We start from the raw sequence: 72,089 nt of genomic DNA on the forward strand, positions 1-72,089 counted from the left end.
TGAATCAAATCATCTTTTCTTCAATTGTGTCTTGTGTAGTACATAAGATTTCCTTGCAATTGAACAACTCTCTAACTAGTTCATTTGAGTCATTTGAACTAGTTATGATGAAGAAGAATATGGTTGGTATGGAATGCTCATATGGCTAACCTTTTGGTTAACGTGAACCAACAATGAACACGTTTGGGTACGGTTAACAAACCTAGAAGTGTGCATTTCATTTGTGTATAACAAGCTACATTTTCGATCTAACAGTTGAGAAATATTAGCTTGAATCTAAATCAGGTTTTCATATAACGGTGAATATTGTTTTCTTTGTGACCAAGGCGAAACCCTGATTTGAAAGACTATATAAGGGAACATCTAGCAACTCTGCAAAACTAATCCCCACACTTCACATGTGATACTAGTTTGTGTGCTAGAGTCGTGTCTCCTTTAACCTTTGGTTTTCTTCTTCTAAAACTAGGTTAACGACTTAAAGACTTCATTGGGATTGTGAATCCAGACTGATACTATTTTTATCGTCGTTGTGTGATCTGATCTTGCATCTTCTATCGTACGAGTACAATTAGATTGATTGGATTGAGATTAATATCTCTGATATGCAAGATATAAAAAGTAATCACAAACATCTTCATCTCATTGTTTGTGTTTCCGCAACATCTTGTTTCGCTACCATACGATTAATATTGTTGTGAGGTGATTGATTTATCTATGCTGTTCTTTGGGAATATAAGACCGGATTATCAATTGGTTCCTGTTCACCTTGATTATTATCAAAAGACGGAATAAAAACTTTAGGGTTTTTCTATGGGAGACAGATTGATCCTTTGATAGTCTTGTCTGTGTGAGACAGATTTGTTTATTATCAAAGCCTGTGATTTGGGTCGTAGCAACTCTTAGTTGTGGTGAGATCAACTAAGGGAATCAAATGCGCAGTATCCTGCTGGGGTCAGAGGCGTAGGGAGTAAAACTGTACCTTGTATCAGTGGGAGACTGATTAGGGTTCAACTACAGTCCAGTCCAAAGTTAGCTTGGAGTAGGCTAGTGTCTGTAGCGGATTAATACAGTGTGTGTTCAATCTGGAGTAGGTCCCGGGGTTTTTCTGCATTTGCGGTTTCCTCATTAACAAAATCTCTGGTGTCTGTGTTATTTCAATTTCCGCATTATATTGTTTTATCTTTATAATTGAAATAATACAGGTTGTGCGTTTAGATCATCAATTAGAATAATCCAACCTTTGGTTGGTGATTGTATTGATTGATCCTTGGATATTGGTCTTTGGTACCATCCAAGTTATTCTTTGTGTTTGATTAAAGACTCGCTGATTTCAATTAGCTCGAGTAAATCAAAACAAAAGAGAGATATTAACTCCTTGATATACTTTTACCTAGATTGAGTCTGACTATCTAGTTGATTCTCTAGAAAGTATTTCAGAGTTAGTCCATACAGATTGCTAAGCAAAATATTGGGTGTTGTTGTTAGACCCCCGCTTTTTCAATTGGTATCAGAGCAGGCAAACACCGTAAACCTGATAAGTTTGTGTTTGTTCGCTCCTTATAAATTTTCCTATCGGAAATTTCTTTGGAAAACTTTCTCTTGGAATCTGTAACGCACGCCAGAAATCCTTAAAGATCTTTCAAAGATTATTATGGCTAAAATCTCTGGTTTCTCATGATAATCTTACTTTATCTAAAAGGGGAGATTTAGATGTTAAGAATCAATCAGAAGGAAAAAATAAAAATAAGGAAAGATTGAGAAAACGCTCAATACGCTCAAGGATATGGAACCTCACTAGATTAACTCTTGATCTCTTTGAGGAATACTATCGTAACGGATCAATTAATAAAGATCTGTTCAAAGCATTCGAAGGTGTTTTTAAATTCTTAGAAAAACTTAAATCTGTTAAGTCTAAGAATCATTCCGAAAAGGGTTCTGTATGTGTTAATACTGTGCAACCCAGAAATAGGAGGTATCCTCCTTCTAGCCAGAACAAACGAAGTATAGAAAGGTCTAACTTCCCTGACTATCATCATTACTTTGATTATACTACAGGGACTGTTCACACATATCAACCAGAAATGTCGCGTGAGAATTCCTCTGTGCATTATGCCTCTTGGTAACAAGAATGGCATTTTCCCATTTGTATATATCTTGGAATGGGGCAAGAAATGGTTTGAGTTGTGTATAGTTTTGTTATCCGTTGTTTAGATTTCTATTGCATCCGTTGTTGTTCGCATGCGTGATGTCGCTGAATGCATAACCTTTAATGTGGAAATGGATAAGAAAATCCCATCTTATGTGGGTCACGGTTCATAAACGGGTCCAAGACCATGAGCGGTCTTATAAAGAAGAAGTTCACGCACCCTATTCTTCTTCTTTACCCGTCCGCGTATGTGAACCTAGGGTTTTGTGTATTTCCTCCATTAAAGCCACCTTGGAGAAATTAAAAGAAAGGGTGTTCAAATCTCACTCCAAGTAAGTAAAATCCTCTTGATCCTTTCAATTTCTTAGACCTATGATGAATTCTAAAGGGAAAAAAAGGAGTTCTAAGAACTCAAAATCCTCTAGCTTGAATCCTCCTTGTGACCAAAACTCTCCTAGAATTAGGTTTGTGGATGATTTTTGTTCTAGAATATTTGATAAGATTGCTTCAAAAGGTTTTATTCTAGAAAAGAGGTTGGAGTTCTCTAGTGGGCATGAAGAGGATTTGGTATGCTTTAAAAAATTCAAGCTTGGAAATATCTTTGATGGTCTTGGTCAAGGATTTGATTCTCTTACAAGGATTTTCTATGCCAATATTCATGATGTTGATTACAACAAGATGGAATTCAAATCCATGATTGGTAGAGAGAGGTTCCTTGTTGATAGATAATTAGTTTCAAGGATTACTAAAACACCGTTGGGGAACGTACAACTCCCTAGACCATGGGATGAACGTCCATCCTGTGATGATATCTCGGTTGGGCTTTGTGTATAGAAGTTCGTTTGGAGTCAAGGAAAGTTCCCTACTAATGATCTTAGTATTGATTTGATGGCTTTTGGAAAACTTGGCATCCCCAATCTTTGTCCCTCCACAATTTAAAATTCTTGGTGGAGTCACGAGTTTGCAGAATTGGTCTATTTCCTTGATTCGGGTATTCCAAGTCTCGATATTTGTGGTTTCATTATCTTTCAAATGATTTCGATGACTTTACCCATCAAAACTTTTGGTTACCATTGCTTGATTAGTAAAATTTTCCGTGATCGTGGATGTGATTCAATTGGAAACTCTCTTGGGGTTCCCAAACCGGTTCGCCCGTGTACCTTTAGGCGCTTAAGGGAAAATGCTTGCAAGCGACAAAGAATTGCTTCTCTTGATTTTAGCGACCCTACTACCATAAGCCTTCTTCAAAAAATTCATAAAGGTGTGTGTAAGGTTGATTTAGGAGTAAAGTGTGTTCAAGAACAATTGTCCTTGGTTGCAACAAAGTTTCCCGAGTTCAAGGAAGATTTGAACGCAATTCAAGCATCTTGGAGTATCTCTGATGAGGAAGAAGATGAGTAATTCGTGTTCTTATTGTTGCCTAATATGTCTTCTTTTTGGTTTGGAAGAATAACTAGTGCTCGAATAACAATGATTGTGACTAGGGGTGTTCATGGTCGGTTTTGGTTCGGTTTCTAGCCAAACCAAAACCGAAACCAATACTATTGGTTTCTAAAAATTTTAACCAAACCAATCCATTAACCATTGGTTCGGTTTCCAAATGGTTCCAGTTGGTTTCGGTTTGTCCCAGTGGTTTTTGGTTAACCAATAATTATGTCAAACCAAAAAAAAAATACACAAATTTACAGACAAAAAAATCATAGTTGCCGATAGTATTGGTTTACACAAATTTACTGACAAAAAAATAAAATAAAGAAAAATATCAAGAATAGTTAAAGCTTACTCTAATTCTAGAGATCAAAAGAAGATATATAATATATCTTAATTTAGTTATTGACAAAAAAGTCGAGAAGGAAGACGGGAAGAAAAATGTCGAGTAGCAGCAGCTGTAGTTGGGGGTGGAGAAGGGAGGCGACTGAGAGAAGGAGAAAGAGAAAGAGGGAGAGTATCATAATGAAATATTAGATTTAGGGTTTCTATTTATCCTCTAAATCAATGGGTAGAATCTAATACTTGTAAATCGACGGCAGAAACTAAATTTAAAAATTAATCGGTTTTCCAATGGTTTTTGGTTCGGTTTTAGAGGTCAAACCAAACCAAAACCAACACTATCGGTTTTTTACTTTCTATACCGTAACCAATCCATTAGTAAATGGTTCGGTTTGGTTTCCTCCTAATTGGTCTGGTTTGGTCCGGTTCCAGCGGAAAACCGAAACCATGTTCAACCCTAATTGTGACCACACATAGCTATTATTTTTCATCTTCTTGTTCTTTTTTTTAGGTTTATTTGGTTTAAATTCTAAAAATATTTGGAGGATGATGGTTTGCAGTATTTAATCTCTATGATTTGTTATATTGCAATTTGTTATGGGATATTGGTGTTTACGTCCGTGAACTATGTTGTCCCGTATTTTGTCAAAAGTAAAGTCGTTCATGATCGGTATTCATGTATTGATTTAAGGATGAATGGACTTTTGACATATACAAAATTTAAGCCTATATTGTCAATTCTTTGATGGAAGATAGGTTAAAATCTTTTGTTTTCAAGGATTATGTCTATTATTGTCGTTATGCAAATAGTGATTGAAGATAGAATGAATCCTTGTGTATTCCGCAGTATTGATCATCCATGATCCATATTTTATGTATTACTGTGAGGCTCTGTAATGTATCTTATGTTGAGTATTACACAACCAAGTTGATTTTCTTAGCTTAGTTGTTGTTCCGTGAGATATGTTATGTAGAGCATATTGAACTAAATTAATTATCTTGTTTGGTTATTTAGTTATTGCTCCGTAAGTATTCTTATGTCGAGCAAAAAAAATGACAATTAAATTGATTACTTTTGTAATTAGTTTGGTTGTATATTCCAATTAGATTAATTATGGGTTCTCTTGTAATTAATCTAGTTGAATATTTTTGTGACTCCATAAGGTTTTCTTGTGTTGAGTATATGAACGGTTAAGCTAATCATTTTCTTATGGTTAACTTAGTCGTAGCTCCGTAAGTTATCTTATGTTGAGCACAATCAATTGAATTGATCACTTCTTGTGTTTAATTTATTTGAACACTCCGATTAAATTAATCATGGGTTTACTTGTGATTAATTTGATTGAGTTTTTGGATATAGAAAATCATTCTCATGTTTTTTGGTGTCCAATAAAAATCCTTCTTTTCTTTTGAAATTAAGGTCGCTCGTTGTTGTTCTTTCGGGAATGACATAAAATGGGGGAGAGTTATTTTGAACTTGTGCTTAATGGTCATATCTTGAGGGGTGTGCGGTTGTGGAATTTTAGAGGGGTTATCTTGTGTCTTTAAACTCCTTGATGAATGCATTTAGCTTCGGCTTTATGATTGCATCTAAATTAGTTGGTATGTATTTTTTTCTTTTAGTCATGAAATGTCTCTTTCGGAAATTTCATTATGATCCCGTTCTTGTACCTTTGCCAATTTTATTGACAAAAAAGGGGAGAATTAATATGTAGTTCACACTACAAATACATAATAGTTTTCGGATCATTGTGTAAGGGGGAGTGGTTTCCATGTAAGATGGAGTATTGACTAAGGGGGAGTGATACATATCACCATAGTATTATTGTTGAAGTTGTGACACAATTGGACTTTGACACTGTGTAATAATACTATGACACTGTTGTTGATGGTGGTTTTTAGCTTAGGGTTAAAATCGTAAAACCTTGCATCAGATGTGACGTCACTCTGCAAGGAAACGGTGCTGCGAGTACTAACCTCTCCACCGACGCATTTATTGAACCGCTCAATATACTTTAAATTCTGGCGCCTTGCCAATACTAGACTCGCTGAGTACTTTCCATTCCTATGTTCCTCAGCAGAACCCTTAAATCGGTATGGCATGACAGATTTATGTTCACTCACAGCTGAATAGCATGAAACCTCCAAGTACCAAAATTAAGGTCATTGCACAAAAGGCTCAAACAGAAAGCATACTGCATTCTGTAGGTAAAGATTTTTGTGACAACATACGAAAATCCATCTAATCATTGTGATAACTTGCAAATAACTCATAAACCCAACTAAATTGCAAATTAAGGTTTTGCGCCTCGTGCCATATACTAGATCCCGTTGGTCGAAACCATGCCTAGCCAAGCTAGGCAACCAAATTCGCCGCAGCGCGCTAAAAGTGCGGCCGTGCCCTAACATGCCGGCCCTCTTCCCATTGACCAATCAGGTCACTTCAAAACCTCCACCACCCGTTGGAAACGTAGCCACGCCCATAGCATGTTGGCCCCACTTTCCGACGACCAATCAGGTTGCTCCAAACCTGCCACGGTCTCAAAACAAGTCGCTATACTAAGCTAGCTTCCCAAAACGTGCTAGATTCCCAAAAACGTGCTAGCTTCCCAAACGCGCCACACGCGTTAATTAGGGTTTCGACACACCAAACCCTAATTTGAGCAAGTCGCAACCAAACTCGTTCACGATACTTTGGCCACGCCGCAACTAGCATACTATTATGCCGTGGCCACTGGCATACCACCAACACGTTGCCAATATCGCTATGCAAACAAGATTCGGCCACGATCAATGGCCATCTTTTCTCTTGAGATGCAAATCTCAGCCGTCCGAACTCGCTATCAAACTGCAAGAGTTGTGGCGACTTTTTGCCACAACGCCAAATCCCTTGGTTTGTGCCGCCAAACCCTAAATTGGCTACAACACAAAATTCCATGGTTTATGCCAAAACCCCTAACTGAGCCTCGCATAAAAAATGCGCGAGCATGTTGGCCATGCAGCCATGCCACAGCTGCTAGCACGTCACTATGCCACGGCTACTGGTATGCCACCATGCCACAGCTGCTAGCACGTCGTTATGCCACGTCTACTGGCATGCCACCATGCCACAGCTACTAGCATGTCGTTATGCCACGGCTACTGGCATGCCACCATGACATAGCTTCTAGCATGTCGCTATGCCACGACTACTGGCATGCCACCGTGCCACAGCTGCTAGCACGTTTCTATGCCACGGCTACTGGCATGCCACCATGCCACAACTGCTAGCACGTCGCTATGCTACGGCCACTGGCATGCCACCATGCCACAGCTGCTAGCACGTCGCTATGCCACGGCTAATCGCATGCCACCATGCCACAACTACTAGCACGTCGCTATGCCGTAACCACTGGCATGCCACCATGCCACACGTAGCAACCTACTACACGTATTCCATGAAAACATTCGAGACATCAAAACATGTCACAAACTGGGGGATACTCATCAGGGTATTGGTCTGGCGGTTTATAGCGTGCGGCGTGCAATACGCCCATTACAAGAAAGTGTCATAAGAGTGAGGCGGTTAGTAAATACATGAAGTAATGGTGAAACGTTTTCTTCATTATGGAAACATCAATTCCAGATGTTACCCGTTACCACTTTCTTCCATTACTCAACCGTTTCCACTTCTTACGAGGCCAGGGTACGTTTCGTTACGACTTGTATAAATAAGTTTCACCTATTTCCACCAAAGGACAGGGCTTTTTTGGTCAAGAGAACAATACACATCCATAAATTACCTGGTAGCTTTCCATTCAGCTCGCCAGTTCAACTTTCGGATACAAGTCGCAAAACACCCACACTTCTAGAATCAACTATTCTTGCCTCAATACTTTCTTCGCTTCCCTCCCTAAGACCAACCCTCATCCTTCACTTTGTGACCGAAGCAAACCTGGAACGGCCATTTCTTGGTTTAGGCCATGGTTGTATAGATTGATCTCTCGAATCAAAAGTACTCCCGTGCAGTACATTATTTTGGGTTTAGATTCGTTTCTCACCCGCACTCACATGAAATTACCGAAATCAGCAGAAACGGTTTTCACCCACAAACAATTGGCAACCACAGTGGGAGATTAATCTTTTGGTTACAATATCAATTTCCAATTCCCAATTTCATTTTTCAACTCCGATATCAAGATGGTAGAACTCAGGTCAGGATCAACAACAAACCCTGAGAATACTGGCGCCGAAATTACTCTCGGTGTCAAAGTTTCTCCCAGTGGTGATAATACATCACTTGTCAACACCAGCAGCATGGAGAACGTTTCTTCAGGTATTACACCTCCAATCACAAGAGCCAGAGCCTCTGCTACGGAAAATGCTCCTTCAAGTGTTACACCTCCAGTCACCAGAGCCAGAGCTGCTGCTGCCGCTCCCAATGTTTCGTTGAGTATGACACCTCCAACTGTTACCAGAACCGCAGCTACTTCGCCGTCAGGTTGAGAAAATGGAGGAGCCAGAGGGAGACGACCCTACATTACTATTGCCGATTAGATGGAAAGGAAGGAGGTTATCGCCAGAGCCCAAACAGACATGGCCTCAACTCAGAAGGAGGTACTCTTTTTTCTCAAGACGCTGACAGAGCGACTACCACAAGAATCACGCCAGCCAGAGCCAACAAGAAACACCTCCGATACCCCTGGCGCTAGCACCTCAACAAGGCGCATCCTTGCGGACGAATAAACTCGCCCAAGAGCTCCAGCGGAGAGAAATCATCCATCTGATTTCGTCACACGAGAAGATTTGGAACGACTTCTCCTAAACCGAGACAAAAGCGACTCCATGGACATACATCAGCATCAGCCCCCATAACCTCCTGAAGTACAAAGAATTCCTCTTCCAAGAGGGTACTCTTCCCCTCAATTCTCTCTGTACGACGGTATCGGCAATGCGCGTGAACACGTCTCTCGATTCTTGGAGTCCCTGGGGGAGCACGAATATAATTACGTCCTCCGTTTGAGGGAGTTTTCGAAATCACTTACTGGAAGAGCGTACACATGGTACAACAACATTACACCAGGCAGCATCTCCAACTGGTCTGACATGGTTGCAGCTTTCTACAAGAAATACTTCTTTGTGTCTAAGCAAATCACCTTCTCAGATCTAGGAAGGATGTTTCAACGAAACAATGAACATCCGAATGATTTCGTCAAAAGATTCAGAATTCAAGCACTCGATTGTCATGACCCAAACGTGACCGAACAGAAATTGGTGGACTCCTGTATCAATGGCATGATTCCCATATGCGATTCCAGACATACTATGAGCTTCATAAATATGCAAAACGGTCATCTACAACATCACCAGCGTTGTTGGAAAGAACCAGGCCAACTAGAAGCGAGGACGCACACGAAACTCGAGGAAATAGACGCCTCATCAATAAGCAATACAACACTGGTCCCTCCTATGTGAGCGTGATAGACTAAGGAGGAAAAAGGAAGGATCCAACAACAGAACAGCCGTCCAAGCGCACATCATCAACACGACAGGAAGCTCCTCCACGGAAGACCACCGCTAAAGCTCCCATGCGACATCAAGAGACTGGAGAAAATGTCTTGGATTTCCCGTTCCCAATCGAAGAAGTGATTGAACTCTTGGAAGAATGGATCCAAGACGACGCCATCAGACTACCTCCTATCAGGCGCCCACCAACCGAAGCGGAAATGACGAACCCCAAATATTGCCGCTACCACAGATTTGTCCACCACCCGACCAGTGACTGCGACAAGCTAAAGCATATCTTCAACGAAAATATAGAAGCAGGGGAGCTTAGACTAGACGATGAAAGAGTTCACAGAGACCCACTTCCAGTCAGGAGTTGCATGGTCTCTGGGGACCCCGTACACAAAAATGTGCAATCCCTGATGCAGCGTGTGTGCGAAATTTTCTACCTCTATAAGGCACAACGTCAATATATCTTTACAGCCCTTAATCGTGTTGTATCGGGCAAGCGACTCTTTCCTACTGAAGAAACCATACCAGAACCCCAAACTCTCCCAAGAAGCGGTGCTGGAAAATACAATTGGGGACTGCTGACCACGGTCCATCTGAGAGACGCCATGCTCGATAACGCACTAATCGACGCGGCCTCTGACTCCAACATCATTACCATCAAAACTCTGAGATATGCAGGAATTTCGAAGCAGGAGGCTCCTCATTCCCCAACTGTGGTCAAAAACTTGGAAGGAGAGGCGGTAGACGCGTACGGATACATCAATCTTGAAATCAAGGTGGGAGACACTCTAACACATGGAAAATTATACATAGTCAAAGAACTCGCGTGACATGATTCTGGGGCGCGCGTGGGTACACGGTAACAAAGCGAAGTTAGGGATATCCCCTCTGCCGATGTCGGTACCCGAAGGAATTTTCAACAAGCCGTCCAACTTTGAAGATTACGTGTTGTCGTATCAACAACTTAACAATGTAACTCAATTGCCTGGAGAAAGCCCGTCGACGTTCATCCGCAGATTCCGAACACAAGTAAGTCTGGTCAAACAACTGTTTCTACACCCAGTCACCTCTCCTCTCGGCCAAGCATGGGGACTCGGTCCGATTACCAACCAGACGTCATTAAGAGGTGTGAATGGAATGTTGGGCCTTTCAAGTACTTTGCCAAAAATTTGGAAGCTGTCACAGCCAAACATGACGAATTCAAAAATCAAATGGTTGCACAACGCTCCAACCCGTTTCAATTTCGGGATGTAGTAGTCAAGATGACCTTGTTTCAAGTTGGGAGTATAACAGTAAAGGTGGCCACTCGACCCGGTCCGCCTAAAGAAAAGGAAGTCGAGCCATATCTGGTGGCCGATGTTATCTTGGGCGGTTACTGCAAGCTCGTCAATACCTACAAATTGGAAGGTGTCACGATTCACTCGCGATGGCTCAAACCTTTCAACACCTAAAACGCTGTGCTACCTTCACCTCCAGCGTTCTCCTTCAGCATTTTCCTTTTCACGCAATGTTTGTAACTTCTCTAAAATGATTGCACCGCTTGCATTCATGAGTAGAATTTTCAATTTCAATTAAAGAACATCTTTCCTTGAAAAGTTTTCCTGAACCGTCTTAAAGGAAAAATACCAAGTAAACCTAAAATCTCACAGAGTCATTATCCGTCAATTGAAAACCAGAGAAATCAAACCACCACAAAAATACCTATTCAAAATACTGAATAAGGAAATATGCAAGGAAGATGATTGTCAGGCGGCAGAACATATGTCTTCTTCAAGAATATTTGGCTCTGAATTTTAGAAACAATATGAAGGCTTTATTGATTCATTCAAAGATGTGAAACCATAAAAACTGAATGATGGAATGTTACTCGAGAAATTCTAACTCCACCATGAAAGCAAGAAAGTAAAAGCAAATTTTTGGAATATCAAAGGGGCTACACGCTAAGAAGAAATTAGCAAAAGTGAAAATTGGTCTTTAACGGTAGACGCCTGAATCAATAGCGCCTTCGTCAGAGCTTCTTCAAGCACTTTACCTAGCACTCTTTCTAACAACAACATTCCATGCAGACGCTGCCTCGGCAGCAGCAACTTCAGCGTTCCATCCAGAATCCACCACAACAGCAAGTTCCACTTCTTGTCAAACGTCTGCTTCAACAGAAGCCCTAGTGTGTGTTTTCGTAGCCTCCCCGATTTCCCCAGCATACATCTCCTCCGTATCCTCGTCTACCTTGACGGTACCCTCAACGTTTGCACCTTGACAGCAGTTTTGGCGTCCACTCCAGAAGCTGCTTCAGTTTTAAAGACCGTGTCGACATCTTCCCCATGATCCTTTCCAGCTGCTTCTTGAGGATATCCCGGTTCTTCTGCATCAGAGTCAAAGGTTATGATACCATCATGGACAGGGTAATTAAACTAGTCCTCACCTACAAGTTCCATGGACTCAGTCTTTCGCCTCTTCAACCGAGAGGCAAATTGTTCCTCCCTAGCACTGGGATGTAGAAAAACTTCATTGCTCCGAGATCTCCCGACAAGCCAAGATTCTTCATCGTGCCTCCACCTTTCCTCCATGTCCACTGAAGCCAAGAGAGTCTGAATACACATCCGCACTCTGCACAAATGGGCGACAGACATGCTTTTTATAATCTCGTCAGCTTCACAGAACAGAGAATCAATTCTGTCTAAAACCTCCTCATGAGAAGAAAAATGGGTTTCGTCGGTTTCAGAATTTCTCTCCGAAAAGGTACGGTCATCACTGGAAGATCCCATTATGTGCTACAAAAAAAAAGAGTTTTACCACGTTTGTACCGGCAGTCTACATGATGAAAAAGATAAAATGAAACTAGGGGAATAAACACGATGCAATACATGTAAGGAAGATGGATGCGATTTTTATGATGATCTGTAAGAGCGAAGGATTCAAGATCACCTCTTATATTCAACAGAAAATCTCTTTGCCAGCCATGAATTAAGGCTTCACACGCGTGATACCAGCTGGATTAGATATTTGTTTATACAGAACAATTAGAGTTTGGTATCCGAGTCATTCTGCGACTTAGCCTGGGCCATTCCCCATCCCAAGCGCGCGTCCCAAGACAGCGCCATCATCTCCACGCCTGAGCCAAGCCGCGCCGCGCCAAGTCATGCCAAGCCAAGTCGCGCCAAGCCAAGTCACGCCCAAGTCTCCCATCCGCCACTTCAAGCTAACGGTGCCAACGTCCCATGATCAAAGTGAAACTATCCAAAATCCCCCAGCACAAGGATCACAGGTTTCTAACACCTTCCACTAAAGGTTAGTTGAATTTTCTCGACAATCTCGTCATGTCTTGCTCTCTCGATTTTACTCTCGCCCTGTCAATATCTCATGCTTACCTTGCAACAATGCTACTGTTGCGTGCTAAGCATGGGACTTAATGTTGATGGTGGTTTTTAGCTTAGGGTTAAAATTATAAAGCCTTGCATCAAATGTGACGTCACTCTGCAAGGAAACGGTGCTGCGAGTACTAACCTCTCCACCGACGCATTTATTTAACCGCTCAACATACTTTAAATTCTGGCGCCTTGACAATACTAGACTTGCTGAGTACTTTCCTGAGCTATGTTCCTCAACAGAACCCTTAAATCGGTATGGCATGACGGATTTATGTTCACTCGCAGCTGAGTAGCATGAAACTTCCAAGTACCAAAATTAAGGTCATTGCACGAAAGGCTCAGACAGAAAGCATACTGCATTCTGTAGGTAAAGATTTTTTTGACAACATACGAAAATCCATCTAATCATTTTGATAACTTGCAAAGAACTCATAAACCCAACTAAATTACAAATTAAGGTTTTGCGCGTCGCCCCATATACTAGACCCCATTGGTCGAAACCATGCCTAGCCAAGCTAGGCAACCAAATTCGCCGCAGCGCGCTAAAAGTGCGCCCACGCCCTAACATGTCGGCCCTCTTCCTATTGACCAATCAGGTCACTTCAAAACCTCCACCGTGCGTTGGAAGCATAGCCACACCCCTATCATGCTGGCCCCACTTTTCGACAACCAATCAGGTTGCTCCAAACCTGCCACAGTCTCAAAAGAAGTCGTTATACTAAGCTAGCTTCCCAAAACGTGTTAGCTTCCCAAAAACGTGCTATCTTTTCAAATATGATAGCTTCCCAAACGTGCTATCTTAAACACGCCACACGCATACTACATGCGTTAATTAGGGTTTCAACACACTAAACCCTAATTTGGGCAAGTCGCAACTGTTTGAGGGTGAAAACGATTTCTGCTGATATTGGTAATTTCGGGTGTGTGGGTGAGAAACGAGTTTAAACCCTAAAACATATACTGCAAGGGAGTACTTTAGATTCGAGAGATCAATCTGTACAAATCCGGCCTAAACCAAGAAATGGCCATTTCAGACTTGCTTCGGTCACAAAGTGAAGGAAAAGGGTTGGTTTTGGGGAGGGAAGCGAAGAGTGTTGAGACCATAATAGTTGATTATGGAAGAGTAGTTGTTTCACGACTTGTATCGGAAAGTGGGAAGCTAACACATGGAAAGCTAGCAAATATTTTCTGAGTGTTGTATCCTCCTGACCTGAACTTGTTGTTCGTTGGAAATAGGTAAGACCTATTTATACAAGTCGAAGTGAAACGTACTATGGTCTCGTAAGAAATGGAAAATGGATGAGTAAATAGGAGGAGGTGGTAACCAGTAACGCCTGGAAATTATGTTCCATAAAAGAAAGTGTTTCACCATTACTCCTTGTATTTACTAACTGCCTCATCCTTATGACACTGTCTTATAACGGGCGTAGTGTAGCCCGCACGCTGTAAACCGCCAAACCAATACCCAATGAGCATCCCCCAGTTTGTGACATGTGTTGATGTCTCGAGTATTTTCTTGGAAAACATGTAGCATGTTGTTGTTCGGCAAGTTGATCTTGGGAGACTTGCCGGCTCGGTGGTGACCTTCGACGGTCGAGATTCTGCATCTTGAGAGGAAGGGTAGTTGTTGATTATTGTAACCCTTCGTTTGGTATCCAGTGGCATGAAAACATGGCCGGTACGGCTTTAATATAGCCTAGTTTAGGCGCGGCCAAAAGTTAGGGTTTTGGCTTTGTTTGGGCGCGACCAAACTAGGGCTTGGCGTCGGGCCAAAGGTTTCCATGCGTTAGCTGGTAACCTTGGACGGCTAAGATCTGCATCTTAGATGGAAAATTGGCCGTTTATCTTCGCAAGCCTTTGTTTTGGTAGCCTCATAGTGAAGGCCGACATGGTATGGCGCGGCAAGGTGGTTGGCATGACATTGGCACATGTGGCATGGCTGGCATGCCTTGGCGCGGTTTGGACGTGGCCAAAACAAAGGTTTTGGCGTTGGGCCAAAGGTTACCATGCGTTGGTTGGAGACCTTGGACGGCTAAGATTTGCATCTTAGATAGAAGGATGGCCGTTGATCGTCGCAAGTCTTTGTTTTGGTAACCGCATAGGGAAGGCCGACATGGTATGGCGCGGCAAGGTGGCTGGCATGCCATTGGCACACGCGGCATGGCCGGCATGCCTTGGTGTGGTTTAGGCGCGGCCAAACTAGGGTTTTGGCGTTGGGACAAAGGTTACCATGCGTTGGTTGGTGACCTTGGACGGCTGAGATTTGCATCTAAGATGGAAGGGTGGCCGTTGATTGTCGCACGCCTTTGTTTTGGCAGCCGTGAAGGGAAGGACGGCATGGCATGGCTTAGGCGCGGAAAGGTGGATGGAGTGGCATGCCATTGGCACATGTGGCATGGTCGGTATGCCTTGGAGTAGTTTAGGCGCGGCCAAACTAAGGTTTTGGTGTTGGGCCAAAGGTTACCATGCGTTGTTTGGCGACCTTGGACGGCTAAGATTTGCATCTAAGATGGAAGGGTGGTCGTTGATCATCGCATGCCTTCATTTTGGTAGCCGCATAGGGAAGGACGTCATAGTATGTCGCGATAAGGTGGTTGGCATGCCATTGGCGCGGTTTGGCGTGGCCAAAACTAGGGTTTTGGGCCAAAGGTTACCATGCGTTGGTTGGTGACCTTGGACGGCTGAGATTTGCATCTAAGATGGAAGAGTGGCCGTTGATTGTCGCACGTCTTCGTTTTGGCAGCCGTGAAGGGAAGTACGGCATGGCATGGCTTAGACGCGGCAAGGTGGATGGCGCGACATGCCTTGGCGTGGTTTAGGGCGACCAAACTAGGGTTTTGGCGTTGGGCCAAAGGTTAGCATGCGTTGTTTGGCGACATTGACGGCTAAGATTTGCATCTAAGATGGAAGGGTAGTCGTTGATCATCGCACGCCTTCGTTTTGGTAGCCGCATAAGGAAGGCTGGCATGGTATGGCGCGGCAAGGTGGTCGTCATGCGATTGGCACATGTGGCATGGCATGCCTTGGCGCGGTTTGGCGTGGCCAAAACTAGGGTTTGGGCCAAAGGTTACCATGTGTTGTTTGGCGACCTTAGACGACTAAGATTTGCATCTAAGATGCAAGGGTGGTCGTTGATCATCCCACACCTTCGTTTTGATAGCCGCATAGGGAAGGCCGGCATGGTATGGCACAACAAGGTGGTTGGCATGCCATTGGCACATGTGGTGCGGCTGGCATGCCTTGGCGCGGAGGTGCGGCTGGCATGGCATGCCATTGGCGCAGTGGTGCGGCTGGCATGGTTGGCATGCCTTGGCGCGGAGGTGCGGCATGCATGGCGTGCCATTAGCGCAGTGGTGCGGCTGGCATGGTTGGCATGCCTTGGCGCGGAGGTGCGGCTGGCATGGTTGGCATGCCTTGGCGCGGATGTACGGCTGGCATGGCATGTCGTTGGCGCAGTGGTGTGGCTGGCATGGTTGGCATGCCTTGGCGCGGAGGTGCGGCTGGCATGGCATGCCATTGGCACAGTGGTGAGGCTGGCATGGTTGGCATGCCTTGGCGCAGTGACGTGGCTGGCATGGTATGCCATTGGCACAGTGGTGCAGCTAGCATGGTTGGCATGCCTTGGCGTGGTAGCATGAGAATTAGGGTTTGGCATAGATGATGTCAGTCAGTGTTAAGAGTTCTGCCGTGGAACATGACCCATGTAAAAAAAAGGGTACCCAGGTAATTCTTACGTAGGCATGCTGATTGATTGAATAAATGTGTTAATGGTCATAGTGACGTCATGTCAGATGTACAGTTTTACGATTTTGACCCTAAGATAAAAACCACCATCAACATTAAGTCCCCTGCTTAGCTCGGAACAGGAGCATTGTTGTGAGGTAAGCATAAGATGGTGACAGGCGAGGACAATAATCGAAATGACAGGTCGTGAAAAGATGGTCAGGAAAGTCCGACTAATCTTTTTCGAGAGGTAAGGAGAGTTCATGATCCTCATGTTTGGCGGCCTTGCGTAGATTCTATTTGTGGTGTAGACCGTGAAATGGTGAGATTAAGATCGTCGGCTTAGTCTGTCCATGTATCACCTTGGCTGGGTTAGGGAACATCATGACGCTGGCTTTGCGAGTTGTTGGTGTTGACGCGGAAAGTCATGGCGCGGACGGCTTGGCATGGTGGGGCCAAGGTAATGGCGCGGATGGCTTGGCATGTTGGGGCCAAGGAAATGGCGCGGACGGCTTGGCATGGTGGGGCCAAGGCAAGGCGCGGTTTGGTGAGGCAAAGCATGTGGACGGCTTGGCGTAGTGGGGCCAAGGCATGGTGCGGACGGTTTGGCATGGCGGGGTCAAGGCAATGGCGCCGTTTGGTAAGGCAAAGCATGCGCGGACAGCTTGGCATGGTGATTTGTCTTCGCGGGACCGGTTTCCTCTTTTCCTTACTTGACTCAAATAGGAACTCCTTTTCTTATTCAAACTCCCAAGTACCACGCCTATAAAAGGGGGCCGGCCTCTCCTTTTATTTCACACCTTTATATTTTTTTTTATTCTGGCCCTGTGTGGTAACAGTAAAGTGGACGAGCGAATCCCATGTATGTCTTTCTAGCACTTCCTCTTTAACTTATTTTTCTTGTTTTCTTGTGTTAGTGCAAACCCTAGCTGTAGGCGTACCTTTTCATGAACTTGTAAAAATATTGTTCTTTTGTGTTGGTATGAATCCTAGCCGTAAATATGTTTCGCGTGAACTTGTAGTAACATTTAGGCGTGAATACCGTAGTGATGTTGGCCGCCTCAAATACTTGCAAAGTAGGCATGCATGATCTAGTAACTGTCATTCCCTCCCCGTGAAAACCTAGCTCCTAGGATTTCTTCCCTTTTCCTGGTGTGTCCGTGTGTATTGTTCCCATGGTGGGGCGTGCCTCCTCGTCCGGGCGCAAATTTTCTGCTACGGGGTACGGCCTTGGCATGAGGCAGTGATGCAGGGTCTGTCAGTCTCCATTTCTTTGCTCATGCGCATTATGACTTTGCAACAAATTGGTTTGCGTCCAGGATGGATCTCCTGTGTCGAAAGATGTTGGAAATTCCAAGCCAAACATAGACGATGAGTTCTTTACAACATCCTCCATAATTAGGAAAAATCATCCCAAGTATGTGTTGATTCTTCTGACTGGTCCGAAAAGTGAAGGAAAGGCCCGGTCAGTTCGGCTTGTAGGTGTAATAAGGTTTTGTCTTCAGAGGAAAGAGTATTCTGCTTCTCCCATTGACTTTAAAATCTATGTGAGTCCGTTGCGTCCCTTTGAGAAATGGATGCGATTCATGATGAGCCAATAATGTGTAAAAGCTAGTTTGACCAAGGCGCAGATTATTGATGCTATCGCGGCTTCCACAGTGCTTCAAATTAGGAAAGATATTCCAGGCTTGGTTGCTTTTATTTCCAGATGGTGTCTGGACACTCACACATCCATATGCAGGTGGGGTGAAATGACTATCTCTTTAGAGAGCGTGGCCGTCTTGCTGAACCTTCCCTTAATAGGAAACCTCGATGTTAAGTTGTCTGCATATGAAGAAGAAATGCGCACCGCTCTGGTTGCGAAATCAAAAGGATTCGTTCGGAAAGAAAACGAGACGAGGTGCTTCTATGGATGGTGGGTGTCTCAATGGTTTCCTGATGAGTTGGAGCCAAATCAGAAAAATAGTACACTTCCTGCCGCAGCGTTCTTGGCTCTTTGGTTATCCAAAGATATTTTCGTTGACGGCTTTGGTAAGAAGGAGATAAAACAGGAACTTATCAAGTTTGCCATAAAATTGGCAAAAGGTGTCGTTCTCCCTATTGGTGGCTTGTTTCTTGGTTCTCTGTACACACATTTGGATCATCTGGTGGCGGACATGTGCGCTTCAAATGGCTACATGAAAGTGGATTCGTATATTCATGCCGCCAATCTCCAAGCATGGATGTGGGAGCACTTCGAAAGGTATGCTCCAAAACCGTTGGCCGTACTTCCCGAGTCTTGGGGTTGTTCTAGGATACTGCGCTGGTCTAATAGGCTCCCAAAGATTGGTTCGAAACTGGTTGGATTCCTTGACAACTCGCACACGGTCAATTTTCGTCCATGAGCTCTGGTGCATGCGTCCATAACTCAGATCAATACCTTTTCTCCTGCTCCGAGCATGTCTTTGTCTTCTGATGAAGAGGATATGAGTGTTGGAGAGATGGTGTTCATGCGAAGCTGCACGTCCGGTCATGTGCCGTCTTTCTTTCTAGGATCTTGCAAAGAAGTTTCTTACAATATCGATAGGGCGGCTCGGCATATGGGTTTTGACCAAGGGGTCCCACTCGTTCGTCAGCCGGTTGTTCCAGAAGACTCGTTGCCAATTGTTCTCGATGCTAGTGTTCTTGTGTCGAGTAAAAGTCTACCTTTTCCGCTCGCGGAACGAAATCCATCAACAACCTCCAAATATAACATATTTTGGCAGAATGAGTTTCTCTCTATCCATGGATTCGTGAATGATGGTAGAAAACCGTCGCGGTAAGCCTTCTCCTGCGGTTTTAGCGGAGCACCCACTGCTGAGGGATCCTTCTTCGACCAAGCGAAAATCCGTTATCCCGAATGCAGATAGTCCCCAAGTGAAAGAGCGAAGTTCTAAAAGCCGTGCAGACGGTTCCCAGTCAGATTCGACAGCCCTACCAACTTTCAGTTCGTCTAATATGCGGGTACGTATGCTTTTCCTTGATTTTAGTTGGATCGCGTATATCCTTGTTTATTGTCTGAGTATCCTTCTTTGTATCTTGACCAGGGTCTCAGCAGCGTGAACACCTTTACCAAACTTCCAAGTAGTCAGAAAACAACGTTTCTCGAGACAGAGGGTGGCGGTGGTGAGCCTATCCATGATTGTGGGGAATCGAGAAGGATGAAAGTTCAGAGTCTAGTGATGGCGAGAGTAAATCTTCCGACAACAGTGCTGAATCTTCCTCTAGTCGGTCTGAAAGCGAATCAGTGAGTCTCCTGCATGTTTTTTCTTCTTTCCTCTCTTCCTTTCTCTTTGGAAAATATTTAATCCGTGACATCATAGGGGGAAGCCATTTCTGAAGATGTCCGTGAGACAAAGACTGTCGGAGATACATCTTTGTCTCCAACTGTGACAGCCACACCGGGCGACCTTGAAATGGATGTTGATCGAGATGAAAACGTCGTTGTGACTCAGACAATGGAGAGTACTCCAGTGGCCGCAGGTGCAGTTGTCGTTAGGAGTCTGTTGCCGGTTGATGATGCAGTCGCGGGGGCCACTTTCAACCCTCCATATCTCGTTCCTCATCCGGATCATGTGTTGATCAGGGGATTTAGCGTGCCAGCCAAACATGCGGCGCTATACACCAGGATATGGGAAACTACAGACATATCTCCACGACGAAGAAAATTAATAGTTGATTTGCGTTGGTTAAGCGTGTGGAGGAAGCTTTGTCTTCGATTGACGACATGTGCAATGTGACTGGTAATACTGTTACTGAGGATGTAGTCTCGAGCTGGAGGTTCCATCGTGACACGTGTGTAAACTTCGAGTTCAATATTCCTTGGTTCGTTGAAGGTTTCTCTGAGGTTGAAAAGTTGCTGGCCGAAACAGTCGAAGGTCCTTCTGCGGATATGGTGAAGAAGCAGGAAGCGGAAGTCGAAAAGTTGTCCGGGAAGCTGAAGTTGAAGAGGGCGGCTCTCCAAAGCATGAAAGAGGCTTTTTCCAAGAAGAGCAAGCCATTGTTGAAAAACTTTCCTTGAACGCATTTCTGTCTTCTGAACTTCTTATTTTAGGTTTTTGTTTTTTTGAAAGGCAAATGAAACACCTAGTTTACGGTTTTGATCTCCTGGATTTTTGGTTTGACAAACAAATGTTACCTTGAGGGTTTTGGATTATTATTTGGAACGAACTGTTTTTAGAATAACGATGCTTTTTGGTTACGATTGCGAATGGTACAAAAATCCCAGGAAAGACGATGCTTGTTGGTTACGATTGCGAATGGTGCAAACATCCCAGGAAAGCTGATAGACACATTTTTGTGTCTAAGTTGTCCTCAATTTTCTGTATTTTTGGTACTCGATTTCGTATTTATTATGGTGTTTTGTGTGTTTGTAGGTATTTATTGGAAATAAATATTGTTGGAAAATTCGGCTGGAAAAATCACTCGGAGCAACCCCGGAGAACATTTGCTAAGCGGACTCCAGGTTTGGATAAGGGGCACCCTTATTCTCAGCATCCCGGCTATGTGTAGCCCAAATTAATCTTTAACACCCATCTTCCTTGTTTGAATTTTGGTTTTGGCGGGAAAATGGAGCAGTGAACTGGCGAAGTTTAAAATCAAGAATTTGACTGATTTCTTGAGATTCAATGGCTGAAACTATTAGGGAATGTTCCTTTGGTCGAGACAGGATTGGTATGGGATTTGGAATCGGCTAAATTTGGCTAGATAACTCGCGAGAAGAAAACAGGGCAGTCCGTGCATGAGAGAGTTATTTCACGGGATTCTGTTGGTTTTGGAAAGTTGGAGCGAGTCTACAACGTGTATCAATCAGTTTGGAGTGTGTAAACAACAGCTAGTTGCGTGAGAAGTTAAAACAGGGAAGAAAATCCCTATCTTGCATACAAATATTTTTTTATTGATTGTCGAGTAATGGAAGATTTTTGGGGAGTAATGAGCGAGATTTCTTGGTCCTGTTCGCTATAAAAGAGTTGTTGGGATGTCAGAGAAGTGGGACGGAGAGTTTGGAGAAGAACAATGCGTAAATCAGAGTTGCAAAGAAATCTTTTCTGCTGCTGCATAAGCTGAAGAACACGAACAACATCAACCCCAACAGACAGTCGTTAAGCTACAGTGTTAGCGACATAATACTTGTATCATTCTTTGTAATAGTTGGTTTATAACAAATATAATTGTTACAAACCCGGTTTTTCATCATTTCTCCCTTATTCATCATTTGTAAACCCTTTGAGCAATAAAAATTATTTTTGAGCATGTTTCCAACATGATGATGAGCTAATTCTCACACAACCAAGGCAATGAGGAAGTTATTTACGCATGAATAATTGGTAAATATTTTATTTTCTCTAATTTATAATTTATAATTCACTCAATCACTGCTTTTTGCAGAGTTTTAAATTATTTGCGTAATTTTCTTAATTAGTTGTGATTCAATCCGATAGGTTATACTTTGTTTAGTCAATTGATAATCTATGCTTAGGGAATACAATTAATATTTGAGAATTTTCCTGATTATTTGTGAGTTAAAAAATAAGGGATTTAAAAGATAATTAGAGTTTGTGGTTATTTACCACATTCATTCATGTGTAATAGTGGAATCAGTGTCTTGGTTATTTTTAATATCTTGAAATCAATTTTGCAATAAGTTTTCTTTATTTCTTTTTAAGTTTTATAAGTCTAAAATCTATTGCTTTCACAAGTCTCAACGAACTTTTTACTACAACATCACAAAAAAAATCACATCAATTTTTGGCGCCGCTGCTGGGGACTTGTCTTTAGGATAGAATTTTTAGATTTTTTTTTAGGTTTGTACTTGTTTTTCATTTTTATTTTATTTGTTCTTCTTTACGTTTTTGGGTTTTCTCTTTTCCTTACAGATTTTGGAGTTTGGAGCGAAAGAAAAATTTGCCAAAGCTTTTGGTGAATACATAAAGATTTGAAGTAAAAGCAAAGCGAAAGGAGCGAAAGAAAAGAAAAATAAAAAAAAAAGAGAGAGAGAGAGACATTTCTTTATTTTTGTTAGAATTTTTTTTTTTAGATTATCTTTTTCTTTTGCACTATATTTTTGGACTGTGAACTGTGGACTTTGGGACTTCATTTTTTTTAAAAAACCCTACGGAAGGGTAGTTTAAATATAAACTGTTTGCAGAGAAGGACGACGATTATGATATCGCCTCGGCCCCTCGGGTTCGTACACGACATAGGAGTCGTGGCCCGAGTCGACTACAACGGTTCATCCCCCGTCTGGTACGGGAGGTAAGTTTTTCGATACACTCGTGAATCCCCTGTCAGCGAGTTACTGTATTCCTTCATTTGCATATATGCTAAGGATTTGAAAACGGCTGCTTTAATTTCCTAGTAAAGGGAAAGTGATATATACATTTTTGTGTCTGAATTGTCCTCAGTGTCTCTATTGTTAGTGCTCGATTTTTGTATTAATTATGGTGTTTTATGTGTGTGTAGGTATTTTTGGCCAATAAATATTTTTGGAAAAATAGGCTCGAAAAATTATGCGAAACACCCCCCGGAGGATATTTGCTACGCGGACTCTCAGATTGGATAAGGGGCACCCAGTTACTAAGGGGCATCCTAGGACACCTCGCTTGATATTCACACCCCAGCTGTTGGATAAGGGGAAACCTTTCCACCTTAGTTTGAAACGAGTTTTGGCGGGAATATGCAGAAGTCTGCGTAACTTTCAGGAACAGAGTTTGACGAGTTCTATTGAGATTCAATTACAAATTTTGGTTGCGTTGGACTTCATTGGGATTAACAGGGCTGATATAAGTGTTGTAGCGGTGGAAATTGGGCCGGATAGTCGTTTCTCGAAGAAACAGAGGCTGTATTATTCTTGGATTTTATTTCTGAGTATATATGGAAGATACATATTGATTGGAGGAGATATTATCTGGGATGTTATTCTTCGTTTACTGGGGGAGATTTGACGCATAAAGAGATAAAGTTGAAGAATAAGGGAAGAATTCCGGCGCAGACGATGAAATAGAGCTCGAGAGTTTCTCGAGATCCTGTGGAGATATCTTTGGTCGTTGGCGTGAGTTTCTCAGAGTTCTGACTCTTTCTAAACAATTCCTGCACGTGTCTGGAGTGTGTAAACATGAGTTACCAGCAAGAGAAGCAAAAACAGGGCAAGAAAATGATATTATTCCCCGAGAAAACCTGACGAGTAATAGCAGAATATTTCGAAGTTATTGTGAAGATTTATTCACCTGTTGGGTAAAAAAGGCTTCACGGGATCCATATGGGGGGATGGAGAGTTTAGGGAGCAGTTTAGAGCTTCAAAAGAGCTTAAAATCAAGTTGCAGGAAAACTGTTTTCTGCTGGTGCACTGAAGAACACGAAGAACTTTAGACGCACAGAGACAGTCGTTTATCAACAGTGACAACGACAGAGGGGTGAGGTCGTATGTTACAGCATCAGTGGCAGTTCACATATATCGTTCTCTGTAATAGCTGGTTTGTAACACATATAACTGTTGCAAACCCAGTTTTTAATTATTTTCTCCTATATTATCATCCTTGTAAGCACCTTTTGAGCAATGAATCATCTTTTTGAGTGTGTTTGCATCATGAGAAGCTAAACCCATCACTGGGACGATGGAGGAAGCAGTTTTTCACCCATCTGGTAATTAAATTAATTCTTTTATAACTATGTGCATAGAATTTAGTTGTTTTATGATTTCAATTATTTATTTGTTATTTTGTCTGATGTCGCATGCTTAGTTTTGATTACTTTTGATGCGTCATGCTCACAACTTACAATTAATGTTTTATGAAATCTACTTTGGCAAAGAATAGAGTTAATATTTCTTTTATTTTGAGCTATAATTGCCTAGGATTAATTTCTAAACCACTTGAATATGAAAAACAGTGAAATACTGAGTCCCAGTAAATTCTCATCCTGTGACATATTTTGTATATATTTTCTTATTTTTAGTATTTAAGCCTAGAATCAATCTCAACGAAGTCCGAGTGAACGACAACCTTCTTACCACTATATAAAATTCGATCAAATTTTGGCGCCGCCGACGCGGATTTGTTTTTAGATTAACTTTTAGGTTTATTTTTTTTGTACAGTTAGTTTTTCTTTTTTTTTTCCTTTTTATGCGTTTCTTTTTGTATCTCTTTTCAGGGACTTTTTGAGGATGATGACATCTTCTGAGGAGACGTCACCTACGATGACGCTGGCGGAATATAAGCGTAGAAAGTCAAACTATCATAAACCTCATCTGAGATGACGCTTGCTGAATATAAGCGTAGGCAATGGTATGGAGTTTCTGATCCACATGAGGCCTCTAATGATATATGAGAAGTATTACAAATACACACCACCTAGTTTGGAACAAAGATTGAGAATTCCGGAATGCCAAAAATTATTTAATGATGATGATGATCAGTCTTGTAATAACTCTCCGTTCCAGAAAGAATTTGTAGATGACCCTGTGGATGATTGTGTAGATGATTTGCCTAATTCCATAGATGAATCTATCTCACAAGATAATTCACCGAACTTAGAGGTTGTTTCTAGACCCCTAGACTTCCAAAAGTTACCTAATTTAGGGTTAGAATTGTGTGCTTCTAAAATTTTATTGGAGTACTTTGCATCTAAATACCCAAAGAACTTGCCTATTCCTGATACAGTGCATGAGACGATTGATAATTCCCCAGTCCCAATAATATCCCCATATCATGTTCTTTACACACTTCCTTGTGTTGTAAAAACTTGGTTTGGAGGTAAATCTCTGTTTTTGATAGTTTCAGTGTCTCCGCATCGTGATAACATAAGTGTGAAGCTGTCATTTGTAAATGTTGTATTTTGGGTTGATCCCCAAATTTTCAGGTTGTTAGTTTATGGGGATCCTTTTTGTATATTCCAGTAGGTGTATTTTTTTATTTATTTTTTAATATATTCGTTTACTTTTTGCATATCCCATCTTAATATTTGCGTTGGATGACTCAATTACATTGAGAACAATGTAATGTTTAAGTGTGGGGGAGAGGTTAACTTTTTACTTTATTTTTTCAGGAAATTCCTTGCAAATCATGACCAGCTGTGTAGCGGGTCTTTTCTCTTTTTTTCTTGCATTATATGACCAGCTGTGTAGCGGGTCTAAAAAAAATGATCAGCTGTTGAGCGGGTCTATTGTTGGTTTGTAGTTATATTAAGACCAGCTTGTAGCGGGTCTAAAAAAAAATGAAAAAAAAATGAAAAATATAAAATGAAAAAAAATTGATTGTTAGGGTTATGACCAGTTGTGTGGCGGGTATTTTTCTTTTCTTGCATGTTATGACCAGCTGTGTAGCGGGTCTTCAAAAAAAATAAAGAAAAAAAAATTATTATGATTCTTAGGGTTATGACCAGCTGTGTAGCGGGTCTTGTGTTTGGTGTTTGTCATGACCATCTATGTAGCGGGTCTTTTTCATTATTCTTCAAATTTTCATTGTACGACCAGTTGTGTAGCGGGTCTCTTTCTCTTATTTTATGACCAACTGTGTAGCGGGTCAATTTTTTGTTTTGCTCGAGGACTAGCAAAATGTAAGTGTGGGGGAATTTGATGAGCACGTAAGTGTGACGCATTTTCACCCATAAATACATTAGCTGGGACTTGTTTTATCACTAATAAACTTGTTTGTAGGTGTTTTAGAAGAATAAGCTCTTGTGGAGAATTGGCTCGAAAAAATGTCATTTGCACCCGGAGGACACGTGTTATTCGGACTCTCATTGTTGGTTAAGGGGCACCCTAATTACTAAGGGGCACCCAAATTACTATCGGTACCCCAGCAGCAGGATAAGGGGCATCTTTCATCTTCTCCATTTCAAATCTGGTTTTTGGTGGGAAAATGGCTGCAAAATTAGGGTTCCGGGTTTGGAGGTGTTTGGGTGAGACTAAATGGCTGAAATCAAATGGGTTTGTTCCTACAGACTAAGCAAAGATGGTAATACAATCTGATTCAGTTATATTTGGCCGGGATATCACCGATTGATGAAAACAGAAAGAACAAAATTTGGCGGGAAAGTGCAGGTTTGAACTGCGAGATTTACTGTTATGAATTTGAAGGACTTCCAGCGAGAATCAGTCGGTATAATGGATTATATTGGGCCTATCACTCTTAAACAGGTCTGGTATGTCCATCATATTTAAAAGAATAGGGATATTCCGCGGTTTTGAAGAAATCAGAGAGTTGCGTGTTTTTCTTTTGAAAACCCGATATTCTTGTTCTGGGTTTTGAACGATTTCTAAGGAGATTAAAACACTAAAATCAGTTGGATAAGTCCTGTTACACTCGAACATGATAGGTAAGTCCATCAGAACCGGTAAATTTGGCCTTTATCGTTGGATTGAAGCAAACAGAGAGTTTTCACGGGTTCTGTTTGACTTACAGCGAGTTTGAGACGTGTACTGAACGTGTTTGGAGAAGTTTAGCTGTAATATGGATCATGACTGAGTTAAATAAGGAAGGTTGGACAGCTTCAGATGCTTGGATGAAGACAAAAATATCCGGAGAATATTTTTGTTTACTGCCGAGTAATAGAAGATTTCTAGAGTGATTGAGCGAGATTTCTTGGGTCTGTTGGCTATATAAAGGTTTCTGGTGCATCACAGAGGGATATCGAGTGTTTGGGGGAGGCAAAAAAGTGGAGAAAATTGCTGCAGAGAAATCAGCAGCAGCAGCAGAAAAAATAGTGAAGAACACGAAGGAACAGACAAAGACAGTCGTTAAACTCTGTCGTTTATGCTTAAGATGTAAGACTGTCCAGTGCGACAGTATACCGTTATTCTTTGTCACAATGGGTTTGAAACGCTTATAAACGTTGTAATACCCTGTTTTAATTGATTTTCTTTTTTCTCTTCTTTGTAAACACCATTTGAGCAATGAAATATTATTTTGAGAGTGTTTTCACCATGTGGAGCTAAACCCCTACACTGGGTCGACGGAGGAAACCAAAATTCTTCATGTGGTAAATTCATTTAATTATTTAGATGACTATTTGCATTAAATTAAAATTAGAAAAAGATTTTTCTTAATTAATTGTCATTTCGTTTGATGGTTTATGCTTAGGACTAATTCTTTTGATATGCCATGCTTAAGATTTACAATTAATGTTTTAAGAATCTACCTTAGGCAAAGAAATAGAGTCAAAATTCTTATTGAATGAGCTATAATGGTTTAGAATAAATAGGTGAATCGCATGAATTTGAATATTTGGTGGAATCCTGGTCCCAGTAACTCTCGCCTTTGTTTATTATTTTATTTAAACCTTTAAATTTAATCTTCACAAGTCTTAGAGTTCGAATCCTATTTATTACAACAAATTAAAAATCACATCAAATTTTGGCGCCGCTGCCGGAGATTTTGGATTTCTTTTTTACGCGTTTTGGTATTTTTGTTTGCTTTCAGATTTGGAGCTAAGCTAAAGGAAAAGAGAAAGTTATGAAAATAAAGGAAAAGCCCAAAAATGAAAGAAAAGAGAAATCCAAAAGGATTGAAGAAGAAGACTTTGTAAATAATTTTATTTTTATTTTTTTTAGAAACTGTAATTAAGGTTTTTATTTTTTTAATATTTTATTTTTGGACATTTTTTTTCTTCTTTTCTTTTGGACATTGAACATTGGAATTTATTTTTAAAACCCTACGGGAGGGTAGTTTTAAATAAACTATTTGCAGAGAAGGACGACGATTACGATATCGCCTCGGCCCCTCGGGTTCGTACATGACATAGGATTCGTGGCCCGAGTCGACTTCAACGATTCATCCCCCGTCTGGAACGGGAGGTAAGAATTCTAAACACCCGCGAATCCCCTGTCAGCGGGTTTACTGGATGATTTCGTATGCATATATGTTGAGGACCTGAAATCGGATTTAATTTTCTAGTAAAGGGAAAGGCCTGGCCAAATCAAGATAAGGACTCGGATTTCATCACCGTTTCCTTCTTGCCCGCCTTAGGAACACGTAACCTATGCGAACCTAAGCCTTAAAATTTGGACTAGGACGAGACCGATAGGGTAACGAGCTTATTAGGAAAGTCATTCGGAAAATATTGGTTACTCTTTTGAGCATACTTTGAAGTTCATGATGGTTTCTGTGAGTTGAATACGCCGCCTAGTAATGCCGGTGAGGCCTTGGGTATCAAAGCTCCACTGAGCTTCCCTCGTCTCTATTCAACTTACTTTAACTTGGATTGATTCCAGAGAGGTTTGCTCAGATTGTAACGAATTCCTTTTCGAAAGAATAAAAGCTGGTCTAGAAACCATCTAAGAGAGCTATCATGATTTTTGTTTGCTAGATAAAATAGGCTTGTTGTGGTCGAGTCAGCCTTCTTTGTGTTTGTTTAGAATTCCCTTGCAGTTAGGATGTAGAACTGGTATAGACAATACAATGATTATTCGACTGAGCAACATGAACATTATTCTTTTTATGACCATAGTGTGAATAGTGGTTGGGAACACCAAACTTTTGAAGGTTATGTCTCATACCATGGTGAGCTCAATTACTATTCACATGAATACCGGTCATACAAGCAAAATTCCTATAATTCCTCTTCTCTAGATGAGGCACGTAAGATACTTGAGTCAACGCGTAAGTTACATGAGTCCACACATAGGTCAGTGGACATACATGACTTAGTTATAGACGAAAGAACTGTAACAATTAGTGAACCTTCTTTAGAAGATTACCTCAAGAAGTTAGATGAGTCAACATGTAAGTTAACTGAGCCAACACGTGAGTTTGCTGAGTCAACACGTAGGCTTGAGTTAGAGATGGAAGAAAGAATTGCTCGAATTACACTGAATTGCCAATACATTTCTTCAAAAATCAACCTTGAAAGTGAGGAATTTTTTTATTTACATAATCAAGATGACAAGGATAGAATTGGAAGCAATACTTTAGATGAGGTTCAACCATTTTCATGTTATTATGATTATGATGAGGATAGTGCTGATGAAGAATCTGAAATATTTAGGCATAATGATCATGAATTTGTTACTCCAATTGAGCTTGATAATGATAATGATATTTCTGGTTAAAATCCCGATAATTTTAATTATTATCCACCTATTCAAAAGGACGGGGATTTGACTAGAGATAATACCGTTTTAGACGAAGTTATACTTCATTTTTATTACGAAGCCAATGATGGTTTAGAATAACGAGTTTATTTTGAGTCTAGCGATTTAGAAACAACAATCTTAGACAAAAAAAGTGAACTCGTAAAAATGAGTGAGGATGCACCTGATTGCAACTTAGAAGAATCAATTGACCATTTTCAGGAATCTAATGATTTAGAAATTAGAGAAATTGTGACTAGTCTACCTAGAGATACTGAAAACTCTAAGTTTGGGGGTGATTATCACTTTCATGATGCCTTACCTTTAACTCTTAAGTTCCCTCATGTAGGACTTGACATTTGTGCCTCAACCATCTTACAATATTATCTTCATACACTTTTTCCTGAACCTAGTTGTGTCTATAAGAGAGCTCAGTTGTTAGAAACCCATCCTCTGGTTGATGTGGTTAACCCAGGCTATGATACCAAGACTGACTTTGTTTTGCCACCAAAAACTTTTCTTCCAATTGTGGGAACATATGATTTTCATATGTGTCGGTTATTAAGTTTTGAGACTAAACCTAATTACTTTAGGAAAATAGGGTCGACACATTTTCTTAAGGAAGACCACCTCTTTCATTGTGGTCAGCTGTGTGAGTCAAATCTGATTGACTCAGAGGATCCCCTATTATTCAGGATTTTGTTATGCGCTTCTAAGTTCTTAGTTGAGTATTTCCAGACTCTTCAGCCTGATCTTCAGAATACCTTTGAGGAAATCCAACCGATGAAATCTTTTTATTTAGACCCTTTTATAGATCCTGAACCTGAACCACAACTAGATGTAGTTGTCTTAAACAAGGGTATGTTGGATTTCTTCTTGGATTGTTGTAGTTTCCTCTTCTTGTGGTTATCACTTTTTGATCCAGATGACCCACAGTTATTCCGGCTACTGTTTTATGATCATATGAGGTGATTAATTCCTTATGATTTCTGGCTGAAGACTTTAAACTTAGCACTTTTTGGGAGGTAACCCAATCTCTTGCAACACGGTAATATCTTTCCTTAACTCTTTTGCTTTGAGTGGTAACAGTTTCTCCTTGTTCATGCTTTTAATTTTATCTTTAGAACATTGAGGACAATGTTAGATTTAAGTTCGGGGGTATGGGAGAAAACTTTTAGTTGCAATAAATAAACTCCAAAGCCTAGAAATTTATGTTTATTAAGGATGGCACTAACCAATCTAAATGGATGGGAACATCTTGGTTGTAGGAGTTAAGGAACCAATCTGATTAGATGGAAACATCTAAAGAGTCTATTCATAAAAGCACAGAGCTCAGGTGTTAGAATTAAAAAAAAAACATGGTAGTTTCGCCATATCTTGTTGAATCTTAATCCTTCTGTTTTTATTTTTAAAGTGATTTGGTGGGGCACACGATTCAAGTTGTTACCATTGCTAGGGTGAAATATAATGACTGAGACACCACCCATCAAAAAAAAAATGTGAGACCTGACCATCAGACCAACCGGAAGAAATTCAATAAAGTCGACCACTGGTGCCCTTGTATATGCCAGTTGTGTCGACCTAGAGTTAGGTTTATCGACCACTGGTCCCCTTGTGTATGCCAGTTGTGTTGATATTAGTCAGATCGGTATCTCAGTTCATTAGGATAGGTTCATCTTGGCAGAGGCCTTCAGATAGATATGGGAAACACCGTTCACTTTAAACATCTATTTTTTCTCTTTATCCATCTTCTTGATCTTTTCATGTGATTGGTTGACTCCGGTTATGATGTCTATAAACTATCTGAATTTTAGTATGATGAGTGCAAACTCGTGTACAACAATTGAAATATCGCATCAGGGTACTTCCTCCTATAGTCATTGTTTGTATGTCAACCAAGGAGATTCTTTAGTGCCTTCCAAGGTTCTGCGTAGATAGCTAGGGTCTGGAGTAAAGGTTTTGTGGGTACACCTTTGGTAAACCCTCCCGAGACTATATCTCGGTCACTAGGGCCACCTAGTGAGTTAGGCTTTTATTTTTAATAGTTTTGCTCGAGGTCTAGCAAATAATAGTTTTGGGGTATTTGATAGACACATTTTTGTGTCTAAGTTGTCCTCAATTTTCTGTATTGTGAATACTTAAAGATTTGAAGTAAAAGCAAAGCGAAAGGAACGAAAGAAAAGAAAAATAAAAATTAATTAAAAAAGAGAGAGAGAGACATTTTTTATTTATTTTTTAGAATTTCTTTTTTAGATTATCTTTTTCTTTTGCACTATATTTTTGGACTGTGGACTGTGGACTTTGGGACTTCATTTTTTTTTTTAAAACCCTACGGAAAGGTAGTTTAAATATAAACTGTTTGGAGAAAAGGATGGCGATTATGATATCGCCTCGGCCCCTCGGGTTCGTACATGACATAGGAGTCGTGGCCCAAGTCGACTACAACGGTTCATCCCCCGTCTGGTACGGGAGGTAAGTTTATCGAAACACTCGTGAATCCCCTGTCAGCGAGTTACTGTATTCCTTCGTTTGCATATATGCCGAGGATTTGAAAACGGCTGCTTTAATTTCCTAGTAAAGGGCAAGTGATAGACACATTTTTGTGTCTGAATTGTCCTCAGTGTCTCTATTGTTAGTGCTCGATTTTTGTACTAATTATGGTGTTTTATGTGTGTGTAGGTATTTTTGGCCAATAAACATTTTTGGAAAAATCGGCTCGAAAAATTATGCGAAACACCCCCCGGAGGATATTTGCTATGTGGACTCTCAGATTGGATAAGGGGAACCCAGTTACTAAGGGGCATCCCAGGACACCCCGCTTGATATTCACACCTCATCTGTTGGATAAGGGGCAACCTTTCCACCTTAGTTTGAAACGAGTTTTGGCGGGAATATGCAGACAACTGCGTAACTTTCAGGAACAGAGTTTGACGAGTTCTATTGAGATTCAATTACAAATTTTGGTTGCGTTGGACTTCATTTGGCTTAACAGGGATGATATAAGTGTTGTACCGGTGGAAATTGGGCCGGTAGTCGTTTCTCGACGAAACATAGGTTGTATTATTCTTGGATTTTATTTCTGAGTATATATTGAAGATACATATTGATTGGAGGAGATATTATCTGGGATGTTATTCTTCGTTTATTGGGGGAGATTTGACGCGTAAAGAGATAAAGTTGAAGAATAAGGGAAGAATTCCGGCGCAGACGATGAAATAGAGCTCGAGAGTTTCTCGATATACTGTGGAGATATCTTTGGTCGTTGGCGTGAGTTTCTCAGAGTTCTGACTCTTTCTAAACAATTCTTGCACGTGTCTAGAGTGTGTAAATGTGAGTTAGCATCAAGAGAAGCAAAAACAGGGCAAGAAAATGAAATTATTCCCCGAGAAAACCTGACGAGTAATGGCGGAATATTTCGAAGTTATTGTGAAGATTTATTCACCTGTTGGGTATAAAAAGGCTTCACGGGATCCATATGGGTGGATGGAGAGTTTTGGGAGCAGTTTAGAGCTTCAACAGAGTTGAAAATAAAGTTGCAGGGAAAACTGTTTTCTGCTGGTGCACTGAAGAACACGAAGTAATTTAGACGCACAGAGACAGTCGTTTATCAACAGTGACAACGACAGAGGGGTGAGGGTCGTATGTTACAGCATCAGTGGCAGTTCACATATATCGCTCTCTGTAACAGCTGGTTTGTAACACTTATAACTGTTACAAACCCGGTTTTTAATTATTTTCTCCCATATTATCATCCTTGTAAGCACCTTTTGAGCAATGAATCATCTTTTTGAGTGTGTTTGCATCATGAGAAGCTAAACCCATCACTGGGACGATGGAGGAAGTTGTTTTTCACCCATCTGGTAATTAAATTAATTCTTTTATAACTATGTGCATACAATTTAATAGTTTTATGATTTCAATTAATTATTTGTTATTTTGTCTGATGTCGCATGCTTAGTTTTGATTACTTTTGATGCGTCATGCTCACAACTTACAATTAATGTTTTATGAAATCTACTTTGGCAAAGAATAGAGTCAATCTTTCTTTTATTTTGAGCTATAATTTCCTAGGATTAATTTCTGAACCACTTGAATATGAAAAACAGTGAAATCCTGAGTCCCAGTAAATTCTTCATCTTGTGAGATATTTTGTATATATTTTCTTATTTTTAGTATTTAAGCCTAGAATCAATCTCAACGAAGTCCGAGTGAATGAAAACCTTCTTACCACTATAAAAAAATTCGATCAGCAAGGATTGGCCATACAAGACAAGGGTTCGGATTTCATTATCGTTCCCTTCTTGCTCGCCTTAGGAAAACGAAACCAATCGCGAACCTAAGCCTAAAATTTGACTAGAACGATACCTATAGGGTAACGAGCTTAATAGGAAAGTCATTCGAAAAATATTGGTTACTCTTTTAAGTGTGCTTCAAAGTTCATGATGGTTTTTGTGAGTTGAATACGCCGCCTTGTAACGCCGGTGAGGCCTTGGGTATCAAAGCTCCACTGAGCTTCCCTCGTCTCGATTCAACTTACTTTAACTCGGATTGATTCCAGAGGGGTTTGCTTAAATTGTAATGAATTCCCTTTTGAAGTATTAGAAGTTGGTCTAGAAACAATCTAAGTGGAGCCATCATGCTTTTTTTTTGCTAGAAATCAGTAGGTTTGCTGTGGTGGAGTTAGCCTTGTTTGTGTTTGCATAGAAATTCCCTTCCTTTTAAGACTTTTCTTTTTTTTTTCTTTTTTTTTCTAGTGTATGCCCGAGGTCATTAGAGAGCGAGCTTGGAAAAGAAACACTCTAGGTCGTTTGATTAGCGAAAAACCTAGTAGTTCTTCTTGTGAAGGAGGGGAGATCGAAGATTCTTCTTTTGAGAGCCCTGTCTTTGGAAATTTCAGCTTTGAAAACTTGACAATTAGTGAAGAAAGTGCTCCTAGTCCTTTAGTAGTGCCAGAAATGGCAACTTTGGAAGCTTTATTAAACCCGACTAGGACCTCTCGTCCGTCTTGTATCAAGTTAGCTGAAACCGAGGAAAATTATGAACTCAAACCTGGGACTTTACAGATGCTCCCAATCTTTTTAGGAAAAGAGAATGAGAACCCCTATTTTCATGTTAGGGAATTTGAGGAAGTTTGTAGTACTCTGAAAATTAAAAACCTTAGTGATGATGCGTTGAAACTTAGGTTATTCCCATTTTCCTTAAAAGATAAAGCCAAATCTTGGATGTATGGTTTGGCTTCTGAGTCAATTGAAACCTATGACCAACTTACATCTGCCTTTATACATAAGTTTTTCCCAAGGCACAAAACATTGTCTATTAGGACACAAATCTGTACTTTTGCTCAACAAGAGGGAGAATCTTTATATAGGTATCTAGAAAGGTTCAATGACTTAATATCTCAATATCCTCATCATGGTTTAGAGATGGTTAGGTTAGTTCAGATCCTCTACGAGGGTTTAGATTATTCAACAAAAACCATGGTTGAGTCCTTATGCACGGGTGGGTTTGAGAATAAAACTGTTGATGAGGCGATGATATTTTTGAATGAAATCGCCGATAAGACCCAACAATGGGAAAATAGTAGGGAACCCCAGAAAACAATTCTTTTAAGTAGAGGAAATTTCAATAGGGTAGAAGAATCTTATGAGTCAGATGCTAAAATAACAGCCATAGCCAAAAGGTTAGAAGCCTTAGAATTAGGTCATTCTAATGGTAATAGTGGTAGAATAGAGCCTTTTTGGGAAGGCCATACTGTTGAGGAGAAAGCCAATGCTCTTTATAACAACACTAGACTCGATAACCGTCAGAAGTTTGACCCATATTCAGAAACCTATAACCCTGGCTGGAGAAACCATCCCAACCTTTCTTGGTCTAAGGGCCAGAATCAAGGTCAGTCTAGTAACTCTCAGGTTCCCCTAGGTTTTGGCTATACTAAGAATCCTTCAGCTCCGGCACAGTTTCATAACCCTTCGGATAAGAAGATTATGAGTTTAGAAGAGTCTCTTGATTTGTTAACTCGTAACACTGTGCAGTTTCAGCAATCTGTTGCTCAAGGTTTAGAAGAAAATAAGAGAATAGGTCAGGCTAACTCTCAGGCTATTTCCGATTTGAAAACCCAGGTTAGTCAGATAAATGAGTCTTTGAGTAAAAGAGGTAAGTTTCCTAGTTAAACTCAACCCAACCCTAGAGGAATTAATGAAATAGGTGAAAGACCATCCGATCATGTAAATGCTATTAAAACCCTTAGGAGTGGTAGATTGATAGACAAAAAGGTTTCCATGCCTGATAGTGAACATGTTGTAGTTCACCCTTCTGAACCAGAAACTGAGGAGACTGATAGAGTCTCTAAAGAGACCAATGGGGGTCATATTGAGCCCGACTTTGTTCCTAGAGCCCCATTCCCACAGCTGCTAGTTCCAACTAAGAGGGAGTCCACCTTTAATGATATATTGGAGGTTTTTAAGCAGGTAACTATCAACCTTCCATTATTAGATCCAATTAAGAAGATTCCTGCTTATGCCAAGTTCCTTAAGGATATGTGTACGCGAAAGCGAAAGCTTAGTGTCCATAAGAAATCCTTTCTAGCTAGTCACGTGAGTTCCATTATTCAGAATACCACTACTCCTAAGTATAAAGACCCAGGATTCCCTACCATTTCTTGCACAATAGGTAAGTGCCCTGTTGAGAAAGCTTTGCTTGACTTAGGAGCCAGTGTGAACTTACTTCCATACCATGTGTACCTTAAGATAGGACTTGGTGAGATGAAACCTACCCAGATAACATTTCAGTTAGCTGATAGGTCCGTTAAAATTCCTCGTGGTGTGATCGAGGATGTTCTTATAGAGGTCGTCAAGTTTATATATCCAGTGGATTTTTTTATCCTAGATACCCAACCTGTCCCCAACCCAGAGAACCAAATACCAGCGATTTTAGGTCGCCCATTTTTAGCTACATCCAATGCGATCATTAACTGTCGAAATGGTATTATGAATTTGTCTTTTTGTAATATGACTATTGATCTGAACATTTTTAATATTAGTAAGCTACCCTCTGAACTAGATGACTCGAACATAGAATAGGTGAACATGATAGGAACATTAGTCGAGGAGTCATTACCAAACACTTTGTTAGAAGATCCTTTAGAGAAATGCCTAGATCACTTTGGGATTGATTTTGATGATGATAATGTGATTAATGAGGTGAATGCTCTGTTAGATTCAACCCCTTTGTTAGACACTAGTAATGGATGGAAACCTAAGTTCGAACCACTACATGTTTCTAAGTCTTCCCTAGTTCCTTCTTTAGAAAAGCCTCCTAAGTTAGACCTTAAACCATTACCAGATTCCCTAAAGTATGTGTTTTTAGGCCCATCTGAAACTTTACCTGTGATTATAGCATCCGACTTGGATAGTGATCAGGAAAGTAGGCTAGTAACCGTCCTTCAGAACAACAAGGAAGCTTTAGGGTGGACCATAGCAGACATTAAGGGTATAAGTCCCACTGTTTGTATGCATCATATCTATTTAGAGAGTGACACCAAACCTTCTAGGGAGATGCAACGTCGACTGAACCCTAATATGAAAGAAGTAGTTCGAACCGAGGTTCTTAAGCTTTTAGATGCAGGCATTATCTACCCCATTTCAGACAGTAAGTGGGTCATCCCCGTTCAGGTTGTTCCCAAGAAATCTGGTATTACTGTAGTCCAGAATGATAACAATGAGTTAATCCCAACGCGGGTGACCACGGGTTGGCGTGTCTGTATTGACTATAGGAAATTGAACAAGGTCACCAGGAAGGACCACTTTCCCCTTCCCTTCATCGACCAAATGCTAGAGAGATTAGTTGGACGTAGCCATTATTGCTTTTTAGATGGATACTGCGGTTATAATCAGGTTGTCATAGCCCCAGAAGACCAAGAGAAAACCACTTTTACTTGTCCCTTTGGTACCTTTGCGTATAGACGCATGCCTTTCGGGAAATATAATGCCCCTGCGACCTTTCATCGTTGTATGCTGAGCATATTTTCTGACATGGTAGAACGGTTCTTAGAGGTCTTTATGGATGATTTTTCAGTGTTTGGTTCGTCTTTCGATGAGTGCTTGCATCATTTGTCATTAGTTTTGTCTAGGTGTAACGAAAAGAATTTAGTGCTTAACTGGGAGAAATGTCACTTCATGGTTCGTTCAGGAATTGTTCTAGGGAGTATCGTATCTTCGAAGGGTATAGAGGTAGATAGAGCCAAAGTTGACCTTATTAAAACTTTACAGGTCCCAAAAACCGTAAAATACATTAGGTCATTCTTAGGGCATGCAGGTTTTTATCGCCGATTCATTAAGGATTTTAGCTTGATTTCTAGACCTCTTTGCATTTTGCTTGCAAAATATGTTAAGTTTTTCTTTAATGATGCTTGTTTAGAGGCTTTTGAGAATCTTAAGACTTTACTCACTACCGCCCCCATAGTCCAGGCACCCAACTGGAACCTACCCTTTGAGATCATGTGTGATGCTTCAAATTATGCTATTGGTGTTGTGATAGGTCAGCGAAAAACTAAGTTACTTCATGTGATTTACTATGCTAGCAAAACTCTGAATGATACCCATTTGAACTATACCACTACGGAGAATGAACTATTAGCTATTGTGTTTGCCTTAGACAAGTTTAGATCCTTCCTCTTAGGTTCTAAGGTCATAATCTTTACTGATCATGCTGCTTTGAAGTATCTTCTTTCCAAGAAGGATACTAAACCTAGATTGATTTGATGGATCCTATTGTTGCAGGAATTTTCCTTACACATTAGAGATAAAAAAGGTGCAGAAAATATAGTAGCAGACCACTTGTCTAGGCTTGTTGTGGATACCCTTAATGATTCTCCTCCTGTTAGGGATAGTTTTCCTGATGAACAACTGTTCTTTGCTACCCAAGCACCTTGGTATACGAATATAGTGAATTATCTTGTTACTGGTCGAATGCCCCAAACATTGGGGAAAACAAGATCGTTCTAGGTTTTTATCCGAGGTTAAGCATTTCTTTTGGGATGATCCTTATTTGTTTAAGTATTGTCCATACCAGATTATTAGGAGATGTATACCTGAGAGTGACCAGTCAAGTATTATTTCCTTTTGTCATGATCATGTTTGTGGGAGTCACTTTAGTGCTAAGAAGACTGCTGCTCAGATATTGTAGTGTGGATTCTATTGACCTTCATTGTTTAAAGACTCCCATAGTTACTGTGTTACTTGTGAGCGTTGCCAGAAATTAGGAACCATTTCCCGTAGGAACATGATGCCCTTGAACCCTATTTTAGTTGTTTAGGTCTTTGATGTGTGGGGTATTGATTTTATGGGTCCGTTTCCTAATCCTTTTGGCAACCTATACATCCTTGTCGTTGTAGACTATGTATCTAAGTGGATTGAGGCGGTTGCGTGTAAGACTAATGACCATAGGGTTGTGATTTAGTTCTTGAAAGATAATATACTTACACGTTTTGGTACACCGCGAGCAATAATTAGTGATGGATGGTCACATTTTTGTAATGGACCTTTTAGGCTTCTGATGAAGAAATATGGTATTGCATATAAGGTAGATACCCCGTATCATCCACAGACTAGTGGTCAGGTAGAGGTTTCCAATAGGGAGATAAAGCGTATATTAGAGAAAACAGTTAATCTTAATCGGAAAGATTGGTCGTCTAGGCTTACCGATGCCTTATGGGCTTACCGTACTGCATTTAAGACCCCCATTGAAATGTCACCTTATCGACTTGTGTATGGAAAGGCATGTCACTTACCTGTTGAGTTAGAACATAGAGCATATTGGGTTGTTAAGCAGCTAAATTTTTCACTAGACAAGGCAGGAGCCCATACGAAACTCCAGCTCAATGAGTTGGAAGAGATCCGTAGAGATGCATAAGATAGTGGTAAGGAGTATAAGAACAAAATGAAACTTGTGCATGATAAGAATATTTTAAGAAAGTCATTTTCTCCAGGTCAAAAAGTTCTTCTGTATGATACCCGCTTGCATCTTTTCCCTGGGAAGTTAGGTTCTCGGTGGACGGGTCCTTTTATTGTTCGCATTGTCTTTCCTCATGGAGCTGTTGAGATCGAGACACCGGATGGTAGTAGTTCTTCGAAGGTTAACAGTCAGAGATTGAAACCCTTTTTAGAGCCCTTTTCTACAGGTGATGTTGAGGAGGTCCCTCTGGAGGACCCTGTTTACCCTTGATTGACCATCGAGACGATTGTATGTTGTATATTAGTTTTTGATTTATCTCTTCACCCAGGTAATATCTTTCCGACTTCTCTCTTTACTGATTCCTCATTTTACTTTACCTTTTTGTACTGCTCTTTCATTAGAAACATTGAGGACAATGTTAGATTTAAGTTTGGGGGTGGGGAAGAAACTTTTTGTTAGCTTTTAGTTGCAATAAATAAACCCCAGAGCCTATAAATTTATGCTTATTAAGGTTGGCACTAACCAATATAAGTGGATGGGAACATCTTGGTTGTAGGAGTTGAGGAACCAATCTGATTAGATAGAAACATATAAAGAGTCTATTCACAAAAGCACAGAGCTCAGGTGTTATAATTAAAAAAAACATGGTAGTTTCGCCATATCTCGTTGAATCCTAATCCTTCTATTTTTATTTTTTTAAGTGACTTGGTGGGGAACACGATTCAAGTTGTTACCTTTGCTAGGGTGAATTAGAGTGATTGAGATACATCAAAAAAAAAATGAGACCAGACCATCAGACCAACCAGAATAAATTCAATAAAGTCGACCACTGGTGCCCTTGTATATTCCAGTTGTGTTGACCTAGAGTTAGGTTTATCGACCACTGGTCCCCTTGTATATGCCAGTTGTGTTGATATTAGTCAGACCGGTATCTCAGTCCATTAGGATAGGTTCATCTTTCCAGAGGCCTTCAGACAGATATGGGAAACACCGGTCACTTTAAACCATCTATTTTTTTCTCTTTGTCCATCTTCTTGATCTTTTCATGTGATTGGTTGACTCCGGTTATGATGTCCAGAAACTATCTGAGTAGAGCTCTGTCACTTATATATGAATTTTAGTATGCTGAGTGCAAACTCGTGTACATCAATTGGAATTTCGCATCAGGGTACTTCCTCCTGTAGTCAATGAGAGTATGCCAACCAAGGAGATTCTTTAGTGCCTTCCAAGGTTTTGCGTAGATATCTAGGGTATGGAGTAAAGGTTTTGTGGGCACACCTCTGGTAAACCCTCCCGAGATTATATCTCGGTCACTAGGGCCACCTAGTGAGTTAGGATTTTATTTTTATTAGTTTTGCTCGAGGTCTAGCAAATAATACGTTTGGGGGTATTTGATAGACACATTTTTGTGTCTAAGTTGTCCTCAATTTTATGTATTGTTGGTACTCGATTTCGTACTTATTATGGTGTTTTGTGTGTTTGTAGGTATTTTTTGGAAATAAATATTGTTGGAAAATTCGGCTGGAAAAATCACTCGGAGCAACCCCGGAGGACATTTGCTAAGCGGACTCCAAGTTTGGATAAGGGACACCCTCATTCACAGCACCTCGGCTATGAGTAGCCCAAATTCATCTTTAGCACCCATCTTCCTTGTTTGAATTTTGGTTTTGGCGGGAAAATGGAGCAGTGAGCTTTCAGAGTTTAAAATCAAGAATTTGACGTGATTTCTTGATATTCAATGGCTGAAACTGTTAGGGAATGTTCCTTTGGTCGAGACAGGATTGGTATGGGATTTGGAATCGGCTAAATTTGGCTAGATAACTCGCGAGAAGAAAACAGGGCAGTCCGTGCATGAGAGAGTTATTTCACGGGATTCTGTTGGTTTTGGAAAGTTGGAGCGAGTCTACAACGTGTATCAATCAGTTTGGAGTGTGTAAACAACAGCTAGTTGCGTGAGAAGTTAAAACAGGGAAGAAAATCCCTATCTTGCATACAAATATTTTTTTATTGATTGTCGAGTAATGGAAGATTTTTGGGGAGTAATGAGCGAGATTTCTTGGTCCTGTTCGCTATAAAAGAGTTGTTGGGATGTCAGAGAAGTGGGACGGAGAGTTTGGAGAAGAACAATGTGTAAATCAGAGCTGCATAGAAATCTTTTCTGCCGCTGCATAAGCTGAAAAACACGAAGAACATCAACCTTAACAGACAGTCGTTAAACTATAGTGTTAGCGACAGATTCCTTTTATCGTTCTTTGTAACAGTTGGTTTGTAACAAATATAATTGTTACAAACCCGGTTTTTCATCATTTCTCCCTTATTCATCATTTGTAAACCCTTTGAGCAATAAAAATGATTTTTGAGAGTGTTTCCAACATGATGATGAGCTAATTCTCCCACAACCAAGGCAATGAGGAAGCTATTTACTCATTAATAATTGGTAACTATTTTATTTTCTCTAATTTATAATTTATAATTCACTCAATCACTGCTTTTGCAGAGTTTTAAATTGTTTGCATAATTTTCTTAATTAGTTGTGATTCAATCTAATAGGTTATACTTTGTTTAGTCAATTGATAATCTATGCTTAGGGAATACAATTAATATTTGAGAATTTGCCTGATTATTTGTGAGTTAAGAAATAAGGGACTTAAAAAATAATTAGAGTTTGTGGTTATTTACCACATTCATTCATGTGTAATAGTGAAATCAGTGTCTTGGTTATTTTTAATATCTTGAAATCAATTTTGCAATATGTTTTCTTTATTTTTTTTAAGTTTTATAAGTCAAAAATCTATTGTTTTCACAAGTCTCAACGAACTTTTTACTACAACATCACAAAAAAAATCACATCAAAAGCCACTAAATCGTGAGCATTGCTTGTCGACAGAGAGCATGAGATGAAACACAACATGGCTACTGGTTTCATCATTCCCGTGAAAACCTGAAGTAGTAAACCATGTATTTTGTCTAGGCAAGACTTACTCGGTTTTTTTTATCTTTTGGTGAAAAAGGAATCTCCCGGATGTAAGACCGAGTTTTGTGGGAAACATCACTGTGACTGTGGAAAGTCCCCAGTCATTCCTTGTCGTGTTGCCGATCTCTGGCCGGATCGTTTGCTTCTAACCCCTCGGAAGTCCCCAGTCCTCCCTTGCCATGTCATGACTGGTAATCGATCCGCATAGTAGCTGAGTCGTCGATTCCTGAACGGATCGTTTTATTTTACTGTCCTGACATCTGGGTCGACGTATGAGATCGAGGATTGCAAATTGACATCGTGACCAAAAGATCAACCTCCCACTGTGGTCGCCAATTGTTTGAGGGTAAAAACGATTTTTACTGATTTTGGTAATTTCGGGTGTGTGGGTGAGAAACGAGTTTAAACCCTAAACAATATACTGCAAGGGAGTACTTTATATTCGAGAAATCAATCTGTACAAATCCGGCCTAAACCAAGAAATGGCCGTTCCAGACTTGCTTCGGTCACAAAGTGAAGGAGAAGGGTTGGTTTTGGGGAGGGAAGCGAAGAGAGTGTTGAGACCAGAATAGTTGATTCTGGAAGAGTGGTTGTTTCACGACTTGTATCAGAAAGTGGGAAGCTAACAGATGGAAAGCTAGCAAATATTTTCTGAGTGTTGTATCCTCCTGACCTGAACTTGTCGTTTGGTGGAAATAGGTAAGACCTATTTATACAAGTCGAAGTGAAACGTACTCTAGTCTCGTAAGAAATGGAAAATGGATGAGTAAATGGGAGGAGGTGGTGACCGGTAACGCCTGGAATTGATGTTCCATAAACGAAAGCATTTCACCATTACTCCCTGTATTTACTAACCGCCTCATCCTTATGACACTGTCTTATAACGGGCATAGTGTACGGCGCACGTTGTAAACCGCCAAACCAATACCCAATGAGCATCCCCCAGTTTGTGACATGTGTTGATGTATCGAGTGTTTTCTTGGAAAACATGTAGCATGTTGTTGTTCGTCAATTTGAGCTTGGGAGACTTTCCGGCTCAGTGGTGACCTTCGACGGTCGAGATTCTGCATCTTGAGAGGAAGGGTATCCGTTGAATATTACAACCCTTCGTTTGGTAGCCAGTGGCATGAAAGCATGGCCGGTACGGCTTTAATATGGCCTAGTTTAGGCGCGGCCAAAAGTTGTGGTTTTGGCTTTGTTTGGGCGCGACCAAACTAGGGCTTGGTGTCGGGCCAAAGGTTGCCATGCGCTAGCTGGTAACCTTGTACGGCTAAGATCTGCATCTTAGATGGAAAAGTGGTCGTTAATCTTCGCAAGTCTTTGTTTCGTTAGCCGCATAGGGAAGGCCGGCATGGTATGGAGCGGCAAGGTGGTTGGCATGCCATTGGCACATGTGGCATGGCTGGCATGCCTTGGCGCGGTTTGGGCTTGGCCAAAACAAAGGTTTTGGCGTTAGGCCAAAGATTACCATGCGTTGGTTGGCGACCTTGGACGGCTAAGATTTGCATCTTAGATGGAAGGATGGTTTTTGATCTTCGCCAGCCTTTATTTTGGTAACCGCATAGGGAGGGTCGGCATGGTATGGCGCGGCAAGGTGGCTGGCATGCCATTGGCACATGTGGCATGGACGGCATGCCTTGGAGCGGTTTGGGCGTGACCAAAACTAGGGTTTTGGGCCAAAGGTTACCATGCGTTGGTTGGCGCCTTGGACGTCTAAGATTTGCATCTTAGATGGAAGGATGGTCGTTGATCGTCGCAAGCCTTTGTTTTGGTAACCGCATAGGGAAGGCCAGCATGGTATGGCGCGGCAAGGTGGCTTACATGTCATTGGCACATGTGGCATGGACGGCATGCCTTGGCATGGTTTAGGCGCGGACAAACTAGGGTTTTGGCGTTGGGCCAAAGGTTACCATGCGTTGGTTGGTGACCTTGGACGGCTGAGATTTGCATCTAAGATGGAAGGGTGGCCGTTGATTGTCGCACGCCTTCATTTTGGAAGCCGTGAAAGGAAGGCCGGCATGGCATGGCTTAGGCGCGACAAGGTGGATGGCGCGGCATGCCATTGGCACATGTGGCATGGTCGGCATGCCTTGGCGTGGTTTAGGCGCGGCCAAACTAGGGTTTTGGTTTTGGGCCAAAGGTTACCATGCGTTGTTTGGCGACCTTGGACGGATAAGATTTGCATCTAAGATGGAAGGGTGGTCATTGATCATCGCACGCCTTCGTTTTGGTAGCCGCATATGGAAGGCCGGCATAGTATGGCGCGGCAAGGTGGTTGGCATGCCATTGACACATGTGGCATGGCATGCCTTGGCGCGGTTTGGCATGGCCAAAACTAGGGTTTTGGGACAAAGGTTACCATGCGTTGGTTGGTGACCTTGGACGGCTGAAATTTGCATCTAAGATGGAAGGGTGGCCGCTGATTGTCGCACGCATTCGTTTTGGCAGCCGTGAAGGGAAGGCCGGCATGGCATGGCTTAGGAGCGGCAAGGTGGATGGCGCGGCATGCCAATGACACATGTGGCATGGTCGGCCTGCCTTGGCGTGGTTTAGGAACGGCCAAACTAGGGTTTTAGCGTTGGGACAAAGGTTACCATGCGTTTTTTTGGCGACCTTGGACGGCTAGGATTTGCATCAAAGATGGAAGGGTGGTCTTTGATCATCGTACGCCTTCGTTTTGGTAGCCGCAAAGGGAAGGTCGGCATGGTATGGCGCGGAAAGGTGGTTGGGATGTCATTGGAACATGTGGCATGGCATGCCTTGGTGCGGTTTGGCGTGGCCAAAACTAGGGTTTGGGCCAAAAGTTACCATGCGTTGTTTGGCGACCTTGGACGGCTAAGATTTGTATCTAAGATGGAAGGGTGGCCGTTGATCATCCCACGCCATCGTTTTGGTAGCCGCATAGGGAAGGTCGGTATGGTATGGCGCAACAAGGTGGTTGGCATGCCATTGGTACATGTGGTGCGGCTGGCATGGTTTGCATGCCTTGGCGCGGAGGTGCGCCTGGCATGGCATGTTATTGGCGCAGTGGTGAGGCTGGCATGGTTGGCATGCCTTGGCGCGGAGGTGCGCCTGGCATGGCATGCCATTGGCGCAGTGGTGCGGCTGGCATGGTTGGCATGCCTTGGCGCGAAGGTGCGGCTGGCATGGTTGGCATGCCTTGGAGCGGAGGTACGTCTGACATGGCATGCTATTGGCGCAGTGGTACAGCTGGCATGATTGGCATGCCTTGGCGCGGAGGTGCGGCTGGCATGGCATGTCATTGGCGCAGTGGTGCGGCTGGCATGGTTGGCATGCCTTGGCGCGGATATGTGGCTGGCATGGTATGCCATTGGCACAGTGGTGTGGCTGGCATGGTCTGCCATTGGCACATCGGTGCGGCTGGCATGGTTGGCATGCCTTGGAGCGGTAGCATGAGAATCAGGGTTTGGCATAGATGATGTAGTCAGTGTTAAGTGTTCTGCCGTGGAACATGACCCATGTAAAAAAAGGGTACCTCGGTAATTATTACGTAGGCATGCTGATTGATTCAATAATTGTGCTAATGGTCATAGTGAAATCATGTCAGATGTACAGTTCTACGATTTTGCCTCTAAGCTAAAAACCACCATCAACAGCAACCAAACTCGTTCACGATACTTTGGCCACGCCGCAACTAGCATACTACTATGTCGTGGACACTGGCATACCACCAACACGTTTCCAACATCGCTATGAAAACAAGATGCGGCCACGATAAATGGCCATCTTTTCTCCTGAGATGCAAATCTCGGCCGTCCGAACTCGCTACTAAACCGCAAGAGTTGTGGCGACTTTTGGCCACAACACCGAATTCCATGGTTTATGCAAAAACCCCTAACTGAGCCACGCCTAAAAAATGCAACGAGCATGTTGGCCATGCCGCCATGCCACAGATGCTAGCACGTCGCTATGCCACAGCTATTGGCATGCCACCATGCCACAGCTGTTAGCACGTCGTTATGCCAGGGGTACTGGCATGCCACCATTCCACAGCTACTAGCACGTTGTTATGCCACGACTGCTGGCATGCCACCGTGCCACAGCTGCAAGCACGTCGCTATGCCACGGCTACTGGCATGCTGCCATGCCACAGCTGCTAGCACGTCGCTATTCCACGGCTCCTGGCATGCCACCATGCCACAACTACTATCACGTCGCTATGCCACGGCTACTGACATGCCACCATGCCACAGCTTCTAGCACGTCGCTATGCCACGGCTCCTGGCATGCCACTATGCCACAACTACTAGCACGTCGCTATGCCACGGCTACTGACATGCCACCATGCCACAGCTCCTAGCACGTCGCTATGCCACGGCTCCTGATATGCCACCATGCCACAACTACTAGCACGTCGCTATGCCACGGCTGCTGGCATGCCACCGTGCCAAGCTGCTAGCACGTGGCTATGCCACGGCTACTGGCATGCCGCCCTGCCACAGCTACTAGCACGTCGCTATGCCACGGCTACTGACATGCCACCATGCCACAGTTGCTAGCACGTCACTATGCCACGGCTCCTGGCATGCCACCATGCCACAGCTACTAGCATGTCGCTATGCCACGACCACTGGCATGCCACCATGCCACACGTAGCATCCTGCTACACGTTTTCCACGAAAACATTCGAGACATCAAAACATGTCATAAACTGGGGGATACTCATCAGGGTATTGGTTTGGCGGTTTACAGCGTGCGGCGTGCAATATGCCCGTTACAAGAAAGTGTCATAAGAGTGAGGCGGTTAGTAAATACAAGAAGTAATGGTGAAACGTTTTCTTCATTAGGGAAACATCAACTCCAGACGTTACCCGTTACCACTTTCTTCCATTACTCAACCGTTTCCACTTCTTACGAGGCCAGGGTACGTTTCGTTACGACTTGTATAAATAGGTTTCACCTATTTCCACCAAAGGACAGGGTTTTTTTGGTCAGGAGAACAATACAAATCCAGAAATTACCTGGTAGATTTCCATTCAGATTGCCGGTTCAACTTTCAGATACAAGTCACAAAATACCCACACTTCCCGAATCAACTAATCTGGCCTCAACACTTTCTTCGCTTCCCTCTCTAAGACCAACCCTTCTCCTTCCCTTTGTGATTGAAGCAAACCTGGAACGACCTTTTCTTGGTTTAGGCCAGGGTTGTATAGATTGATCTCTCGAATCAAAAGTACTCCCGTGCAGTACATTGTTTTGGGTTTAGATACGTTTCTCACCCGCACTCACACGAATTACTGAAATCAGCAGCAACGGTTTTCACCCACAAATAACTGTATAACAATGATCGAGACCGATGCTTTCTCATTGTTATAGCTACGGATCTTCAACAACGGTGATGCTAAACTTACAACCTTTGGGAACATTGGAGTACTTGGAAGTGACGAAGATTTCGAGGAATGTTGAAGATTAGGCATGTGGAATAGGAGCTACTAAAGTTTCTTTATCTTTTTTGTATTCCATATGTATTGATATTTTTCACTAAAATTGAAAAAAAAGGAGATTGTTAGAGCATTGTTGGGTCGAACTCGCATGCTTTGCTATCTCAAGCATGTTTGTCAATGTTAGTGATCAAAACTATAAGTCTTGATTTCGAGTCTACTATAGCTAAGTCTCGGACTAGGATAAAAAGTGTAGTTGAGCTCAAGGACTTCATGGGGATTCATCATACAAGAAGAAGAACTACTCAAGGAACCGGTGGAACTTCTCGACAAAAAGGTATGTGAAGACTTGAACTTATCTGTCACTCAAAAGTCTATCTACTCTATCTACTACTTCATGAGACAAAAAGTCATATGTTATATATAGACTTAGATTATACACATTTGGTATTTCGAGCCGAGTATACCTCGCCTATTTATATCTCGAAATATGTGTTGGTAAGCGTTTCGCTTCGACCATGTTTATATTTACCTAGTGACGAAAGTCATGATATGTTTCAAATTTCTTTGACGATAAATGGTGTAACAACTATATAACGTCCTCTAAGAATGTTTCAATGGTTGGAATGAGAGTTTATATTACATAACCAATGATGGACATAAGTATTGTTGTGGAAACATATATGTGCATAAGTCCTATCCCTTGAACCAAAGTTTGCGAACTTTGTTGATCAAGAGAAACCGGAAGAATGGCTTGTTGCCAAGTCCGCGAACTCAATCTGCAAACTGCCGAACTTCTCATCCCGAGAAATTCTGCTGGAGCTGAAAAACTTGTTGCGTGAGTACCAGTCAGCGAACCGGCGGAAAGTCTTTGCCTTTTCTGCTGGAGTTTGTAAACTCTGCCCGGTTGCTTAAGTCCGCGAACCTAGTGTTCGAACTTAATAAGGTTATATATCTGAAGATGATTTTTGAACTTAAACTTATAAAGACTAAGGAATGCAATTTGCAAACCGTGGATATAAAGTTCATGAACCGATTCGAGTGAATCAAATCATCTTTGCTTCAATTGTGTCTTGTGTAGTACATAAGATTTCCTTGCAATGGAACAACTCTCTAACTACTAGTTCATTTGAGTCATTTGAACTACTTATGGTGAAGAAGAATATGGTTGGTATGAAATGCTCATATGGATAACCTTTTGGTTAACTATTGTTGAACCAATAATGAACACGTTTGGGTACGGTTAACAAACCTAGAAGCATGCATTTCATTTGTGTATAACAAGCTAAGTTTTCGATCTAACAGTTGAGAAATATTATCTTGAATCTAAATCAGGTTTTCATCTAACGGTGAATATTGTTTGCTTTGTGACCAAGGCGAAACCCTGATTTGAAAGACTATATAAGGAGACATCTAGAAACTCTGCAAAACTAATCCCCATACTTCACGTGTGATAGTAGTTTGCATGCTAGAGTCATGTCTCCTTTAACCTTTGGTTTTCTTCTTCTAAAACCAGGTTAACGACTTAAATACTATATTGGGATTGTGAAGCCAGACCTATACTACTTTTATCGTAGTTGTGTGATCTGATTTTGCATCTTCTATCGTACGAGTACAATCAGATTGATTGGCTTGAGATTAATATCTCCGATAGGCAAGATATAAAACGTAATCACAAACATCTTCGTCTCATTGTTTGTGATTCCGCAACATCTTGTTTCGCTACCATACGATTAAGACTGTTGTGAGGTGATTGATTTGTCTAGGTTGTTGTTTGGGAATATAAGACCGGATTATCAATTGGTTCCTGTTCACCTTGATTATTATCAAAAGACGGAACAAAAACTTTAGGTTTTTTCTGTGGTAGAAATATTGATCCTTTGATAGACTTGTCTGTGTGAGACAGATTTTTTTATTGTCAAAGCCTGCGATTTTGGGTCGTAGCAACTTTTAGTTGTGGGTGAGATTAGCTAAGGGAATCAAGTGCGCAGTATCCTGCTGGGGTCAGAAGCGTAGGGAGTACAATTGTACCTTGAATCAGTGGGAGACTGATTGGGGTTCAACTGCAGTCCAGTCCGAAGTTAGCTTGGAGTAGGCTAGTGTCTGTAGCGGCTTAATACAATGTGTGTTCAATCTGGACTAGGTCCCGGGTTTTTTCTGCATTTGCGGTTTCCTCGTTAACAAAATCTCTGGTGTTTGTATTATTTCAATTTTCGCATTATATTGTTTTATCTTTATAATTGAAATAATACAGGTTGTGCGTTTAGATCATCAATTAGAATAATCCAACCTTTGGTTGTTGATTGTCATTGATTGATCCCTGGATATTGGTCTTTGGTACCATCCAAGTTATTCCTTATGTTTGATTAAAGACTCGCTGATTTCTATTAGCTCGAGTAAATCAAAACAAGAGAGAGATATTAACTCCTTGAGATACTTTTACCTAGATTGAGTCTGACTGTCTAGTTGATTCTCTAGAAATTGTTTGGGAGTTAGTCCATACAGATTGCTAAGCAAAATATTGGGTAGTGTTGTTAGACCCCCGCTTTTTCAATTCTGATCTCAAACACCTTCTTCGCTTCCCTCCCTAAGATCAACCCTTCTCCTTCACTTTGTGACACGAATTGAATCTGGAACGGCCATTTCTTGGTTTAGGCCAGAGTCTTACAGATTGATCTCTCGAATCTAAAAGTACTCTTGTGCAGTACATTTGTTTAGGGTTTGAATTCGTTTCTGATCAACACACCCAAATTTACCAAAAACAACAGAATCAGTTTTTACCCCCAAACAGGTTTTCATTAAAGATATAAGGAATGACTGATCCCTACTTATGTCGGGAACCATGTTAGAACCGATCCTTACCTATATTGGGAGTCAAGGTAATACCGATCCTTACCTTTGTTGGGAGTCAAGGTAGTACCGGTCCTGACCTATATAGGAGTCAATGTAGAACCGCTCCCTACCTACATTGAGAGTCATGGTAGAACCAATCCCCTTCTGCAAAACCGATTTCTCTAGTCATGTACACTTTAGGGTTTGTGTGACTTTGGAAATTGGGTTTAAATAATATTAAAGTTCAAGACGTCGACATAATGAGTAATTTGAACGTGTGCATAAATCTTATATTTTATTGTTCGTAGATATTCAATGATACTCAAGGTGAGATCCAAAACCAAAATTTTGAGAATCCTTTTGTTAAGATTTTCGATATATATGTTTTGATTTTCCATCAAGCAAAATATATCTTTAGAATATATATTAGTTAAGTATCTTGTATGATAGCTAACACTGAGTTGTATCCAAGAGGGATTTTGGTTATACGGTTGGATATTGGTTGGAACTAGACAAAACTTAATTTAGGTGTTTTATTGCACATCTTGAGAATATTTTAGGTTATGGAGATTCCTTGGTGTCCAAACTACCTTTTTCTATAAATAGTGAAGTTTGTTCTTCTTACAAACTTATCCTGTGGCAGGCAGTTCATTTTATAGTTACTGTTATAGCGGCCTAATAATATTATTTGTAACACTGTCTTGGAGAGGAGAGTAACCTAATTAGGTGAAATCTCTTTCGCATGATAGTTTAAAAACTTCTTTGGGATCAAGAAGAGTCTACTAGTACCATTGGTGGGAAACTAGAATTGCATTGTTATTTTAGTTTTCGATTATTGATTTGATTGACTCACGGTTGTTAACTCTTTATTGCACCTAGTTTGATTATTCTTGAGAACCTTCTCTTCTGACATAAGGTCACTCAAACTAGATCCAAATATTAGTGGTATTTCAGACCTGTCTTTAGATATGACGTTGACTTGTGATCATCCATTGTTAACAGACTCCGTTCTATGTGTGATCGATCATAAGTTGCACTCAATTTTGGTTGTGCAGGTACAGAAGAAGACATTTTAGATTTGAAGACAAGAATATTTCTTATTGGTTTCGTATCTTTGTGGTTTGCTTCGTTCACAAACTTGATTGGATGGGATCCGACTATATCTCATTTATCTTTGATAGGTGATTTATTGAATAGTTGTAGTAGATCGACAAGCTATCATTTGGTGGCATTCTTCAGTATTTGAATAGGATAGCTTGTAAATATGGATCTAATTATTTCGGTAATTCATATCTTGATCGATCTAAACTGGACAAGGGATATTAGTTTAAACGGAAACGCCTTTGCCGTACTCAACAAAATATCTTATTTACTTCTTGAGATTGATAAGAGCGGTTACCAAACAGATTAATCTTTTACTGTTTGGAAGGAAATCCAAAGGATTTGAGTACTTGAAGTCTTCACAACGGCTGTAGAAACTTAAGAGAGTGGACTTTATCTTAGGATTCGCATGCGTTAGCCAGGTTGGTTATAGGCGAAGGGCTACTAATGAAACTATGTAACTAGGGGTAGATTACTTGGTCTCAACTATACGAAGTTAGTAGTGTTATTTGTATAACGACTTAATTCTGAGAGTATTCCAAACTGGACTAGGTGTCGGGGTTTTTCTTCATTTGCGCTTTCTTCGTTAACAAAATCTTGTTGTGTTCTTTTACCTTACGTTATGCATTATAATTTCTTAAGTTGTAATTAAAGTAATTGCACTTGTACGTTAATCCAAACACTTGGGTCGATCCCTATAGTTTAAGGTACGGTTTCTGACTTGTACGATATACCAACTGTATACCTTGTGGTTTGCTGTCCTCTTGACAGTCTCTGTCTATATTAGATCACACAAGGTATCATACTTATAGGTAGATATCGAAAATATTTTGGTGTACTTGGTACCCTCGTCATTTCACTTATTATGAGAATATGGGTTACCATAAAAGCTTGTAAGCAACCAGTTTTTAGAATCGAAGTTCGTTTTCACAATGATGCTAATCATATTAATGTTCTATTGGACTACTCTAAATGAAACCCATCAATCTAATCTACAACTAAACCCCCAACTAGTTCAATTAGGTCAACAATGTGAGCATTATGGAAAAAAAAGATAGGAAACATTTAATTAATGGTCCCTGTGATTTAATTTCAGAGAGAAATAAAATTTCTTGTCTATCATGTGAGATAATGTGTTTCAGATGGTTTTGAGTAAATGGGTTGTCACAACTTTGACATTTCATGCTATAAATTTCATTATTATAATTTGGCTAAAGCTAAAGGATCAATTAGCTAATTAAATTAGGAGGATTTCAAAGTTATAAATTATCATGTAAAGATGTATCTTAAAATATTAACAACTAATAACTTGTAATTTAAAGAGAGAGTTTCGGAATAAAAACATGTGACTCATCCATTTTTTTTCTTTAACTGCCATAGTCTTGTGTTATGCCTGCTCTTCATAAGGCTTCACTTCCTTGCTCGTTATATCATGGTTTTTTCTGGTGATTGTGTCCCAACTAATGCATTGAATTAAAAGATACCTGGAAGTGGGTATTTTGTTCAATTTTTCTCTTGTTTTATATACTCAAAGATGTCCTTACGAGATGAATCTTCTCTTTTCACTCTTTTTAAAGAGATTTTCGTTGATAATTATCTTCTCAATTCATTCTCTGTTCAAATTGATTCTATCCAAGTGATCTAAAATTCAGGGAAGAGCATGTTATTTTGGTTAATTCTACGGTTAAGTTTATGTTTTCTGTTTTGGACATAAGTACAATTTGTTGTTTGGTATAAGGTGTAAGCCAATAAAGTTTTTACCTGAAAATAATAGGCCTTGTAGTTTTCTGACTGTAGAAATAACCTAGGGTTGTGGGTCTCTGTAGCTGAAGGCTAGTGTCTATTTTGACTTGAGTGTGCGACTAGCATAAAAGTTTTGTTGCTTAAACAAGTGAGAGATTTTAACATTTTATGTGTTAGGGGTGAGAAGCATTGCTCCAGGTTTAACCCGTTGAGTCACAGTCTCAGCGTATCCCGCGTTCCTATCAATTCAAAAAAAAAAAAAAAAATGGAAAAACAATTATAAGCAGAAAGTCTGTTTCTTTCTTTTAATGGGTTGGTCAATATCTAGCTATAGTATTTCCTTTCTTAAGAATGACACGATATCAATTAGTTTCCTACCGGTTAGACTAAATACATGCAACCATTTACACCATATCTTCTTCCTTGAGTCCAATCACTTTATATCCTTTGTTAATAACTCTTATCCCCATTATCGCAACATTATAGACCCTAATTCATTATGTAACATGTGTTAGAGCACTTCTATGTTGAACCTACTAGCATTGGTATGTCAAGTTAGTTGTCAACTTTAGTTTCCAAAATGCATTCTTGATTTAGTATACTATAAATAGTTTCGGACTAGATTAAGTCTAAGAAGTAGAATTGAAACTATCCTTGACGGATGAGGTTTGAAGACTACAAGAAGACATCAACAAGGACTTCATCAACAAATTTATGTGGTGATTGATTTCATTTGGATTCTTGTTCAATTCTACCTTTCTAATCTATCAAAACAAATGCTCACTCTATGGAACAATTCCTATGACGGTAAATGTACACTTATGTATATATACTCGAAGTTATTTAAGCCACGACTTTTGTGACAATAACCTTTATCCCTGTAAAGGTTCTCATGTTATAGTGAATGATCTTACGAATTCAACGAGCCAAGAATCACTCAATTCCGATTTATAACGATGAAGTTATGAGTGATTTATTAAAGTAACAGTTATAAGTGTTGATGTAACTGTTACAGTTCGTTAGTAGGAAACAATCCATGGACTGCTTGTAACGGTTCACATACTTGGGCCCAATTACCTGAATAGAGTCTTTTTTAGTCAAATTGGTGATGTTTCCTTATCTAGGCAAGATGGCTATTAATCCAAACATATTTGATTACCATATTAAAGTGATTGTGATAACTTTTAATTCCTACCTAAGTAAAAATGTGATTTATTCACATAAATACAATATTTGTTAATTAATTATTTATTTAATTATTTTGGAAAGAAGTGTAACTTAGGAAAGACTCCCAAAATTAGTAGAGTCTTGAAAAAGGAAAATAGATTTGCTTAGTTTTCAAGCTATGTTTCACTATAAATAAGGGTTCGTGAGTGCAACACGTTTTTGATCCCCTTTGGAAAATCGGTATAAGATCATAAGGTTGTTTTCCTTGTCTTCTGTTCTTCGTGAACAAGAGTGAGATAAAAGTTTTTGTATTGGGGATCACAAATCCAAGTTGGGTTTAATCTTCGTGATTGATTATACAACTTGTAATCTAGGTTTTTCACCTCTTGTCTATTCTAAGGTTTTCTCTTCTGATATAAAACCATTCAAGAGTTGTTGATCATAAACCCTAGGTCTTGATAGATTTCAGTTTCCGATCATATACCAACACTTGTTAGTCGAAACCGGAAGCTAGAAAGAAAACTTCGATTCAGGTATCTCGTAAAAAACCTTAAGAAGTTTTTAACAAGATATCTCTAGATTTATTCTAGTTGTTCTTGTTGTAGAATCATTAGGTTTCTCTTCCTTTATTAAAGAGTGCTAATACCGGAATTCTTGTTGGGTTCTACCCGTCCTAGTGTACCAAGATGACCTTACTTTTCTGATAATAGTATGAGAGAGAGATGTCTTTCCATTGTACCTTGTCCTTCCTTATATAGACTTTCCAAAAACCCCTTCTTTTTATGACATCTTTCCATGTGTCCTAAACCTCCTTAATTACTACTAATGTCATCCTTTTTCTAATATGACCTCCTTCTTCCTTGTTAATTCCTTCATTGTCCCTTCCATCTCATGGATACTTCACTGGTAGACTTGGGCCCTAGTCCCCGAGTCCCCATGTTCCACGTGTAGCCTTTCCCTTCTTTTGGGGCACCCTAGCCCGGTTAAGGGGAGTTATTTTTCATGTATCAACAAAGAGTATAATAATCCCTAATCTACAAGTTTGTTTTGATATTAGTTTTACCTAGTAATTGTTTTTATCAAAATAAACACAAGATTTCCAAAACCTTGATTTACACCTAAAGGGAAATCAAATCGGTGTTTTGTGAAAACAAAAGATCGAATAGTATCAATCGTGTTGTTGTATCTTCTAAAGAGAGCCTTGGGTCCTGCTAGAAGATTTACTATAAGAATTCATAAACACGATTGGTGTTGTGATAGGAGTTTTATTAGTGTTGAAGCAGGTATTACATCTAGTCCGAATAGGTAGTAAGAAATTGGTGTAACAACTTATAATCAGTGTCTGTTTATTCTGGACTTGGTCCCGGGGTTTTTCTGCATTTGCGGTTTTCTCGTTAAAAAAATTTCTGGTGTCTGTGTTATTTCTTTTCCGCACTATATTGTTTATCTTTATAATTGAAATATCACAGGTTTTGCGTAAGTTCAATCAATTGGGAATCCAACCTTGGTTGTTGATTAAATTGATTGACACTTGTATATTGGTTTTTGATACCGTCCAAGTTATTTATTATATTCAATCGGGCTCGCAAATTCCTATTTGTTTGATTGCAGATTGAATAGAGAAATAGAGATATAACTCTTTGATATACTTTTCTCAAGATTGAGTCTGACTGTCTAGTTGATTCTCTTGAAAGTATATTAGAGTAAGTCCTCTCAGATTGAAAAACGATTTTGTTGGGTATGGTTGTTGTACCCCCGCATTTTCAATTGGTATCAGAGCAGGCAAACACGCTAAGACCTCATAAGTCTGTGTTTGTATCAATCTGATTCTATGGACAAAAGTGTTATATCTATACATGTACCACCAGTCTTCGATGGCACGAACTATTTATGGTGGAAAATTGTTATGCGTGCTTTCATACGAGCGCGATATTTTCAATCATGGGTTCGTATTGTCAATGGCTATGATCCTCCATTAGTTACAGTGGATGGTGTAACTGTTACAAAGGATATTGATGATTATGATAAACTTGAGATTCTTGCTGCTAAGAAAAATTCTGACAGATTAAATTCTATCATCTTCAACACCACGTTACTACGTGTAGTAAAGATGCTTGAGGTATCTTAGAGACTGTATTCGAAGGGAATGTCGCAGAGAAAGAAGCAAGGCTTCAAAATCTAGCTTCTGAATGGGAAAACCTTTGCATGTCTGATGATGAAACCTTTGATGAGTTTAACCAAAGACTTTCTCAAATAGGTAACTCCTCTTATTCATTAAGAAGAACTATTCCGGAGAAAGTTATTGTGTGCAAAATTCTCAGGTCTCTAGCATCAAGATACGAGTCTAAGAAACATGCCATTGAATAAGCAAACGATCTTTCTATACTATCTAGAAATACTCTCGTTGGAAAGTTAAAGATCTTTGATAATGAACATGCATCTAGAAAAGAGGTGATTTTTCTTAAAGCTGCAAACAATTCGGAATCCTCTAAGGATAAATATGGTTCTCCAGATACCAAGGATTTTACTCCACGCCAATTTAGAAAACTCTTGAGAGACAGGAAAAATAGTTTTTCTAAAGTTACAACATCTCCTAATGATGATGTACAATGTTATAAATGTCATGGTTTCGGGCACTTGTCTTCAGTATGCCCTAGATGGAGACGTAGACAATCGGCATATGCATCAGCTTTGCCTACTCTTGATGATGGACCTAATTATGATCACCAAGAGTACGCAGGCGAGGTTGCATTAGCTTCTGGAAAAATTCTTTCGGATACCGATTCTGATTCTGACGAAGAAATGTTCCATAAAGATCCAATTGCTAATAATATTCTTAAGGAATGTCATCAAAAACTCTTCAGTGAGAAAGTTAAATATAAAAGACTTCGTAGTCGGAATAAAGACTTGCAATACCAATTTGATTCTATTGGTGCAAGAGATTATCTCAACGAAATATGAAAGCTTAAAGAAGAAATTGTCGAAAGTCGAGATCGGGAAAATATTCTTCAAACAAAGCTAGATAACTTGGAGAACATTGAGATGAACTTGTTATTTGATCCAGAACGAGAAGATCTCAAAGTTCAATGTGAATCATCCAAGAATGATCTAGTTATTGCGCTCGAAAAGGTCAAAAGATTGGAAGAAGAAAACTCGGGCTTAAAAGAGAGTTTGTCTAGAAATAGCAGCTCAGAAAAATTAACCTCAATATTGGGAGCATGTAGGATTCATCGTGATACACGAGGATTAGGCTATGAAGGAATAGACGCTCCTGGTATTTGCAAAGAGGCAAAATTTTTCAGAGCTAAAAATTATACTAACCAAAACCTTCCATGGTTGACAAAAGTAAATTATCTCTACCAACTGCCGATGACGAAAAGAAGAAATTCTGTCAAGCTCCAAAGCAAGAACATACACATTCATGTAACACTAAACACAACTTTTTCCATTCTACTAAACGTTTCTTTTATTGTGGAAAACCAGGTCACTCGAAAAGGAATTGCAGATATCTTAAAAGAGATAAAACCAGATCTGATTCTGTTAAGATGACAAGATCTGATATTCCAAACTGGAGAAAAACTGAGGCTCATAATTTCAGTTCTTCTAGTATTCCCTCCAAGAAGTTTCATAATTATATTGGGGAGAAAAAGAAATACATTGCTCCAAAAGCTACTCAGAAATGGGTACCAAAGAAGATCAATAAAGCAACGAGTGCTATTAATAAGGATCTCCCAAACAAGAGTTCGACAAGGGATAACATCTTAAAAAGGTATGGAACAGTTATTGAAAGTTTCAAGGAGGTTATTAAATTCCTAAAGTTCATGCATGATTTTATTTCAAATATCTGTGGTGAGCAAGATTTTGTTCACCTCAACACAACCTGATTTTGTTGGAAGTGCATCCTCACCAAGAAGCCCTAGTAAATGCGGTGGGGATTGCAAAAGAATTGGGGCGCACATATTGTGTTGGGTAATTTTTGAATATGTGGAACAATTTATTATTTCGAGCTGAGTCTAACTCGCTTACATATTTCTCGAAATATATGTTGGCAAACTTTCGCTTCAACCAAGTTCATCTTTAATCGTGACGAAAGTAATGTTGATTATTTCGATATCTTGAAAATTGCTTTGATGCTAATAGTGTATGAAAACGACTAGTATCATTATAGAAGAATTTTTCAATGATTGAAATAAAGAGTTGAGGATGTAACCATCACTGGATATAAGCATATATAGTGTGTTCGCACATTAGTGTATAAATCCATAAACCGGAAACCAAGAGTATGCATATGTGTGTATACGGAACTGGTGAAGGAGACAGGTTAAGTATGCGTACTCGTACGCATACTGGCGGAAGTTCTCGAACCGAGAATTTCTGCTGAGGTTGGGTTTTTTAAAACTCACAAACCAGTCACCTTAAGTATGCGTACCCGTACGCATACTGGCGGAAGTTTTTGAAGCGAAAATTTCTGCTGAGTTTGGAAACTTTACAAACTCAAAACCGGTTGCTTAAGTACATATACCCGTACGCATACTTGAGCTGGTTACTTTTTCAAATCGGTCAGTTAATGAACTTAAACATTTAAATTATAAGGAATGCAATCTTTGGAAACCGTGGCTATAAAGTTTATGATTGATTCAAGTGAATCAAACCGATTTGGTTTCAATTGTGTTTTCTAAGCAATTGAACAACTCTTTAATTAGTTCCATTCGAGTCATTTGAACTAGTTATTGTTAAGATCAATATGGTTAAATACCACGCGTATGATTCTTAATTACCTAACTTGATTTGTGATTAAAATTCTTAAGCTTCACAGGTTAGAAACAACAATCAAAGCCATTGGATGTTGGTTTTTATTGTCAAAGAAACTTTTTCATACACTTATGGTAACAATTCTTGGTGTAAATCCTTGTGGAAAAAGTTATTCTTCCTTCTAAGCATATCAATTCTTGTTTATACAAGTTTGTATCTTAGAAAAGATGATCACAATACTTGATCTTCATGATTACATGTTGTGTATTGTTACCATGAGATAGTTATATCTTTTTAGTAACACGATCTCATGGGAGACTTTCAATGATTGGTCCTTAGCTCATATCTCCTTGTGGGATTTCTAAAATCTAATTCATAAATCCTTCTCTCTGGAGTAAGGTCACTCTTTTTGTTCTTTAGGGAATGACATTTTATGGGGGAGAGTTCTTTTTAAACTTGTTCTTAATTGCTACATCTTTGAGGGGAGAAGAAGTTGTGGAACATGTAGGAGTTTTCTTGTATCTTCATTAACTCCTTGATGAATGCATTTAGTTTCGGCTATTTGATTGCATCTAAACAAAGTTGATATGTTGTTATCGTTTGGTCATGAAGTATCTCCATGAGAATTTCATTAGGATCCCACTAGTTTTCGTACCTTTGCCAATTTATATTGACAAAAAGGGGGAGAATTATTTTGTAGTTCACACTACATATACATATGGTTTACAGATCATTATGTAAGGGGGAGTGGTTTTCATGTTGAGATGAAGTATTGACTAAGGAATAGTGATACATATCACCACAGTATTATTGTCAAAGTTGTGATACAATTGAACTTTGATGGTGTGTAATAATACTATGATGGATCTTCAACAAGTACAGGATGAACACACGCATAGTTGAAGAACCAAGGAAATCAAACATTTCGGATTTTGGAGCTGCAATGCTTTTAACAAGTATAATCCATATGTAAAATGTTTTTGTAACTAAAATTGACAAAGGGGGATATTGTTAGAGCACTTCTCGGCTGAACCCACTAGCGTTGGTATGTCAAGTTAGTTGTCAATTTTAGTTGCCAAAATGCATTCTTGATTTAGTATACTATAGATAGTTTCAGACTAGATTAAGTCTAAAAAGTAGAATCGAAGCTATCCTTGACAGATGAAGTTTGAATACTACAAGAATACATAAACAAGGACTTCATCAACAAAGGTATATGGTATTGATTTCATTTGGATTCTTGTTCAATTCTACCTTTCTAATCTATCGAAACAAATTCTCACTCTATGGAACAATTCCTATGATGGTAAATGTACACTTATGAATATATACTCGAGGTTATTTAAGCCACGACTTTTGTGACAATAACCTTTATCCTGTAAAGGTTCTCATGTTATAGTGAATGAGCTTACGAATTCAACGAGCCAAGAATCACTCAATTCCGAGTTATAACGATGAAGTTATGAGTGATTTATTAAAGTAACAGTTATAAGTGTTGATGTAACTGTTACAGTTCGTTAGTAGGAAACAATCCATGGACTGCTTTTAATGGTTCACGGAATTGGGCCCAATTATGTGACTAGAAGTCTTTTTTTAGTCAAATTGGTGATGTTTCCTTATCTAGGCAAGATGGCTATTAATCCAAACATATTTGATTACCATATTAAAGTGTTTGTGATAACTTTTAATTCCTGCCTAAGTTAAAATGTGATTTATTCACATAAATACAATATTTGCTAATTAATTATTTATTTAATTATTTTGCAAGAGTTGTAACTTAGGAAACACTCCCAAAATTAGGGGAGTCTTGAAAAAGGAAAATAGCTTTCCTTAGTTTTCAAGCTATGTTTCACTATAAATAAGGGTTCGTGAGTGCTACACGTTTTTGATCCCCTTTGGAAAATTGGTGTAAGATCATAAGGTTGTTTTCCATGTCTTCTGTTCTTCGTGAATAAGAGTGAGATAAAAGTATTTGTATTGGGGATCACAAAGCCAAGTTGGTTTTAATCTTCGTGATTGATTATACAACTTATAATCTAGGTTTTTCACATCTTGTCTATTCTGAGGTTTTCTCTTCTGATATAAAACCATTCAAGAGTTGTTGATCATAAACCCTAGGTTTTGATAGATTTCAGTTTCTGATCGTATACCAACGCTTATTAGTCGAAATCGGAAGATAGAAAGAAAACTTCGATTAAGGTATCTCGTAAAAAACCTTTAGAAGTTTTAAACAAGATATATCTAGATTTATTCTAGTTGTTCTTATTGTAGAATCATTAGGTTTCTCTTCCTATATTTGAAGAGTATAATAATCCCTAATCTACAAGTTTGTTTTGATATTACTTTTACCTACTAATTGTTTTTATCAAAATAAACACAAGATTTCCAAAACCTTGATTTACACATAAAGGGAAATCAAATCGGTGTTTTGTGCAAACAAAAGATCGAATCGTATCAATCGTGTTGTTGTATCTTCTAAAGAGAGCCTTGGGTTCTTCTAGAAGATTTACGAGAAGAATTCCTAAAGACAATCGGTGTTGTGCTAGGATTTTTATTAGTGTTGAAGCAGGTATTACATCTAGTCCGAATAGGTAGTAGGAAATTGGTGTAACATCTTATAATCAGTATGTGCTTATTCTGGACCAGGTCCTGGGGTTTTTCAGCATTTGCGGTTTCCTCGTAAACAAAATTACTGGTGTCTGTGTTATTTCTTTTCCGCATTATATTTTTTATCTTTATAATTGAAATATCACAGGTTGTGCGTAAGTTCAATCAATTGGGAATCCAACCTTGGTTGTTGATTAAATTGATTGACACATAGATATTGGTTTTTAATACCGTCCAAGTTATTTCTTATATTCAATCGGGCTCGCAAATTCCTATTTGTCTGATTGCAGATTGAATTGAGAAATAAAGATATAACTCTTTGATATACTTTTATCAAGATTGAATCTGGCTGTCTAGTTGATTCTCTTGAAAGTATATTAGAGTAAGTCCTCTCAGATTGCCAAACGATTTTGTTGGGTGTGGTTGTTGTACCCCCGCATTTTCAACATGGAACGACAATCCAAACTCAAATCAAGTAGGTGATTCGGTGAAAAATTTCAAGCAGGCAACATTAGAGTTGGGAGATAAAAATAAAGTTTTAGTTGTCCAGCAAAGTAACAACAATGAAGAATGAGTCATCAAACTGCTGAGAGGTGGACCAATTTTACTTGCCCTTTCATGTCTCCTGAGGATGTTAAAATAGTGGAAATAGATCTAAATTATAATATTTAAGTTCAGAAATTGGTCTCTATTAAACAATGTAATAGAGGAAAGACCACGGAGTCTCAATAAGCACTTGTTTGTGGTACACGACTATATACCAGATATGGTATATACTAAGAAGCACTGATTCTTCCAACAATTCTGGATTCATCTCAAGTTTCCATTACCAGAACACATGAATGTGGTCGCTGTTACTAAGATATGAGAATAGTTAAAGGAGAATTTACTGGTATTGAGTAAGAAGACGTTATTCCATTTGGAAGCGATCCAGTAAAAACTTGCGTAAATATTGATCTCTCTTTCCCCATGCGAATAGGGGTTAAAGCCATCAACAGAGCTGGAGTTTCCAGGTGGATCAATTTTTTTATGAAACACAACCCAGCAACATACGTCCTGGTTGTAGTGTTATCAAAAATTCCAAAGGTGGATGTAGGGATGCAACTAATTTCCTTGCTAGAGCACATGAGAATCCACTCGTTCCGCAAGCCACTTGCAAAGCCTGATCCGAGAAGTAGTCTTGGTAGAGAACTCAAACCCAAACCCAAGATCCAAACACGTTCGTACACCCGAGCCGTCAGATTTCTTGAAGTTGCTTATCATCCAACAACTCATCCTTTAGGACATCAACTTCTGATGCTCTCCCCCAACACTATAGCCACCTCTATTATTTCCCTTAGTCCAGCAAAACTAGACCAATTCCATTTCATATTCTTCTCCATTTCACAGAGCCAGCACCTTCAATAACTCCCCCGTACACTGAGTACAGCTTCACCATCATTAACGCCACCATTAACTCCTAATTCTTCATCTCTCTCTCTATTCTTATCAAGAACAATAACCCTAGAAGATAAGATTTAGAGAGATAGAGTTAGGGTTAGTTGTACAAGTAGGGGAGCATCGATTCAAGGAAGTTGCAGAGGAACTGAAGACAAGTAAAGTCAAGAAACGCGTTTTGGTGAGTGGGTCTTTATTAACTATCAAATTGAAGGTGAATTGAGTGAAAATTTGTGTATAAATAGAGGCTTGCTTCTCTGTAACAAATCACCTGAATTTAGTTGGATCAATTGCTAGTTTTCATAATATAAATTGTGTTTTAATCATATTCAGTATGTTCTAATTTCATATGCTAGGGTTTAGATGAATCCCTAGCTTTATACTATGTTATTCATGATTTTTGTGTTACTTTTGAATGATTAAACTGTTTTAGGATAATTCAATCTTAGTGCTTCAATGCTTTACTCTCACAGTGTATGTCAGGCATCCGTTGTAGTTAGGATAACACTGTATTGATTGTGCTGCAACTCATGATTTAGAGACTATTGTTAATCCCTTGACTAGTTGTGCTTAATTAGACAGTTAATGCTCCGGATTGATACTTTAGCTGTGATTGAACTATCCATTGGTGACATACCTTAGGTAAGTGGCAGACTTGAATCTTCACCCTTATCTGTAGAAGGACAAGAGTAGTACTGATAGCTGAATATCTAGTGTAGGCTTGTGGTGGATTTGATAATCCTAGTATCTTCATTCTCAGTGTTTACGCCTTGTATTATTTGCATCTTTTACTTCTATTTACTTTCCGTTTTGAATCTCTGCCAATATATTGTCGTATCGACACAAAAAAACCCCTTTTGGTTATTCTCAATTTAAATCAGTTGTAGTAAGACATTAGCTTCAACTTTACACCCTCCAAGTCCCTGAGGATCGACCTGTATTTGCACCTTATAGAATAAGGCATTGTGCACTTGCAGTTAGTAATTGTAGGCTTGTTTCTAAACCAACCAAGTTTTTGGCGCCGCTGCCGGGGACTCGGTAGAGGTGTAACTGAGGTTTCTATCTTTACTTTACTGGTTTCAGTTAATCTTGTAAATATCTGTTAGAAGACTGCATTCTGTTGATTAGTATAATTGTAGTTTTGATTTTTTTATCACCTGGATCATCATAGTTAAAACCATCTGTGTATATGATTTCCATTTCATCTCTTTAGTATTTTCTGTAACTGCATATTTGTTAGTTTTTCTTTTGTTTTTTTTCTCAGCTCATTGGTCCTCTCATGTTGTAGCTTAGTAGTTTACCTGTTAGTTTGTTCGTTGTTAGACCATAATCTGTAATTGTTCATCATTATGCATCTATTATTGCATCAAGTTGTGTATTTATTTGAGGGTGAAAACGATTTATGTTGATTTTGGTAATTTCGGGTGTGCGGGTGAGAAACGAGTTTAAACCCTAAACAATGTACTGCAATGGAGTACTTTAGATTCGAGAGATCAATCTGTACAAATCCGGCCTAAACCAAGAAATGGCCGTTCCAGACTTGCTTCGGTCACAAAGTGAAGGAGAAGGGTTGGTTTTGGGGAGGGAAGCGAAGAGAATGTTGAGACCAGAATAGTTGATTCTGGAAGAGTAGTTGTTTCACGACTTGTATCAGAAAGTGGGAAGATAATAGATGGAAAGCTAGCAAATATTTTCTGAGTGTTGTATCCTCCTGACCTAAACTTATTGTTCGTTGGAAATAGGTAAGACCTGAACAAGTCGAAGTGAAACGTACTCTGGTCTCGTAAGAAATGGAAAACGGATGAGTAAATGGGAGGAGGTGGTAACCGGTAACGCCTGGAATTGATGTTCCATAAAAGAAAGAGTTTCATCATTACTCCCTGTATTTACTAACCGCCTCATGCTTATGACACTGTCTTATAACGGTTGTAGTGTACGCCGCACGCTGTAAGCCGCCAAACTAATACCCAATGAGCATCCCCCAGTTTGTGACATGTGTTGATGTCTCGAGCGTTTTCGTGGAAAACATGTAGTATGTTGTTGTTGTCTGGCAAGTTAAGCTTGGGAGACTTTCCGACTCGGTGGTGACCTTCGACGGTCGAGATTTTGCATCTTAAGAGGAAAGGTAGTTGTTGATTATTGTAACCCTTCGTTTGGTAGCCAGTGGCATGAAAGCATGATCATTTTGGCTTCAATATGGCCTAGTTTAGGCGCGGCCAAAAGTTAGGGTTTTGGCTTTGTTTAGGCGCGACCAAACTAGGGCCAAAGGTTGCCATGCGTTAGCTGGTAACCTTGGACGGCTAAGTTCTGCATCTTAGATGAAAAAGTGGCCGTTGATTGTTGCAAGCCTTCATTTTGATAGCCAGTGGCATGAAAGCATAATCAGTATGGCTTTAATATGTCCTAGTTTAGGCGCGGCCAAAATTTAGGGTTTTGGCTTTGTTTAGCACGACCAAACTAGGGCCAAAGGTTGTCATGCGTTAGCTGGTAACCTTGGACGGCTATGATCTGCATCTTAGATGAAAAAGTGGCCGTTGATCTGCATCTTAGATGAAAAAGTGGTTGTTGATTGTTGCAGGCCTTCTGTTGATTTTACGATTTTGACCCTAAGCTAAAAACCACCATCAACATTAAGTCCCCTGCTTAGCTCGAAACATGAGCATTATTGCGAGGTAAGCATAAGATGGTGACAGGCGAGGACAAACAGGTCGTGAAAAGATGGTCAGGAAGGTCCGACTAACCTTTTCCGAGAGGTAAGGAGAGTTCATGATCCTCGTGTTTGGCGGCCTTGCATAGATTCTATTTGTGGTGTAGACCGTGAAGTGGTGAGATGAATATCGTCGGCTTAGTCTGGTCATGCATCACCTTGGCTGGGTTGGGAAACATCGAGACGCTGGCTTGGCGAGTTGTTGGTGTCGGTGCGGTTTGGAACGGGGCCGCAGGCATTGCGTTGGCTTGGGCTCGGTACGACGCAAGTGTGGTAATGGGCTTGGTTGATGTCTTGGCATGGAAAGCATGACGTGGACGGTGGTGTAAGGCGTGCACGGATGGCTTGGCATTGTGGGGCCAAGGCATGGCGCGGTTCTGGCAAGGCAAGCATGGCGCGGACGGCTTGGCACGGTGGTGGCTTGTCTTTCCGGGAGTGGTTGCCTCCTTTCCTTATTTGACTCGCATAGGAAGTCATTTCCTTACTCAAAACCCCGCAAGTGTTATGCCCGTAGAAAGGGAGCGTTATTCCTTCTCTTCATGTCACCTTGTCGGTTTTGTTTTTTCAAGTCTCGGTGCTGGCGGCAGAGAAGTAACAACATGGGAAAGCGTGTCTTAAACATGTACTTCCATGTTTTTTCACCAAACCCTAATTCACCTCACGTCCAGGCATTTCCTCATGTTCGCTGGTAGAAAACGGTTTCATTAGAATCTGATGTCACGCCTCAATCCGCGGCAAGTAGGAGGCTTTCCTTTTCGGGACCTCATCGCTCTGCTGGATATAAGAGATGATCTTGAATCCTTCATTTGCACAGGTTGTCCTGAAGTTGTGTCTATCCTCTATCTTTTCTTTGGTTTTGTAGCGCATAATGGGATCTTCCAGTGACAGACGTTCCTCCAACTCTTTGGGGATAAACTTTGGAATCGGCGAAAACCAGTCTTCTTCTCATGGGGAGGCGTTGAATAGAATTGAATCTCTGTCCCGTGAAGCTGGAAAAATTATTCGGGACATATCTTTGGAGGAAGAACGGGAAGGCGGCGAAGCATCCCAATGCGTTTGGAGGCTTTGGTGCAACAAAACCTCTTCACGGCCCACTGTTAGAGCGGGACACTTTGCTTCACAGTTGAAACGGCGAAAGACCGAGTTTGTGAAATTTTTAGGGGAAAATCAACGTAGCTCCCTGATGTGATTTGTAGATAGTGATAAAAAGATTCATTCAACTCGGGCTTGTAAAGGTTTGATTTAAGACTTAAAAATAGAAAACACTAAAAGTAAAGAAAATATGTATACACGGTTGTCACAAAATACCGATAGAACTGGGACTCGGGTTTCCACCATTAATCACATTCAATTGGTTGTATATTGATTCATAACAATTCTAGCTCTTCTATGGACTCTATTTCTTTTCCAAATGTAGATTTTGTAAAAGATTAATTGTAAATCATAAGCATGACGCATCAAAAGCTCTAAGTCTAAGCATACAACATCAGACAAAATCACAACTAATTAATAAAAATCACAAAACAATTAAATCAATGCAAAAAGTCATGAAGAATCATTATAGTTACCAAGCAATTGTGAAACATGGCTTCCTCCGTCATCCCAGTGTTGGAGTTTATCTCCTCATATTATTCACGTTCTCAAAATAGGTGTTTATAGCTCAAAAGTGTGAAAAACAAGAGAAAACTAACAAAGCAGACAGTTTGCACGCTAGAAAGGCGTTACAAACAGACTGTTACAATGGGTTTATAACTGTTACAGAGAAAATATGACAAGCTTGTGATATATGAGATATGTTGAACAACGATACTTCTGTTGTGTTGTTTGAATAAGACTGCCTCTGCGACTGTCCTCCTCTGTCCAATGTTTTTCAGCTTCTCTTATTCACCAGCAGCAAGTGAATATTCCTGCAACTTCACCTGCACTTCTCTGCTCTGATTCTATCGACCCCAAACTCTAGACAACCCCTCTATAACTCGTACCCATGCTATTTATATACCACAGGCCCTTCAAAGATTCGAGAATATTTGATTATTCTTCTCCCAAAAGTCTCGGACTTTTCTTTCCCTGCCAAGCCACGTGATTTTCTCCCCAAGCTTCTCAACGCGTCTGTGGGTTGTAAAAATTCTTGCTAGGATACAAACAAATCCCACGAAGATATTTTAGCCTTACCTCCATTCGCAACTTCCACAAATAAACCCGTGATAATCTCCAACCCACTGTTCTAACTAATCCGAGAATCTATCGCTACTTTTTAGAATCTAACAAAGTTACCTTCCCTGTTCCATCGAAACAGACCTATAGTAATCCATTCCCGTGAAAATCCCCAGTTAAATCTCTCCCTAGTTCTCGCCTGAAAGTCTCAACAAACCCGAGAAAGGTATTCCCCTATTTTATGAGAACCAATTATCCAGCCCAATTGAATCGAAGAAATTTCCAATAGCATCCCTGTTAAATCCAAACAGGTCCAATGAACCAAATTCTGGCGATTGAATCTCGTCCGAAACCTCCGAAAATCCAAACCCTAATTTATGTCGGTGAAATCCAAATCTCCCGCAAAATTTGAGAATTCAAATCGTGAAGAAGAATGGTGTCCCCCTAATCCACTGTTGGGGTGCGAATAGCAAGTGGTGGTGAGTAGTAAAGAGGATACCCCTTATCAATTGGTTGCCCCTTAGTAATTATGGTACCCCTTATCCAAAAATGGGGGTCCATTTAGTAATTTTTCCCACGAGCGCAAAAACCACTATTCGTGCCAATTTCGCCGCAAAATCTAATTTATCCAAAAACACCTGCAAAGACACAAAATTCCAAAATAAGTACAGAAATGGGTACTAACAATATATGAAATTGAGATCAAAATAGACACATAAACGCGTCTATCAAACACCCCCAAACTTATTATTTTCTAGTCCCGAGCAAATCAAATCTGCAAAATAAAATCCTAACTCACTGTCGCAGGCATCGTCGGTTGAATTTAGCGTATGCAACAAGCCTTTAAACCCCTAGGTGGCCCAAGTGGCGGAGTGTTGTCTCCGGAGGGCTTACCAGAGGTATACCCACAAAACCTTTATATTCCAGACCCTAGCTATCTACACAGAACCTTGGAAGGCACTAAATAATCTCCTTGATTGGCATACTTATTGACTACAGGAGGAAGTACCCTGATGCGAAATTCCAATTGTTGTACACGAGTTCGCACTCAAGCATACTAAAATTCATATAAAGTGACAGAGCTCTACTCAGATAGTCGCATCCAAACTCAGAATCAAACAAATCACATGGATAGATTAAGAAGATGGATATAGAAAAACATAGATGGTTTTGATGTTGACTAAGGTGAACGGTGTTTCTCATATCTGTTTGAAGGCCACTGCCATAATGAACCTATCCTAATGGACTGAGATACCGGTCTGACTAATATCAACACACTGGCATATACAAGGGTACCAGTGGTCGATAATCCTAACTCTAGGTCAACACAACTGGCATATACAAGGGTTCCAGTGGTCGACTTTATTAGATTTATTCCAGTTGGTTTGATGGTCTGGTCTCAATTTCTCCTTTTTTTTGGCTATCTCCATCACTCTATTTCACCCTAGCAATGGTAACAACTTGAATCGTGAGCCCCACCTAATCACTTAGAGAAACATATTTTAAAAATAAAAATAAAATAAAAATAAAAATAGAAGTGAAAAGGACTCAATGAGATATGGTGAAACTACCATGTTATTTCTAACACCTGAGCTCTGTGCTTTTATGAATATACTCTTTAGATGTTTCCATCTAATCAGATTGGTTCCTCAACTCCTACAACCAAGATGCTTCCATCCACTTAGACTGGTTAGTGCCATCCTTAATAAGCATAAATTTCTAGGCTCTGGAGTTTAATTATGCAACTAAAAAGTTTCTCCCATACCCCCAAACTTAAATCTAACATTGTCCTCAATGTTCTAAAGATAAAATTAAAAGCATGAACAAGGAGAAATTGTTACCATTTGAAGCAAAAGAGTTAAGGAAAGATATTACCGTGTTGCATGAGTATTGGGTTACCTCCCAAGAAGTGATAAGTTTAAAGTCTTCAGCCAGACTAAGAAAGGATTAGTCACCTCATAAAATCATAAAATAATAGCCGAAATATCTGTGGGTCAGCAAAACCAAATAAACCTATCACAAATAAAAGGAACCTGCAACATGCCAAGAAAATTAACAAATAAATCATACCCTTGTCTAGTTCCATGTTTAAGACAACTACATCTAGCTGTGGTTCAGGTTCAGGTTCTATAATTGGGTCGAGATAAAATATTTTTATGTGATGGGATTCCTCAAAGATAAGATCCAGTTCAGGTATTAGAGTCTGAAAAACTCAAGTAAAAACTTAGAAGCACATAATAATAACCTGAATAATTACGGATCCTTAAAGACAATTAGTTTTGACTCACACAATCGACCATGATGAAACTGGTGGTCAATCTTAAGCAAATGTGTCGATGCTAATTTCCTAAAGTACTTAGGCTCAGTCTTAAAATTTAGTAGCTGACACATTTGAAACTCATAAGTTCCCACAGTTGGAAGAAAAATATTTGGTGGGAAAACAAAGTCAATCTTGGTATCATAGCCTGGATAAACCACATCAACCAGAGGATGGGTTTCTAATAACTGAACTTCCTTATGGACATCACTAGGTTCAGGAAAACGTGTATGAAGATAATCTTGTAAAATGGTTGAGGCACATATGTCAAGTCCCAAGTGAGGGACATTTGTAAGAGCTAAACCACATGGAGAATGATAATCACACCCAACCTTAGAGTTTTTAGTATCTCTAAAAAGACTAGTCACAACTTCCATAATTTCCAGGTCATCAGATTCCTGAAAATGATCAATTGATTCTTCTAAGTTTGGTACATCCTCACTCATCTCGACGAGTTCATATTATTTTTCTAAGACTAATGATTCTAAATCGCTAGACATGGAAACAGTATTCTCAGGATAAAACCGCTCCTCTAAACCATCATCGGCTTTGTAATCATAAGGAAATACTACATCGTCTAAAACGGTGGTATCTCTAGTCAAATCCTCGTCCTTTTGAATAGGTAAATAATTATTTGGATTCGAACTAGAAATAATATTATCATTATAAAGCTCAGTTGGAGTAATAAATTAATGATCACTATGCCTATATGTATCCGATTCTTCATCAACACTATCCTCATCATAATCTAAACAAGTAGTGCTACAAGTTATAACCTCGACATCTTGATTATGCAAATAACTATCCTCATTTTTAAGGGTATTATTAGAAACACTTTATTGGAAATTAAGATTATTTCGAGCAGTTCTGTTCTGGGCCTCTAACAAAAGATTATGAGTCGACTCACATGAATTCCTGATTGAATCTAGGAAAGAAAGTTCACTCGTTGCATGCCTTCGTCCATAACTAAGTTATCCATTTCTGCTAACTTACGTGTCGACTCAGCTAACTTACGTGTTGACTCTAGTAGAGAGAAATTTTGCTCGTACGAACGGTTGGCGTGTAGATAGTAATTGGACTGACCATGGTATAGACCATAACCTTCAAAAGTTTGGTGTTCCCAACCACTATTCACACTATGGTCAAAGTAATTTCCATTTTGAAAATCAGTCGGATATTCGTTGTGTTGGCTATTGTAATACCAGTTCGACATTCTATTGCAGGGGTGTGAGTTGTCACACAAAATAAAACCCACTGACAGGGGATTCGTGGGTGGATAGAGTCTTACCTCCTGTACCACACGGGCGATGAACCGTTGAAGTCGACTCAGGCCACCGACTCTGATGTCAGTGTACGAA

Source organism: Papaver somniferum, chromosome 8, assembly GCF_003573695.1.
Source record: "Papaver somniferum cultivar HN1 chromosome 8, ASM357369v1, whole genome shotgun sequence".
Lineage (NCBI taxonomy): Eukaryota > Viridiplantae > Streptophyta > Magnoliopsida > Ranunculales > Papaveraceae > Papaver > Papaver somniferum.